This window comes from Schistocerca piceifrons, chromosome 2 (genome assembly GCF_021461385.2).
Source record: "Schistocerca piceifrons isolate TAMUIC-IGC-003096 chromosome 2, iqSchPice1.1, whole genome shotgun sequence".
Taxonomy (NCBI): Eukaryota; Metazoa; Arthropoda; class Insecta; order Orthoptera; family Acrididae; genus Schistocerca; species Schistocerca piceifrons.
This window is the reverse complement of record NC_060139.1, coordinates 571,522,998-571,595,086: the sequence shown is the minus strand read 5'-3', so window position 1 is coordinate 571,595,086 and position 72,089 is coordinate 571,522,998. Positions and strand designations below refer to the sequence as shown.

Below are 72,089 nucleotides of genomic sequence, written 5' to 3'. Positions count from 1 at the left end.
TTTCGCTACAGAGAGATGAATAGGCAGCTCGTCTTGGCAATTTGTCCAAATACTGGAACAGCAGGGAGTGCAAATGAATGCCTTACAGACATCCTCCTCTATGAACCTCAGATGTGTCAGGGACCGCGAGGTGCAAACATAAAAGACCTCCGCGCCGCGTACGCTGTTCTCCACCGTGCGGCAGAAACGCTACAGCAACATTACGGTCCTGCTGCGGCGTTAATGGTGGCCGGTGCTTTCTTCGGCGTCATATACAGCTCGTACGAAATAATTACACTGCTGATGGAAGACATCGGTATGAACACCGGTGTCCTGAGTAGCTCCCTGCTCGTCTCCTCGCTGTGGCTGGCCTACTACGGAGTGAAGCTGGTGGCGGTGTCCGTGTGCTGCGCCGCTGCGTGCGACGAGGAACGCCGGACGGGAGTCCTGCTGCACAGGGCGGCAACGGCGTCCGCTCTGTGTGGGACGCCGCTACCTGAAGCAGAGGCCTTCCTGCGTGAAGTGCGGAGGGGACCGCCTCTGAGCTTCACCGCCTGTGGCTTCTTCCACATTCGCAGGAGTTTGGTCATCTCCGCCTTGGCAACCGTCATCACCCACATAGTCATCCTGACCCAGTTTGCAATCGAGCCACTGAGGACATAATTTTGGGCCGTTGTAGCAAAAGTAAGCACGTTTTGAGAGAAGTGAAAAATCTCTGACTGAATTTTTGTGCGTTTAAACTGACGACAGAAATAGTTTTCCTCATGATTTATACTTGTTAAGAAATGAATCGTCTTGTATCTAACACACTAATAAGGAAATACTTTTAGTTCAGTAATCAAGCACTCGGCCTATGGCTGCTAGGAGGGCTATTATTTTGTGTAGTGTAACTTGTTAGTGTGTAGGTTAAATTGTAGTTCTGCTGAAGAAGTTCAGTTTTACTGATGTAGTATAGATATTACACCAAGTGTGTTTATGTACACAACCTATCAATAAGTAATTATCATGTAGTGATTTCATCACCCAACGCAGAAAATAGTAGACTAATTTTCTGAAGATTTTGTTTCTCATGTAATAATAATAGAAAATCCAAAATATTCAGCTTGAAATTATACATCATCGATGATAAGTGTAGTCATGAACAACAGTGAATAAGGGAGGTAAACATTACAAAATTTAAGCTGTAAAGTGTAAAATTTAGTAATAAATAAAGGGTATCTCATTAAGAGTGACACTTCTTAAAATTTAGGAAAAATGAAACGACATAACGTATCAAAGTATGATGATAATGATGATGATGATGAAGATGATGAAGAAGAAGTCCCATACTCCTTGACAGAGCGCAGGGGAACGATGCGGGAGACCCACACCGCCGTACGAGGCAAGGTCCTTGTGGAGGTGGTTTGCCATTGCCTTCCTCCGACCGTAATGGTGATGAATGGCGATGATGAAGACGTATCAAAGTATACTATGCTTTATTTTGAAGCTTAAAACTGCAGTAACGTTGTGATGCTCACCCACTGACACACACGACGTGTCGAATTGTTAATCACTCTGTCCCACGTTAGTGACGTTATGTCTGGGATAGCCTGGCGAATGTTCACCTCAAAATGTTCCAAAGTTTGTGGCTTGTTAGAATAGAGCAGGGCTTTGATGTAGCCATAAAGAAAAAAATCAGGATCACCTCCCAGCAGCCGTACGGCTCAATCAGCGAACTCTTTGCTCGTTTGGCTTCAAATCTTTAGTCAATACAGCTTCGTACAGATACATACACTCCCAAATCCTTTATTAGTATTCGCCAAGTTGATGTCTCAGATAGCCTCAACCGTTGAGATCGTCTAGAAACTCAAACATTCGGCTCTTCCTTAATACTGAGCGCTGCTGCTGCGATATTGTGCTCAATTTGCGCTTTCCGTTGTCTTTTTGGTGGCTTCTGGTCGTGTAGAGTGAAATTCCGCTGGAACTTGGGCAGAGTGCGGTGTATAGCCTGAATAGAGAAACGGTATTGGCGACCCAATTCTCTGGTGAACGAACGATGAGCACCAGCAACCGAGCTGCCACTTCGATAAACATTTCTTATGGTTGCTAGACGTTCAGGAAGCATCAGTCGCAGCAGGATTAAACTGTAAATTCCACTAAATATATTCACACACAGAATCACACAAAAATATGTGTTAGAAACTTGGGTTACAATTTTAAAAGGTATCTCTCTTCATGAAAGACTCATTATTTTCCTGAAGTTCTTGCAAATACCCAGTTCATTTACTTTCATACTATAATATGTGGTTTTCACTCACTATCGTCATATCACACAACTAAAGCTAAGAGCTAACAAAAAGAAATCATTGTGCTCATGTTTTATGATGGCCAATTCCTGTACCGAAAGATGGTAAGCAGCACAATAGGACACGGCTACCACTGCAGTTTTACTTGTAAACTGTTATAACATAATCATTCCAATTAATAAAGAATTTTTGTTCATCGTTGTACTCTTTACTACAGCAAAATTCATGATCATGTTTCAGCTGATGTGATATAGTTCGTAAAGAGACAGTAGATAGCTATATTCCTTCCTTTATTTATACAAATGTAGAATTACCTCTTCCAAGTCCCACAGTACAGGTGCATATTGGTTCAACAGTGTAAGTAACTAAGTCCAGTCTGAGCTTTTTCTCAGGAACAAGCGCATTTCTTGAAATTTATACAGTTCTGATCTGCTGTTAAAGGTTTGCTCTTGTTCTCTGTGTAATAAATACTAATACATAGTTTGGTGTAAAATTTTGTTAATGCAAACATTGCAGCAGTAATATATTCACGTTTCATTGGAAACCTGTAATTAGTTTCTGGTAACAGCTGCACAAAAAAAAAAAAAAACTGTCCGAAATAGGCCCTGAAGGCCCTACCTACCGTGTCATTCTCAGCCCTTAGGTCTCACTGGATGCTGATATGCAGAGGCATGTGGTCACCAAACCACTCTTCCGGCCACTGTCAGTTACTGTGACCGATGTCGCTACTTCTCAGTTGGGTAGCTCCTTAACTGGTCTCGCAAAATCTGAGTGCACCCCACTTTCAAACAGCACTCGGGAGATCTGGGCGGCTACCCACCCAAGTGTAAGCCAACCCTGACACTGCTTAACGTCGATTATCTGATGGGAACCGGTATTACCGCTGTGGCAAGGCCGTTGGCGATAATAGCAGCATACTGAATATGAATTATAGGAGAACCAACAACTACAAAGCAAATGTAAGTAAATGATTTTTAATAGTAAATGTATGGTTATATTGCAAGAGTTTTAGAATATGCTTCTTTCTTTTTTGGTTTATATTTTACACATATTTGAATTATAAATGTAAAGCATTGGGTACAACAGACTCAGATACAAAGATCAGTTCTCATCGTATATCACAAGAGGAAATTTTTAAAAAAAAAAGTTGTTTGTCGATATGTACGCACTTACAATTTGTAAACTGATAATGCAATTATTGATAAGAGTGTAACTCTGCAGCAAAATGTGCACTGATTTTGAAACTTCGTGGCAGATTAAAACTGTGTGCCGGACTGAGACTCGAACTCGGGACCTTTGTCGTTCGCGGGCAAGTGCTCTACCAACTGAGCTACCCAAGGACGACTAACGACCCGTCCTCACAATTGTACTTCCGCCAGTACCTCGTCCGGCACGCAGTGGGAAGTTTCAATAGTGTAACAGTTGGCGTCGATGCTGCTATAGCTACTTTGCATGTTAGTACTCACTTGGTACCTTGTGCAGTGATTGAAAAACAGCTTTGTGTTTCATCCAAAATCCCACTTGTCCACTAATACTCAGGTAGTATCATTTCCTGAAACAAAATTTAAAAATTTGTCATTACTAATTAACCTATTGGATACAGGCATACAGCTAAGTGCGAGAAAGAAGCACCCCACTACAATATTAACTAGGAGATGGCTAATATTCGACTGATTGTTTGCCAAGTGCCCTGCGACTATGTCTCAGTCTGGTGTCCACAACTGTATATTTTAAGAGCATCTAACATTCAAATAACAGCTATAATTTGCAAACCTGTGTTCTAAATTTTTCTGCCTTTTAGCGTGTTTAAGTACGCCATCTGTAATTTTATTCTCATATACCTAATAACTAATTTGCTTCAAATGAGCACCTCTGAAGGACCAGTAAGACTTTTATGATAGTGTTATCCATTTAAAATCCTGTTTTGTGAAGTTTTAAACCCCTTAAATTGGAAATGAATGTCGGTCAACTGGATTCACTGATGGACGCCACAAATTTGTATCTAACTAGCGACTCATCTCGACTTCACATGGGTAGCACTAGTTGTCTACAGTTGGACTATTTGTCTGGTGCAGCAGTAATAATTTACACACACAAACGTACCACATGGCTCAGTCTGTTTATTAGTGAAAACCGTATCAAAATTCCTTTAGTAGTACCTCAGATGAACCTTAACATACAGACAGAAAAATATGGCAGGATTCTTTAATTTATAATATGTATAAATATAGGGTTTTGATCTTATTTGTGAAAGTGCTCACTGCACTCACACGAACTAATTAGCATCAGTATCACATTTTGTGGATGACTGCACAATTGTAAAATACAGATCAGTTATTTTATTTTTGACTCTCCTGTGACTACTGTATTCAGTTATAATATTGTACAAATTTGTGTTTCTGTGACTTTCGACTACGTTGTTGATGTTGTTGTCTTCAGTCCTGAGACTGGTTTGATGCAGCTCTCCACGCCACTCTCTCCTGAGCAAGCTTCTTCATCTCCCAGTACCTACTGCAACCCACATCCTTCTTAATCTGCTTAGTGTATTCATCTCTTGGTCTCTCTCTACGATTTTTACCCTCCACGCTGCCCTCCAATGCTAAATTTGTGATCCGTTGATGCCTCAGAACATGTCCTACCAACCGGTCCCTTCTTCTTGTCACGTTGTGCCACAAACTCCGCTTCTCCCCAATTCTATTCAATACCTCCTCATTAGTTATGTGATCTACCCATCTAATCTTCAGCATTCTTCTGTAGCACCACATTTCGAAAGCTTCTATTCTCTTCTTATCCAAACTATTTATCGTCCACGTTTCACTTCCGTACATGGCTACACTCCATACAAATACTTTCAGAGACGACTTCCTGACACTTAAATCTATACTCGATGTTAACAAATTTCTCTTCTTCAGGAACGCTTTCCTTCTAATTGCCAGTCTACATTTTATATCCCATCAACTTCGACCATCATCAGCTATTTTGCTCCCCAAATAGCAAAACTCCTTTACTACTTTAAGTGTCTCATTTCCTAATCCAATTCCCTCATCATCACCCGACTTAATTCGACTACATTCCATTATCCTCGTTTTGCTTTTGTTGATGTTCATCTTTTATCCTCCTTTCAAGACACTGCTCTTCCCAATCATTTGCTGTCTCTGACAGAATTATAATGTCATCGGCGAACCTCAACGTTTTTATTTCTTCTCCATGGACTTTAATACCTACTCCGAATTTTTCTTTTGTTTTCTTTACTGCTTGCTCAATATACAGACTGAATAACATCGAGGACAGGCTACAACCCTGTCTCACTCCCTTCCCAACCGCTGCTTCGCTTTCATGGCCCTCGACTCTTATAACTGTCATCTGGTTTCTGTACAAATTGTAAATAGCCTTTCGCTCCTTGTATTTTACCCCTGCCACCTTTAGAATTTGAAAGAGAGTATTCCAGTCAACATTGTCAAAAGCTTTCTCTAAGTCTACAAATGCTAGAAATGTAGGTTTGCCTTTCCCTAATCTATTTTCTAAGATAAGTCTTAGGGTCAGTATTGCCTCGCGTGTTCCAACATTTCTGAGGAATCCAAACTGATCTTCGCCGAGGTCGGCTTCTACTAGTTTTTCCATTCGTCTGTAAAGAATTCGCGTTAGTATTTTGCAGCCGTGACTTATTAAACTGATAGTTCGGTAATTTTCACATCTTTCAACACCTGCTTTCTTTGGGATTGGAATTATTATATTCTTCTTGAAGTCGGAGGGTCTCATACATCTCGATCACCAGATGGTAGAGTTTTGTCAGGACTGACTCTCCAAAAGCCATCAGTAGGTCTAATGGAACGTTGTCTACTCCCGGGGCCTTGTTTCGACTCAGGTCTTTCAGTGTTCTGTCAAACTCTTCACGCAGTATAGTATCTCCCATTTCATCTTCATCTACATCCTCTTCCATTTCCATAATATTGTTCTCAAGCACATCGCCCTTGTATAGACCCTCTATATAATCCTTCCACCTTTCTGTTGTCCCTTCTTTGCTGAGAACTGGGTTTCCATCTGAGCTCTTGATATTCATACAAGTGGTTCTCTTTTCTCCAAAGGTCTCTTTAATTTTCCAGTAGGCAGTATCTATCTTACCCCTAGTGAGATAAGCCTCTACATCCTTACATCTGTCCTCTAGCCATCCCAGCTTAGCCATTTTGCACTTCCTGTCGATCTCATTTTTGAGACGTTTCTATTCCCCTTTGCCTGCTTCATTTACTGCATTTTTTATATTTTCTCCTTTCATCAATTAAATTCAATATTTCTTCTGTTACCCAAGGGTTTCTACTAGCCCTCGTGTTTTTACCTACTTGATCCTCTGCTGCCTTCACTACTTCATCCCTCAGAGCTACCCATTCTTCTTCTACTGTATTTCTTTCTCCCATTCCTGTAAATTTATACTCTCCCTGAAACTCTGTACAACCTCTGGTTTAGTCAGTTTATCCAGGTCCCATCTCCTTAAATTCCCACCTTTTTGCAGTTTCTTCGGTTTTAATCTACAGTTCATAACCAATAAATTGTGGTCAGAGTCCACATCTGCCCCTGGAAATGTCTTACAATTTAAAACCCGGTTCCTAAATCTCTGTCTTACGATTATATAATCTACCTGATACCCTCTAGTATCTCCAGGATTCTTCCATGTATACAACCTTCTTTTATGATTCTTGAACCAAGTGTTAGCTATGATTAAGTTATGCTCTGTGCAAAATTCTACCAGGCGGCTTCCTCTTTCATTTCTCTCCTCCAATCCATATTCACCTACTATGTTTCCTTCTCTCCGTTTTCCTACTCTCGAATTCCAGTCACCCTTGACTATTAAATTTTCGTCTCCCTTCACTACCTGAATAATTTCTTTTATCTCATCTCATTATACATTTCATCAATTTCTTCATCATCTGCAGAGCTAGTTGGCATATAAACTTGTACTATTGTAGTAGGCATGGGCTTCATGTCTATCTTGCCCACAATAATGCGTTCACTATGCTGTTGGTAGTAGCTTACTCGCACTCCTATTTTTTTTTGTTGATTATTAAACCTACTCCTGCATTACCCCTATTTGATTTTGTATTTATAACCCTGTATTCACCTGACCAAATGTCTTGTTTTTCGACTACACTATTTGAAATTTCATTATAGTTTCTGTTGACATAGTAGTGTTGAGGAACATCTGGTTGGATATAGTAGATATATGACTGTTCTCTCAGGGAAATAAAATTATATTGTATTTAATAAAGTTAGAAAATGAGATCAGCTATGTAATTAGCATTAATATGAGGACATCACAGAGTAGTTGAAATCTGAACTTTGGGAGTTTATTAGACCCAAATGACAGAGCTAACAGATAACTAGTGTGTGTGTATTTTACATGGGCTGAATGAGATTAGTGAATGACTAGTCTCATTTTGACATACATTTCTTTCAATTATTTATTTGCAGATTAGAGTATCCGAAGGAATTGAAAGAGATGAGAGCAGGAGGGGAATAGGGCTTATGGACAGAAATTGAAATTTGAATTTCAGTTCGTCTATGTACAGTGACAGGGCAAACACTTGACATCATCTTGCCCCACCTCTCTCCTAAGCCACACCTCGTCACCATTCTCATCTCCCCTACAGACTACACACACACACACACACACACACACACACACACACACACACATTTATATCTCCCAATCAGAGCTCCGTATTTTGCAGGCCCTTAAAGTGAAACTGCCAATTGCGATGTACCCTATTACTGTCGTATTACTTTCCGTTATGCACCTGGGGGCGATTAAAGTATGATATTTGTACCCCACTTGATGCAAGACACATGGACTCTCTTATCACACTACTGGCCATTAAAATTGCTACACCACGAAGATGACGTGCTACAGACGCGAAATTTAACCGACAGGAAGAAGATGCTGTGATATGCAAATGATTAGCTTTTCAGAGCATTCACACAAGGTTGCCGCCGGTGGCGACACTTACAACGTGCTGACATGAGGAAAGTCTCCAACAGATTTCTCGTACACAAACAGCAGTTGACCGGCGTTGCCTGGTGAAACGTTGTTGAGATGCCTGGTGTAAGGAGGAGAAATGCGTACCATCACGTTTCCGACTTTGATAAAGGTCGGATCTTAGGCTATCGCGATTGCGGTTTATCGTATCGCGACATTGCTGCTCGCGTTGGTCGAGATCCAATGACTGTTAGCAGAATATGGAATCGGTGGGTTCAGGAGGGTAATACGGAACGCCGTGCTGGATCCTAACGGCCTCGGATCACTAGCAGTCGAGATGACAGGCATCTTATCCGCATGGCTGTAACGGATCGTGCAGCCACGTCTCGATCCCTGAGTCAACAGATGGGGACGTTTGCAAGACAACAACCATCTGCACGAACAGTTCGACGACGTTTGCAGCAGTATGGACTATCAGCTCGGAGACACGGCTGCGGTTACCCTTGACGCTGCATCACAGACAGGAGCGCCTGCGATGGTGTACTCAACGACGAATCTGGGTGCACGAATGGCAAAACGTCAGTTTTTCGGATGAATCCAGGTTCTGTTTACAGCATCATGATGGTCGCATCCGTGTTTGGCGACATCGCTGTGAACGCACATTGGAAGCGTGTATTCGCCACTGCCATACTGGCGTATCACCCGGCGTGATGGTATGGGCTGCCATTGGTTACACGTCTCGGTCACCTCTTGTTTGCATTGACGGCACTTTGAACAGTGGACGTTACATTTCAGATGTGTTACGACCCGTGGCTCTACCCTTCATTCGATCCCTGCGAAACCCTACATTTCAGCAGGATGATGCACGACCGCATGTTGCAGGTCCTGTACGGGCCTTCCTGGATACAGAAAATGTTCGACTGCTACCCTGGCCAGCACATTCTCCAGATCTCTCACCAACTGAAAACGTCTGGTCAATGGTGGCCGAGCAACAGGCTCGTCACAATACGCCAGTCACTACTCTTGATGAACTGTGGTATCGTGTTGAAGCTGCAGGGGCAGCTGTAACTGGACACGCCATCCAAGCTCTGTTTGACTCAATGCCCAGGCATATCAAGGCCGTTATTACGGCCAGAGGTGGTTGTTGTGGGTACTGATTTCTCAGGATCTATGAACCCAAATTTCGTGAAAATGTAATCACATGTCAGTTCTAGTATAATATATTTGTCAAATGAATACCCGTTTATCATCTGCATTTCTTCTTGGTGTAGCAATTTTAATGGCCAGCAGTGTATGTAAAGACATTCACAGTACTGACTAACTTACAGGTTAGGATATACTTGACACCTGAAACACAAGTGTGGGCTCTTTTCTTTTCTACATCTAAACTGTATGTATTATTTATGGAAAATATCTAAAGACATTGAGGGTACAGGTGTAAGCTACGTGTTAGGATGCATATGAGGTCAAAAATATTACTGTGGACGCTCACTTTAAGTGCCAAAATGTTAATATCACGGCTATTTCGACTGTAATAAATATCAAAGATGTGTAAAGATACTGACATTTCAATCTGAGCACTGTCGCTATATTTCTGGTACTGGAAGAACGGAATTTCATAACCTGACCAGGCACCATTTTATGGGGGCAGAAAATAATGCATCATGTTCCACACTAAAAAAGTATAATTGACTTTATTGGATGGATAATACAGCCGTTTTTATTACTTTTGATCTTGGACCTACTTGAGTTTATTTTACACTGGTGCTATAAAAAAGAACTTTCATGAAAGGTATGAGATTTCTGTACGGAAGTTCGCAGACTGTCTCTCCTTTCCTTTTCATAACCAGCCACTAAATAATACAACATCTATAGCAAGTTTCTCCGCCATTGTCATATATTCAGACGTCCGCCCCCGGTAGGTAAGTGGGATGCCGATACGGTAGGTCAGCGTGCTCGGTCAGAGGGTCAGCTAAAAAAAAAAAAAAAAAGTGGTCTGCGCGACAGGACGTCAATCCTAAGGGCCCGGGTTCGATTCCCGGCTGGGTCGGAGATTTTCTCCGCTCAGGGGCTGGGTGTTGTGTTGTCTTAATCATCATCATTTCATCTTCATCGACGCGCAAGTCGCCGAAGTGACGTCAAATCGGAAGACTTGCACCCGGCGAACGGTCTACCCGACGGGAGGCCCTAGTCACACGACATTATTATTATATATATTCAGACATTTTAGCACAGCAAAGCGTACTAAAAATGATGTATTTTAGAGATATCTTTGATGTTGTGTGTCACTCAAACAGCAAATTTTCGTAATATGCAGGTATAACTATGAAAAGACCAAATACGATGTATTAACTTAATAAACACTTGGATCGACATGGTGGCTGCTTGGTTTGCCTCTGTAAAAGAGAACGAGGGACAAGGTTCCATACAGAGCAAAGCACAACCCCTGATCGTGGATGAAAATTCGATCTTTGCTCGAAAATAAAACGGAAAAAATTGACTGCATTATTTTTCCACAAGAGTACAAACCACTTGTGGCTAGTTTATTGGTACTTCTGATTATTGTATCGCTTAAGGTGCTCTTGTCGATCACAATAATTCGACACTTGTACCCCACTAGATGATAGGCCCAATGGCCCCTCAAATTAAATATCTCAGTGTTATTTCCATGTTTAAATCCGTTCTGTCGTTCTATAACAGCACAAAACATATGAGGGTCACTTATTGCCACTTATGTAATTTGCGGGTTAAGGTATATTTGGCGGTGACTGACTGACTGACTTACTTATGCTGTTGTGCAATGGAAACTACTTGACGCTTCGATGAAATAAAATACTGAACAATGGTTTTAAGATCTAAAGTTTGTACACTTACATATAAATAGGAAACGAGGGTTGCTACGCTTACAACTACCCACATTCAACTACGTTTTGAAGTCAGTCAATCGTTGTAACGACGCTATGCTGGGGTATCAATTTTATCTTGTCAAAACCTTCCCTGAATTTTTTCACACACGAAGAACACATAAAAAAAATGCATTCTCCAAATTTTAGCTGCTAAGGCGCACTGAAAGTATTTCAAAAATATTAAAATCACTCATTTTTGCTGCACGAAGACTTGCTTATGACATCGGTTTGTAAAGCCTTTTCTGCCAAAAGCGCGAAATGCCGAATACGCTCACATAATCGCGAGGGGAAAACGTAGCGCAGCGTAGTATGAACTCTAAGGTGCGTATGCGTAAATTTTTAAGCTCTTCAACCATAAGGAAAATGCCTCAAATCATTAATTTTTTGAGTAACTTGTAGTTCAATCGATATCCAAAATGTTGTAGATGTAACTGTTACACAAGTACCTAGTAGAAGAAAGAAACTCAAGGCAGTGTATGATGTTGCTCTGCAGACAATTTTCATCATTCGGGACTTTAATTTGTTGATTGAAATATTTTATAACAATTCCTGTAGCGCAATTCTCATGATAATTTGTTATTAATGTATATTGTACTCATAATGAAGAAGTTCCTCGTTTACTCCCTATAGTCGTCACAAAAATTTTAAGTCTATATTGGTTGATGAAAACAAATATTTTCCTTATAACACACACAACTGATAACAGAAAAATTAATGCATTCAGGCACTTCACACTAGTTATTAGTTTTATTTAGACAAAAGTAATGCCCACTTTTTTTTCTCGGAACGTATTTATTGTTAAGAGCCAGAATTTGGTGACAATATATATCAACATGTCTTGTCAAGCTCCTGTTTTTCCATTTAGCCTCCATCACGTTCTATGGCTGTACGCCAATGTTGTGGAAGAACATGTATTCACTGTTGGTAAAAGCTCTTGTCGTGTAGGTGTAGCCACGTTTTCACTGCATGACTGCCACTCTCGTCGTCTTCAAATTGTGTTCCCCGTAGAGAATCTTTAAGCGGTCCGAAGAGATGGAAGTCGAAGGTGCCAGGTCTGGACTGTAGGGTGGATGGGGCAATGATGTCCAACCCAATTTGGCAATGTGTTCCCGGATTCCCAGGCTTGTGTGTGGGCGTGCATCATCGTGTTGGAGCAATATTTCTGCTGGATTCTTGTCCGATCAAACACCTCGGTTCTTGAGTTTATTCAGTCTTTACGTATGTCTCTGAATTGATGGTTGACTTCTTGGCATCAAGTCCACGAGAATGACGGCATCACACTCCCAGAAGACTGTCACCATAACTTTTCCGGCAGAGGGGGTTGTCTTGAATTTCTTCTTTTGTGGTGAATGAGGATGATGCCACTCCATGGACTGCCTTTTTGTTTCCGGCGCAAAGTGTTGCACCCAGTTTTCGTCCCCCGTAACGATACGTGACAGAAAGGCCTCTCCGCCGGTCCGAAAACGCTCCAACAATTCAGATGAAATGCGCTTTCTTTGAATCTTGTGGTCCGCTGTTAGCATTCGTGAAACCCATCGTGAGCATCTCTTTGAATATCCGAGAGTATCGATCATTGCAGACGCACTTCGAATGCTGACCGACAATTGTAAAGCCAACTGTCGATTTGTGATGCACAGGTCAGCACGATGTGGCATGTCTGGAGCGGTGGCTGTGACGGGACGTCCCGAGCGTGGCTGATCTGAAGCTCTGTTTCTGCATTTCCTGAGGCTCTAATTTTCTTTACCCATCGCTCAACTGTACTATCAACTGCAGCATAGCCATACATTGCACACAAACGTTCATGGATGGTCACCGCAGTTTCTTTGCTGGCCGCGGTGGCCGAGCGGTTCTAGGCACTTCAGTCTGGAACCGCGCGGCTGCTACGGTCGCAGGTTCGAATCCTGCCTCGGGCATGGATGTGTGTGATGTCCTAACGTTAGTTAGGTTTAAGTAGTTCTAAGTTCTAGGGGACTGATGACCTCAGATGTTAAGTTCCATAGTGCTCAGAGTCATTTTTTTTTTTCAGACTCCGATGGATGTCCACCGGTGTTTGTCCTTCAGCAGCCAAGAAAATAATAATAGCACGTTGGTCTTGTTTCGACGCTTTTGGTAATAACGTCGCTGTAGTTCACGTTTCCGCATTTACTGCTTGCATGTCAGAAAGACATGAATCCCACATTAATCCCATGCCTGCAGGTCACTGCACGTTAGAGTCATACTACGTTGTATATGCGCTGCACAAAGACCTGAAACGGAAACCTTTTGTTCGCCCCTTATAGAATTGGAGCTCTTCCATAGTAAACTGTCTATTCCAATTATCTTATCGTTATTCACATTCACAACGCTGGTTCCCTGGTAGTCTTCTTCCACAAAGAAGTAATGATTAGATCTTAATTATTATTAAATCTCCATTTTGTTAACAGTTTCAGTAAGTGAGAGGGACTGTTTTGAGATGCGTATGTTACAGAATTAGTGCTACAACTTCGTTTTACAACGTAGATTCAGACACAAAGCAACCAACACTTGGCGCTTCAAACAAAATAAACAATCGAAAAGAATAAAACAGATCCAATTTCACTATCATGTCAGTACGAACACACAGTTCATATTTTTGCCACTCACACTACATTTGAAGTAGATAGTTGATATTAAGCCATTTATTGAAGTGCAATGTAGCTGCCAGTTGTCTCTAAGGTTCACTATGGTTATTGCTAAGTGCCATGCAACCTAATTCTAGTACTTTAATTTAAACCAACAACTACTTGAAGAACTTTAGAAATGTCCCTTTAACTTGGTAACTGCAGAAGTAACAATGGTTCACTTCGGTAATACAGCTGAGAGAAACAAATATTGGCTCTGGATTAAATATCCCGCAATAACAGAAAAACACATCTGAAATTAATTTCAAAGAACCGTATTGTTCTTGAGAAAGTGAACGAATTTACTGACTGGTCGGTTCACAGTCTAAATGGGGCCAACCTGAAGCATAATAATTTACGCAAATCGCTGACAGTTGGTAAAATGTCAGCGTTTGCAGCTTCATGAATATTCCAATCTAACTTTAGTGAAACACACTAAATACTGTCGAATAATGACCTTATGGTGTCTCCCACATATAACCTTTTCAACTGGATCATTCAGCAAAGCAGAATCATCCACAAGCATCTCCATGTTTTCGCGGCGCAGTGAGTGCTCCATTAAATTTCGGGCGTGCCGCCACATAAATTACATTTCTTCTTCTGATATTTCAGATGTGTATCGTTCAACGATTTTCAGAGTGAGCCGAATGACTCATAGTACTCTACAAACCAAAAACTCCACACTACCAGGTCGACGAACTAGCTAATGCTAAAGGGCATAATTTAATCAGGCTTCCTCCTTATCATGTTCATTTAAATCTGACTGTAAAAATATGGGCCTAGGTTGAAAGTAATGTGGCAAAAAGCAACAAGTAGTTTACGCTCAAAAGGTTGGAATGCCGGCAAAAGAAACCATTGCAAATGTTACGCCACTGGACTGGCCCCAAATTGTCAGTCATGCCAAGAAGGTAGTTGAGGAGGCAGGGCTTCATGAAGGACTGTGATGAGTTTTGAGTAAGACGTAACTTCGATAATTGCGATCTTAAAATTTGTTTTTTTTTCTTTTTGGCAAAACACAGCAGAGTTTACAAATATTTATCTCAGTAACTTATAACGCAGTTGAAATTGCAACAGAGTCCTTAAACAATTTATTATTAAACTAGTAACTGAGAACAAGACAGGTCAATAGCTTATAAAAAAATTCTTCACTTATCTCGTTGCAAGGCTCACAGCAATTCTTGTTTCACCAGATACCGGTTGTCCTTAAAAATTACATCATTTCATTGAAAAAAATCTGTAGTTGCTTTAATATCATGGCGGATATGAAAGTTTTGCATGTTGATCATATGGCAAAATACTCCCCTCTTTGCGAACTATCGTTTGCCAATTGTTTCGATAACTAAGACCGTTTATGAGATGTGAGGGATTTATGAATATTTCATTCTGGCTTTTTCACTGGCGCTTGCGTTCGTGACGGAGCGCTTTACATTCATTCAATTTCTCGAGATTGGATGCAGATAGCGATAAGCTTCCAAGTGTCAAGTACAATGCAATAAGATAGCTACCCTTCATATGCAGCAACATGTGGCCTAACACGCACCAAACCCAAATTAATAGCAACCCCTATTTTTAACTGCAAACTTTAAGAATTTCTTGCAGTAGTTTATCTAATAACGAAATATCACAATAACAGTGACCATTAACGAAATGATAGGCAGTTCATCATGAAGCTGACGAATTAAGCTATAACAAGTGCTAGAAAAACAAGATAATTATCGAATAGTTTCTTTAAAATCGTTTGAGAAAGATGGTAATCGGCCGGCTTGCTCTTCACACAATCAATCGAGACCGCCGGGTTCGGCGCTGAGTAGGCCCGGCATTATCGTCGCCTGCTGACGCACCCAGCAAACGCTGGCAACTACGCTTCCCTCCACTCACTCCAAACTGATCTGTCTAAAGTCACAAGTAATTTTAAACGCACTGTAAATGCATATACTTTAAATAGAATCGACAGTGTTCAAAGGTGCATCACGTACCAGTTACTGCGTATCTATGCATACTCAGTGCGATACGCATTTACACATAGCCAGACTGCTGACGCGTGGGCGAAACAGAACAGAAAGAGAATAATATTTATATGTGTGGCCATAATGTTGCAGAATGTGTATGGAATTCAGATGTTAAAACTACTGTTCTGTATGTTATTTTACGGTGTCATGTAATTTTCAGTATATATAAAATTAATTGTTGGTAAGGCGGGTGCCAGGTTGAGATTCATTGGGAGAGTCCTTAGAAAATGTAGTCCATCAACAAAGGAGGTGGCTTACAAAACACTCGTTCGACCTATACTTGAGTATTGCTCATCAGTGTGGGATCCGTACCAGGTCGGGTTGACAGAGGAGATAGAGAATATCCAAAAAAGAGTGGCGCGTTACGTCACAGAGTTATTTGGTAATCGTGATAGCGTTACGGAGATGTTTAATAAACTCAAGTGGCAGACTCTGCAAGAGAGGCGATCTGCATCGCGGTATAGCTTGCTGTCCAGGTTTCGAGAGGGTGCATTTCTGGATGAGGTATCGAATATATTGCTTCCCCCTACTTATACCTCCCGAGGAGATCATGAATGTAAAATTAGAGAGATTCGAGCGCGCACGGAGGCTTTCCGGCAGTCGTTCTTCCCGCGAACCATACGCGACTGGAACAGGAAAGGGAGGTAATGACAGTGGCACGTAAAGTGCCCTCCGCCACACACCGTTGGGTGGCTTGCAGAGTATAAATGTAGATGTAGATGTAGATATAACAACACATGTATGTTAAGTCATCGCTAAGGTACATCAGCTACAGTACGTGAGTTTTGTACTGTCGTAAAAGAATAATACAGACAATTCAGATGTGGAAATAACATATTGGTATTTAATTTGGATGTTTATTACCACAGATGCGGCGCACTGCCCTGTCACATTAATGTGGTCACGTGTCAAAAGCCTGAATAGCCGCCTTTTGCAGTGCAGACTGCTGTGGAGTAGGCAGGAAGGTTGTCTGTGAGGTTCTGGAAGCTACCGACTGGGACGTGGAGCCATGCTGACTCCAGTGTCGTGGCCAGCAGCTCTAGGTTTCTCGGATGAGGATCCGTGGCACAAACAGCCCGATGGGAGTGGCCTCACAGATTCCCTGGTGGGTTTAATTCGAGGGAGTTTGATGGTCAAGGGAGAATGGTAAACTCATCTCGATGCTCTTCGAACCATGCATGTACACTGCGAGCTGTGTGACACAGTGCATTGTCCTGCTGGTAGTTGTCATCATGCTGAGGAAAATGAAACTGCAGGTGGTGGACATGGCTCCCAAAGAGAGACGAATACTTGAGTTGATCCATTGCGCCTTCCAAAATGATGAGACTACCCAGGGAATTCCACAAAAAAGTTCCCCAGACCATAGAGCAAGCAGGATGTTTGCTTACAGATGTTTCACCTCGTACATGCCAACGGTTATTTGTTCCATGGAGCATAAGCCGTTGCTTCAAATGGAAAGACTGCCTGTCGCCACTCAGTGGTCGTGCAGTTGGGGTACTGGCCTGCAAATTTCAGCCTACATCGCCTATTAACAGCAGTCAGCATCGGTGCATGGACCTGGGACCTGCACCAGAAGCCTATTCACAGTAACGTTTACTGAATAGTCGTTGAGGAGACACTATTGGTAGCATTTTAGTTCATCTGCGTGGTCAGTTGCTCAATAGTTGCACGTCTATTCGTCCCACACATTTCTGTAGCCTTTCTTCTACGACCCGTGGAGCGTCACTGTTGCCTCAGCGCCAGTTTTGGATATTGCCATTTTGCCAAGCACGGTATACTTTAACCACGGTGGCACATGAACGGGTTACAAAACTTAGACCGAAATCAAATGATAACGCCCTTTTGGACGTCAGATAAATCGCTCAATTTCTGCGTTACAACAGCGACTGCAGTGTTTTTCGTGTCTCCCGGACACGCCTTATAGTCCCTCTATTGACAGTTCTGCCACTTTCCGGCTGTGACGTCGACGTCGAACATCGGCGCTCGTCACACTGATGTGACTGGACCATGTACTAAGATCATATTACTGTCGATACCAAGTGTAGCTTAATCCATGACCTACAACAGTGGTGCCAATAAGCGAGACATGGGTACTTTGTACTGCTATGAAACGTATGTGGAAATAGCATTGCGATATTTAATTTGAGGGTTCAGTGTGCCTTTTACCAAGTTGGCTACAAAGATCAAAATATAGTTGTCGCCAAGTGTGTGTTGCTGACAAAACTGTGTCTAGTTACTGTGAAGTTAGCAAGATCTCAATCAGTCGAGACTTGACAAATCTGTATGTGTTTTCTCCTAATGAAGCTGTATCAGGTTTCTGCAAAGTCAGCAAGGTTCAGAATAGTTGAGATCTATACAGCTGTCTCTCTCTCTCTCTCTCTCTCTCTCTCTCTCTCTCTGTGTGTGTGTGTGTGTGTGTGTGTGTGTGTGTGTGTGTGTGCGTGCGTGTTCTGCTGATGAAGTTTATTTCGCGTTACTGCAAACACTAATAAGAAGGCTGACTGTTTCTCTATAATATCTCGTAAAATACTGGGTTGTGATTGTGAGATCTAAGTATGCTTTTAACGGTTTATAAGTTGTCTGATTGGCCGGCCTATTTCCAAGAAAGGAGCATTGTTTAGGAGTATTGATGGGAGGGGAGAGAAGAGGAGCGTGTTGTCGTCATGCATTTGCCCCTGAATGTGGGCCATCCGAAGGTTCGAAGTCAATATTGCAGCAGAAACTCCATTTTCTTCCTACTGCTGAGACGTATTGTCTTGCTCCGTGATAGTACAAGGTATTTTAATAGTTATTTTTTGGAGTATCAGCGAATTTACCCTACTTCAAGTGCAGTAAATATACCAACTAAGGTAAGATGACTACAGAAATGTGAAACAATCTGAAGTTTTGAAATTAGACAAGTTGTGAAACTTAGTGATAAATAAAGCAAACAGCACCAACTGCTCCACACTACGAGCTTCATAATACACACTGACATGTCCTTCCAGTCACCAGGAGCAGTCTGTTGACGTTACGACCCGATCGTAGACCGGATACGTAGATGTGCTTGCTGAACTTGTTATGGCTCAAAATGCTATTTGAGTCTTTATATCTCCCGAGGATGTCGCCAGGGCTCTTGACAACGATGAGTGTGTCAGAGGCACATTCTAAGATCTCTCTAAGGCTTTTGGTATTGTTGATCATAATATTCGACTAAATAAGATAGACTCGCTAGAAGTAAGAGGCATACCTAGCGACTGGTTCTGGTCATACATGGCAGATGGGGTACAAAGTGTGGAGATTAACAAGCTTTAAATAAGGCTAAGCTTTTAGTCAAACACTTATCAAAATCAAAATACATTAATGGAGGTGTTTTTCAGGCTAGTAAATTAGGACGAATACCATTTAAGATATACATTAATGACGTTCCCAGTAGTGTTAGCCATGAGGAAAAATTCTCTTTGCTGTTGGCAGTAATATTATAGTCATTTAGAGAACAAGAGTTTTTCTTTCTGGGAAAGCAAACGAAATTCTTAAGAACATATGTAGTTGAACAATACTCAGTAAAGTGACACCAACACAAAGAAAACAAATTCCATGAACTTAAGTTCGAAGAGGGAAAGTGACACTGTTATAGACTGTGTAATAAACACAAAATTTCTAGGACTAAATGTTTATTCTCATTTTAAATCGCGTGGACACACAAGCACAATGTCATCAACATGTCCTGTCATCAATGTGTAACAGACAATATCTTTTAGTTATAAGACATTCAGTCCTTTTCTGTGGAATTCTTTTCTAGGGAACGAATGCAAAAAATATGCCACAGTTTTCAAATTACAGAATAGGGTCATAATAACACGAGGGCGTGCTGAAACGTAATGCCTCCCAATTTTTATGTGGAAACTATTTATGCTTTTTAAATAAAACAGACGTTATTATCATTCTACATCTTTTTTCTTCTTGCCTACGTATTCGGAGCACTCTGCTGATAGTAGCGTGTAACGTTAACTGTGTCGGTGCGTGAGAAACAGCATGTTGTAATCAAATTTCGACGTAGTAGAGTTCATCCACACACGAATCACCCTCTCCTTCAGGATGAGAGTGCCAGACCACACACGAGATCTGCGTCATTGCAACAATCCGACGCCTTGGGTTTTACCGTCGACTATCACCTCCCATACAGTCCCGACAAGGCCTCATCCGACGTTCATCTGTTTCCAAAACTGAAAGCAGTGCAAGCAAAGGTGAACTTGAGGCTCCATTAACAGAGTCAAGCATTCTACAGTGACGGTATCAACAAACTGGTCTCCCGCTGGGAGAAATGTGTTCGTCGCCAGGGTGACTACGTAGAGAAATAAATATGTAGACAAGAGGGATAAATACGTAGAATGTGAATAGCGTTTGTTACATTATAAAGCTGTAAGAATTCTCGCATAATAAAATCAGAGGCATTGCTTTTCAGTAAGCACTGGAAATAACAAAAACCCGTTGTCGAGCTCATTGCAAAGATCTGATCAAAGCACGAGGGATTTAATTACACAGTGTGAGTACATTTACCAGTAAGTTATGCACATCAAAAACAACATAGTAATTACTGCTCAGATATCTCTGTGCTTGACCATGGAACAAGATCTCGACTGAACGCACATTTACCAAGAAAGAATAAACATAAAACTCGAAACAGCATTTTCTGCCGGGAAATAAAACGATGAAATAAATTGTCTAAGGAACTTGAAGAGATTTTCTAAAAGGACCACTCTTTCACGCTGTTTTTCCTTTTCTTTTTTCTTCTATTTCCTGATAAACCCTACTCTCTAAGCTATGCCTTAACTCCTTATCATCTTAGTCATTATAGAAGAATGCTGACTTAATGTTTTAGGATAGAAAATGGGAACTTATGATACACAAAATTGAAATCAAACGTCGTCCTTTTGATCCTGATGTCAGTTAATAGTATGTGTTGTATTACCGTATGAAATAATGTGGGTATTTTGAGTGCGGTGACTGGGAGTGACAAATGAAAGAACAATAAAACGCTCGCCTTTTACGTTATTGAATAACTTCTTTACAAAACAATATTGCACACTAGGAATAATCTGAATGAGGTAGCACTGTCTTAAACACATTGACCTTGTATTTGCGAGAATGGTGATTCCAGTTTCATCCGGCCGTCATGTTTTAGGTTTTCTGTGGTTTCTCTAAATTATTTCTGTGAAACGTCGGGGTGGTCGGCGCTATAAGACCGCAGCCGATTACCTGTTCCACTCTTGTCATCTAGAACTCGTGGTCGTGCGGTAGCGTTCTCGCTTCCCACGCCCGGGTTCCCGGGTTCGATTCCCGGCGGGGTCATGGATTTTCTCTGCCTCGTGATGAGTGGGTGTTGTGTGATGTCCTTAGGTTAGTTAGGTTTAAGTAGTTCTAAGTTCTGGGGGACTGATGACCATAGCTGTTAAGTCCCATAGTGCTCAGAGCCATTTGAACCATCAAACTAGAACTGCAAGTACGGAAACACCTGTAAATATGAATTATTTTGTTTTCGTTGTGAAATTATATCACCATGACATATCCAAATTCTCGTAGAAGCCATCCACATATGAACAAAACTACCGCCACCACAACTACTTTAAGCATTCTCACATGGGACATTGTACTAAAATGCTTCACAATATTTTATTCTGCATGAAACTGTTGTTGTTGTGGTCTTCAGTCCAGAGACTGGTTTGATGCAGCTCTCCATGCTACTCTATCCTGTGCAAGCTTCTTCATCTCCCAGTACCTACTGCAACCTACATTATTCTGAATCTACTTAGTGTATTCATCTCTTGGTCTCCCTCTATGATTTTTACCCTCCTCGCTGTCCTCTAGTACTAAATTTGTGATCCCTTGATGCCTCAGAACATGTCCTACCAACCGAACCTTTCTTCTAGTCAAGTTGTGCAACAGATTTCTCTTCTCCCCAGTTCTATTCAATACCTCCTCATTAGTTATGTGAGCTACCCATCTAATCTTCAGCATTCTTCTATAGCACCACATTTCGAAAGCTTCTATTCTCTTCTTTCTAAACTATTTATCGTCCACGTTTCACTTCCATACATGGCTACACTCCATACTAATACTTTCAGAAATGACTTCCTGACACTTAAATCTATACTCGATGTTAACAGATTTCTCTTCTTCAGAAACGCTTTCCTTGCCATTGCCATTCTACGTTGTCAAAAGATTTCTCTAAGTCTACAAATACTGCATACTGCATTTCACAACATATAATTGTGTTCAAATGTTCAAATGTGTGTGAAATCTTATGGGACTTAACTGCTAAGGTCATCAGTCCCTAAGCTTACACACTACTTACCCTAAATTATCCTAAGGACAAACACACACATCCTTGCCCGAGGGAGGACTCGAACCTCCGCCGGGACCAGCTGCTCTCTACTTCGACCACCATTAGTTATTTTGCACGCCAAATAGCAAAACGCATCTACTACTTTAATTGTTTCATTTCCTAATCTAGTTCCCTCAGCATCACCCGACTTAATTCGAATATATTCCATTAACCTCGTTTTGCTTTTGTTCCTGTGCATCTTATATCCTCCTTTCAAGACACTGTCGATTGCGTTCAACTGCGCTTCCAGGTCCTTTGCTGTCTCTGACAGAATTACAATGTTATCAGCGAATCTCAAAGTTTTTATTTCTTCTCCATAGATTTTAATTCCTACTCCGAATTTTTCTTTTGTTTTCTTTACTGCTTGCTCAATATACAGATTGAATAACATCGGGATAGGCTACAACCCTGTCTCACTCCCTTCCCAACCAGTGCTTCCCTTTCATGCCCCTCGACTCTTATAACTGCCATCTGGTTTCTGTACAAATTCTAGATAGCCTTTCGCTCCCTGTATTTTACCCCTGCCAACTTCAGAATTTGAAGGAGAGTATTCCACTCAACACTGTCCAAAGCTTTCTCTTAGTCTACAAATGCTAGAAACTTAGTTTAGCCTTTCCTTAACCTATGTTCTAAGATAAGTCGTAGGGTCAGTATTGCCTCACGTGTTTCAATATTTCTACGGACTCCAAACTGATCTTCCCCAAGGTCGTCTTCTACCAGTTTTTTCATTCGCCTGTAAAGAATTCGAGTTAGTATTTTGCAGGTGTGACTTATTAAACTGATAGCTCGGTAATTTTCACATCTATCCACACCTGCTTTCTTTGGTATTGGAATTATTATATTCTTCTTGAAGTCTGAGGGTATTTCGCCCGTCTCATACATCTTGCTCACCAGATGGTAGAGTTTTGTCAGCGCTGGCTTTCCCAAGGCCAGTATTTCTAATGGAATGTTATCTACTCCTGGGGCATTGTTTCGACTTAGGTCTTTCAGTCCTCTGTCAAACTCTTCACACAGTATCATATTTCCCATTTCATCTTATACTCCTTCCACCTTTCTGCTTTCCCTTCTTTGCTTAGAACTGGTTTTCCATCTGAGCTCTTGATATTCATACAAGTGGTTCTCTTTTCTCCAAAGGTCTCTTTAATTTTCCTGTAGGCAGTATCTATCTTACTCCTAGTGAGATATGCCTCTACGTCCTTACATTTGTCCTCTAGCCATACCTGCTCAGCCATTTTGCACCTGCTGTCGGTCTCATTTTTTAGGCGTTTGTATTCCTCCCCGCCTGCTTCGTTTACTGCATTTATTTCCTCCTTTCATCAATTAAATACAATATGTCTGGTGCTACCCTAGGATTTCTATTAGCCCTCGTCTTTTTACCTACTTGATCCTCTGCTGCCTTCACTATTTCATCCCTCAAAGTTACCCATTCTGCTTCTGCAGTATTTCTTGCCCCCATTCCTGTCAATCGTTCCCTAATGCTCTCCCTGAAACTCTCTACAACCTCTGGTTCTGTCATTTTATCCAAGTCCCAGCTCCTTAAATTTCCAGCATTTTGCAGTTTCTTCAGTTTTAATCTACAGTTCATAACCAATAGATTGTGGTCAGAGTCCACATCTGCCTCTGGAAATGTCTTACAATTAAAAACCTGGTTCCTAAATCTCTGTCTTACCATTATATAATCTATCTGAAACCTTCCAGTATCTTCAGGCCTCTACCATGTATACAACCTTCTTTCATCATTCTTGAACCAAGTGTTAGCTATGATTAAGTTGTGCTCTGTGCAAAGTTCTACCAGGCGGCTTCCTCTTTCATTTCTTACCCCCATTCAATATTTGCCTACTACGTTTCCTTCTCTTCCTTTTCCTATTATCAAATTCCAGTCCCCCAGGACTATTAAATTTTTGTCTCCCTTCACTATCTGAATTATTTTTTTATCTCATCATACATTTAATCAATTTCTTCATCATCTGCGGAGCTAGTTGGCATATAAACTTGTACTACTGTAGTAGGCGTGGGTTTCGTGCCACTTGACCACAATAATACGTTCACTCTGTTGTTTGTAGTAACTTACCCGCACTCCTATTTTTAATTCATTATTAAACCTACTCCTCCACCTCCCTATTTGCTTTGTGTATTTAACCCTGCATTCCTCCTGGCACCCTGTATTCTTGCTGCCACCGAACTGCACTAATTCCGACTATACCTAACTTTAACTTATCCATTTCCCTTTTTAAATTTTCTAATCTACCAGCCCAATTAATGGATCTGATATTGCACCCTCCGATCCGTAGAACGCCTGTATTCTTTCTCCTGATAACGACGAGTAGTCCCCGCCCGGAGATCCGAGTGGGTGACTATAAATCACCCACTGCAGCGCCTTGGTTGTGCACTATTGAATCATTTACGGTCGTTTATACTTTGAAAATCGAATATGAAATTTAATGTAGCACATAGCTTACGAAAAATCGAACAAATGGCAGTAGCTGGACGTAAAAAGCCAAAGGAAATAAAAACTACTGAACCACTTTTACGTCACACTTTCTACCCCAAAAGTAGTCTCCATGTACATCGATACTCCGCAAACCACCTGATGGAGTATGGCAGAGTGTACTACTGTGATACAATCAACTTAATCCCCCCTCCCCCCTTTCCTTGTTATATTCGCGAAGGGCGCCTGGGAAGAATAACTGCTGATAAATCTCTGTATTAGTTCTAATTTCTCGAATTTTCTCCTTGTGGTCATTTCACGAGACGTATGTGAGAGAAAGTAAAATGTCCGACTCTCCCCCAGAAAGTATTCTCTCGAAATTTCAATAGCAAACATCTCCGTGATGCACAACGCCATTACAGTTACTTGAGCATCTCTGTAACGCTCTCGCACCAATTAAACGAGTCCGTGACGAACGCGCCGCTCTTAGTTGGATCTTATCTCTCTCTCTCTCTCTCTCTCTCTCTCTCTCTCTCTCTCTGTCCCCCTGTCCCTCCCCCTCCTGTCAGTCCTACCTGGTATGCATCCCAGATTGTTGAGCAGTACTCAAGACTTGGTGAGATTCGTTTCGTGGGTGAAACAAACGCCGGGTAAGCCACTTCTTTCATGGGTGAACTTTCGTGGATGAATTACATTTCCTTAAGATTCTTCATATCAATCTCAGTCTCGCATCTGCTTTTCCTACTATTGTTTTATGTGTTCATTTCAGTTAAGATCGCTGAGGGTAGATACTCCTAGATATTTTACGATGGGTTTCAGCAATTTATCGTCAATAGTGTATTTGTACAGTAGGGATTTCATTTCCTATGTATGCGCAATATGTTACATTTACTTAAGTTCAGGGTCAGCCGCCGGGCTCTCCAACATTCATCAAAGCTCTGTAACTCCTCTTGCACATAGTTACTGTCTTCTGGCATTGTTACCGTCTTATAGACAACCGCATCATCTGCGACTGCCTTAAAGAGCTTCCGACGCATTGTACTAGATCATTTATATACATTTTAAACAGTAATGACCTTATCACGCTTCCTTGGGATACCCGCGATAGTACTTTTACATCTGTCGATTTTGTTCCGTTAACAACAACGTGTTAAGTTCTACCTGCAAGGAAGTCTTGAATCCAGTCGTAAATTTGGTCCGATGAATACTCCATTGTTGTTGTTGTGGTCTTCAGACGAGAGAATGGTTTCATGCAGCTCTCCATGCTACTCTATCCTGTGCAAGCTTCTTCATCTCCCAGTACCTATTGCAACCTACATCCTTCTGAATCTGTTTAGTGTATTCATCTCTTGGTCTCCCTCTACGATTTTTACCCTCCACACTGCTCTCCAATACTAAATTGGTGATCCCTTGATGCCTCAGAATATGTCCTATCAAGCGATCCCTTCTTCTTGTCAATTTGCGCCACTAATTTCTCTTCTCCCCAATTCTATTCAATACCCCCTCATTAGTTATCTTAGTTATCTTTAGCGTTCTTCTGTAGCACCACATTTCGAAGGCTTCTATTCTCTTCTTTCTAAACTATTTATCGTCCACGTTTCACTTCCATACATGGCTACACTCCGTACTAATACTTCCAGAAATGACTTCCTGACACTTAAATCTATACTCGATGTTAACAGATTTCTCTTCTTCAGAAACGCTTTCCTTGCCATTGCCAGTCTACATTGTCAAAAGATTTCTCTAAGTCTACAAATACTGCATATTGAACCTGAATCTGTCGCTGTATTTCACAACATATAATTGTGTTCAAATGTGTGTGAAATCTTATGGGACTTAACTGCTGACGTCATCAGTCCCTAAGCTTACACACTACTTAACCTAAATTATCCTAAGGACAAACACACACACCCATGCCCGAGGGAGGACTCGAACCTCCGCCGGGACCAGCCGCACAGTCCATGACTGTAGCGCCCTAGACCGCTCTGCTAATCCCGCGCGGCTATAATTCTGTGAAGTGGTGACTGCTGACGCATGTAAGTTGTTTGAGAGTGAGTGACATAATCGCTTTTAGACAAACTTCATGGCGTCATCCTAGCGTCATATATCAAAATTATCTCCAGCAATCAGTTCTGCAGAACTCTTGTTGTGAGAGTCAACAGCAAAATTTCAACAGCGCGTGACGAAGAGGTGGGAGCGCCTCAAACTCTGTATCAGACACTTCTGCAGATGTCTGTTACCACCTGGTCACAGATGACCGACCGAGCTAGTTGCCTCAGTGGCTAGCACACTGGACTCGCATTCGGGAGGACGACGGTCCAGAACCGCGTCCGGCCATTCTGATTTAGGTTTTCCGCGATTTCCACAAATCGCTTCAGGCAAATGCTGGGATTGTTCCTTTGAAAGGGCGCGGCTGACTTCCTTCCCCATCCTTCCCTAATCCGATGGGACCGATGACCTCGCTGTTTGGTCCCCACCCCGAATCAGCCAACTAACTACAGATGGCCATAGGAATTCAGCCGTATTGGCTTTTGTTACCTTTGGCAGCTGATAAGTATGCTGGACGCCTTACTACAAGAACATGTAAATCTCTTAAAATCTGAAGAGGGGTTTTTACTAGCAAACTAGAACGTAATACGGAATCCGTTATCCAGTCTAGTGCAATAAGCAAGCCAAATGTCCACGCGTGATAATAGACCATAAATGTACATGCAGAAAATATGTGGACGTCATCGTAAGAAATGCGTAATTGAAGTTAGATATTCTGTATCAAGTGCACAATGACGACTCACCTGCAGCTGAAAAGTGCGTACTAAAACCAAGTAGCATAAAGACTAGTGAGGGTAGAGTCCGCAGCTGCATATGTTTATCGGTTGAAACTACATTCCATCGAAAATAAGTTTCTACGATGGGCATTTAATATTTCCTGAAAATTTTCTACTCCCATCGACTACAACGCAGTGGGAAAACTATATTAATTACATGTGTCATGGAGTTTGTCGTGGGAACAATGAATGTTAATTACAATGAAGGAAATAAATAACTCTGTATTAGTCACGAAGTTTAATTACATCCGCTTCGCATTTCGATGATTAATCATCATTATCAGGTCGAAAGGATGTTTCATTTGTTTGTTGGTAACGGTAAGCATAGACAGTTTCGTGAAGCAGCATGTCAGGCGGCAAAGAGATAAGACTGTGACTTTCACTGTTAATAATTCAGTGAATTAACCATAGAACTTATTGATGTTTTCATGTTCAGATGGCGACTGTTCACTTTTGAGCCTGGAAAGCTTTTCTGTCTGCCTTTTATCATTTTCATAATGTTAACTGTGAACGAAAACATCCGTGAGGCAAAAAACAAATTTTGCATAGTTATATACACTTCAAATGCAGAACGTAATGATAATGAACTAAATCTACTAGACAATGACCTCACATGTAATATTCATCAACCTCTGAACTATAAAAATTCAAAGGATTTAATAATAGCCACCAAAAGCGCAACAGATACAAGAGAACTAGATTCTTAACACTAAGATAGCTATTGCGGACAAAGTGAAGTTCTTTCTTGAGAATGAAAACAGCAATGAAAAAGTGAGGGATAAAGACATCTTAAGTTAAAAAAAAAGTCTTCCATAAATACGGAAAGTCAATTTCTGTAAGAGATCTATGGCTGACACATTCCTCATCGTTGGTGGAGACAATATACTTTTAACAAAATCCAGAAGAATATTAACTTCGTCTATGGGCATGAAATAGAAAACAGAAGAATTTTCCTTGATCAGAATATACGCAGGCAAAACCAGAAACGTACTCTTATACGCTGGCCAATGAAGCGGAATCTCACCACCACTGGCATAAATGCACTCTTCCCTCTATCACCCAAAGACACACAAAGTAGCAGGATACAGCTTCCTGATCCACAGGACATTTAAAATCCATCTGCTTGAAGGGAATCGACCCGAGAAAAAAAAAATATACCCACTGAATGTATCCCATATTTAAGCAATATTCCTCAAGAAACTGCAATGTCCTTAAGCGACATAAAATAAGAATACCTATGTCAACCAACAACAATGTGTCACAGACTGCCCCATAATCTTAAAACTAATTATGACAAATTCAACACATCTCACACTTACAAAATTATCTACAACGCAAGCTCTGCTTGATATGTAGAATAGACTAGAATGAAGGAATGAATAGTAGAGTTTAATGTCCCGTTGACATCAAGTCCGGATTGTTTCAGGAATGTGGAAGGAAATCGGGCGAATCGTTTCGAAGGAACCATTCTGGCATCTGCCTGAAGCGATTTAGGGAACTCACGTAAAACCTAAATCAGGGTGGTTGGACGCGCATTCGAAGAATCGTCCTCCCAAATGGGAATCCAGTGTGGTAACTGGGCCACTTCACTCGGGTACAGAAAACTGGCCTGACTTTCCCACTAGGTTCAAAAAATATTCTGGTATCACAAATACGGGCCACAATTCTGAGAACATTTCAAACATGGGCCACAAAATTTTCATTTATAAAGAGAAGATATTTACAACCATAGAAAGAAAGCATGATTTACTCATTGACCATTCTGAATGCAAATCAAGTAAGTTCTTCAAAAGTATCGACACAATATTTAAAGATTTTTAGGTATTTAACTCTTTCCCATGTAATCAAGAGTGCTGTACATCTTATATCCATTATCTTTACCCAAAAACATTCTGTTGGCACTATGTATCACACCTTTTTCATGTATCTGTAGAGTTACATAATTTACATAGCTCTATTTTATTTTCATTACGCTATTCCACAGAAATTTCTAACAGTGGAACTGTGCTACATTCAGACGTAGTTTAATCGATTCCTACTGTTGTTAAATGTTTATCAGAAATCCTCTTTATCACAGTACACACAGTAACACAAGAAACCCATATACAGTATATGTCTTAATAAATGTTCTGTTTGCTATGATTGGTTTAAAACTCTTTATCGAACAAATGAAATTTCTTTGCTACGTAACAACGTCATTGTGTGGCTGACGTCCTGTGAGAAGCATATGCGAATTAATGGCTCTTTTTGTTCTTTAAGAACTTTTGATATCTTTTAACCATCTGCTACGTCATGCTTTAAGTTCTGTGTTTAACGCTCTGCATTATTAACAGTGTAAGTCGCAACGTAATCTCTCGTTTGCCTCACATGCTGCTGCACGAAATCGCCATTGCGTACCACAAACAACAATCATATAAAGGACTTCCACTGGATGATGATGATTAAGCATCAAACGCGTAATGGATGAAATAAAATTTCGTGACTGACGCAGAGTTATATTTTTTTTCGATCAGGAGGAGAATGCTGACGACTGAAAGATTTAAAACGGCAGTGCAAAAACTCTTCGTCAATGTAAGTAGCTGAAGTCACGGCCAAACATAGTCTTCCAAAAAATCGATAAGCTAAATATGTATAAAATGTAACAGTAATAGTTGAGAGTAGGTAGAGTCAGTTAGCCTGACGCTACTGAAATTATATGTATAAACTATGCAGGCTCAGTATGTACTGACTGTTACCGTAGCTCATGAATCTATAGTGGGAAATAGTTTGAGATATGTCGGCACGCTGTAGAACATGTCGAGGCTTGCGGAAAAAGCTGCATCCTAGGTTTTCGTTACGCTCGTTACTCGTTTTAGTTCATAATACAACCCGTGAGTCGCATTTGCAACCATTGCTGTTGAAAAGTATTTGTATCACCCAGTCAGAAAACGACCGTTTAGAATGGAAGACAGTCCGTAAGCCTGATGATTTGTCTTCCTCTTTCCGAAACTACACAACAGTGGGTCCTTCAGTAAACGTACTTGACAGATGACTGTACTTTCGTCGTTACCGTTGGACAATGTTCACACTACACAATTAGACAGACAATTTCAAACCTGTACATCTCACCGAATGAGACGACAATGACAGTCAAAGATGTTCGAAAATAAATGTTGTATCTCGAATTTCTAGTCTTTTTTATACGCCGGCCACAAGTTTCTTTCACCGTGCCAACCACCTTGTCCCCATGAAATGCAAACCTATGACGGTTGTGCAAGAACGTTTTCTCGCACTGTCCGTCCTAATATTGCTCTATCAGAATCGATACTCTGTAGTGAGAATAATTCAGTTAGATCTACATAGAGTCTCATAAACCTGTCGTTCTTCCAGACATACTAGAGTTTGTCTGTGTTAATGTTCATTATATTAACAAAATGTGCGACGGGCTGGGCAATGCGGAGTAGAGGAATCACGTAACACGCATCATACGGAGCCGCGTATAGTAAGAAGGAAGGAAAATAGGAGTTTAACGTCCCATCAACAGCAAGGTCATTAGAGACGGTGCGCATAGCAAGATTAAGCACCACGTCTCCCACAGAGCAATAACAAGGAGAGTGGGACCTTTGTTCTGGATCGAACACCAACAATAAACTGAACTACAGATTTTAGAGGTCCCGCGACTAGTTCAAATCACATTTTGCAGAAAATATCCTGAAAGCGGTAGAGAAATCAAAATATGACATTTATAAATTACCCTGTGGCCGCTACTACTGCCTAACACGTTCTTAAGAAATCCTCTGATGACTACCGTTTCAAGACTTCGAAGCTCAGAGGCAGAAGAAAAATGCACAGAAACTTTAGTGCAGTGGTTGGACGTACTGGCCTAGCGAGGCTTTTCGCCAGTTAGCATTGGACTGCTAAGCTTTACGGACCACGGAGCTGCATGCTGAGCGCCGATGCGGGGGGTCCTGCTGACAAGGTCAGTAGCGGTTAGCAGTTGGCCACTAAGTAATTCAGTTCCAGTCTGTGCTTGAATACCTGCATGCTGGTAGCTTCGATATCAGGAATAGTGTGCACTACAGTCTCGATTGCTCCTGAGCAGGAAGTCGTCTGTTCTCCACGAACGGTGAGAAGCTGTGGTGTCCGCTGATTTGCTTGCTGCCCACGTCACTGTGAATTGTTTCATTGTCAAAATGTTGGGACGCATTTCTGCTGTCTGCCCGCCTCGATAATTGACCTTCTGGCGGCTCATATACAAGTTACTCATTTGTAATTGTGTGCAACGTTACCGCGCTAGTCTCAACTGTTGATTTTTCGGTCTTCACCGTAGTTGCAATACCCGTTCTCCAGTTTGAAACTCTAATATTCAGTGTAAATCTGATTTAAAAAAGAATTCGTCGCATTTCTGCTTATTTTAAATACCCATTATTCTAAGCGTAACTATCGTACGTCTAATGGTTAATGATATCTCCAGTCATTTAGCTCTATTTAACCTATTTCATGTCAAAATTTTAATACACAGTGATGCGCAGATTAATTGGGGATGTTAGGAGTGGTGTGAACGATACTCTCTATTAATTCCGATTGGAGATGTGAAGACTTTTAAAGGCATTGTCCAATGAGACTGTGGTGTTAAGGTAACCTTTCGCAACATCTAGGCGCAAAACCGTTTACCATACGTACCAACGGCTTCCACGAGTTCCGGAATAATCTAAGCAGATGAGCGGGAAGGTTTCCTTTAAAAATACACGGACGACATCCAATCCTTCCTTCCTTCTTCTTGCAATGTAGTAACACTGGCACTCCTGGTTCTATTCCAATCACACAAGGATTGAGGGAAAAGATGGCCTGTATGGGTCAGTCCATACTATTGTTTCTTATCTCATTCTTGTTCTGTCTTGATTGTCAAAACTTTTGAAAAGGTTTTTCCGAGACTGGTACCAGTCAAAAATGTTTTGTCTAATGTGCTTAACATATTTCATTCTGGAACATGTTTCGAGGCATAAACTTACCATCATGCAAAAATAATACAAATACGTTTAACGCAAGCAGACATACATCTCAAAGTGGTTTGTATTCTGTCTTGACACATGCTGAAGTTTGCTCTGTTCATCTGAAATGGACAGACGTGTATGTTAAATGTTTTTGTATTACCATTTTTGCCTAATGTCATCGAAACATGTTGCAAGATTAAGTAATTTAAACAACGTAACGAAAAACTGTGAAGAATATTGATCTCTGGAAAAACTGTTCATATACAGGAGAACTGTTTTGTACACTATAATTCGCTAATTTTACCCCACAAGGTTTCACAAAAACAACACTGCGTTGCGTCAAAACGTCCTCATCTGTTCTACACTGCCCTGTGGATTATTTCGCCCTGTTATAATGCAAAGGGTGCATCATGGAGTTATTCAGACTTATTTCGCCAATCCGACATGTTCAGGTCAACAAGTATTGCAGCACTATTCTACGATAGGTACATAATCGATGTACTAGTACAGTTGCTGAGTCTACTTCGAACACATCCTGTGTGCTTTATCCTCAACTCTTAGGCAAAAAGAATTCACTTCTTAAAAGAAAGTGGTTAGAATAATGTGTGGGGCTCGTAGTCGCACATCTTCTAGGAATATGTTTGAAAGGTTAGGAATTCTTACAACAGCCTCACAGTACATTTATTCAGTAATGAAATTTGTTCTCAACAACGTGGACCAGTTTAAAAACAACAGTGACATTCATGATTATAATACCAGAAGAAAGAAAGACTTACACTATTCTCCACTTAACCTATCTTTGGCACAGAAAGGGGCAAAATACTTTGCCGTAAAACTTTCGATAAATTATCAAATGAAATAAAATGTCTGAGAACAGCAGTAAAAGTTTTAAAAATAAATTGAAATCATATCTCCCTGGCGACTCCTTTTATGCCAAAGATGAATTCTTGAGTAGGAATAAATAAATCTACAGGTATAATATAAGCATTTTGTGCCATTTATGGGAATGGGGTAGGTAATAAAAATTTTAAGCTTTTTTTTCTTTTTTTTTTTTTTTTTTTAAAAAAAAGCTTTGACCCATGTGTGTATTTCTTATGCACTTGACATGCTCCACATCATAACGGTTACCATGAGATTGATCAATGGAACACGTAACTAACTAAGTAACTAACAAACTACGGCCAAACAAAAACTATTAGAGCGTTTGATTCCTTTATCTGTGCAAAACGAAGAGATACAAAACTCTCCGAATGAAAGGAAACGTGCGAGAATCTAATAGCATCAGTAGAACAGTGACGAACATTTTAATCTCCTGAACAAAACCAAGAGGAATAGTTTTGCGGGAAAATTTGCGTATATCTTCATCTTATTTATTTAGCGTTAAAAATATTGCTCTAGCAATGAAAAATATTCCAGATAGTGATCGTAATAATACACTGAACTTTCCCCAGATTAAAGTGTTATTAATTTCATAATCAGGAGCGTATCGTGTAGTAATAGCTTAATTCTACTGGCTGACGCCTCAGAGTCCCAGATCTTATCTTATTCAGCGATATCTTATCTGAGGTAAACCGCATAAGAGCGAAGCAGGTAGAGCAGAGGTACGTGTCACATGGAGTACGAGGCAAGGGAATGATGTGAGTACGAAGTATTAATTATAACACTGAGACACGAGCGGCACTTCATTTTCATCCACATGTCGTGTTCGGTACATGCTTGTACCTGTAGAATGGAACTGCGATAAATGCGAAACTGTCAGAGGATACACTAGTAAACATTCATTCCAGGCTACTTTACGTCTTTTGTGTCTGACCTGGTTATGCAGTTTTAATCAAAGGTATCAGCTTTATTCTGTTTATACACAGATTGACTATAAATGTACTCTTGTTTACTTGGAAGATCAGCTATTTAGAAAGAGGATCATTCTTTCGTAGTTAGGCTATTTAGTTACTATTAATCGTCTGAAGCGTTTATATATATATATATGCTCTGCATCAATGTGGTTTATTGAAACATTATTACCACATTATTTGTGGACATTAGAAACCGCAGATTCAGCATATTCGGAGTAGAGTATATGACTAAGAAGATATCCGTCTAATACATTATGAATTTCTGCATTTTTGTAATTTCTTACCTTACTGGTAGAACTGTGAACACCTTTCACATCAGAAGATAATAATGTGTTCTGAACTACAAACAAGAATCAAAAGTCCAAGTGAAACTTATTATGTATCTTGTCTTGTGGTTGTGTATACATTGTTATGAACTTTGCTATCAAACACAAATGGCTTCAAGAGTCAACGAACTGGCTTGTAAGTCAAAGAGCACCACGGATACTGACTTGCTATATATTCTTTTTTTTCGCTATTGCAACATAACGACTCTTCATGTTCATTATTTGTGTCATGTGCACGCAAAAGCCGTTTTAAATACTAAAAATTGCAGTGCTTACAGGGGCGATTCTAGAAGTCGGTCAAGGGGGGGGGGGTGAGGCTAATAAGGAAGGGGGGGGGGGGAATGGGGTTTGGGGGAATGGAATATGGCTTAACAAAAGGAGAGTGTTGTCCTCTGCCGACAAATTGGTCAAATTTGGTGATTCTTAAAGTGGTTTTTGGCGACAGTTGAGTTCAGGGTAAAAAATGTGTGTTAATAAATAATAAGACGCCTATTTTCAGTTAAATGATATTTATTGGTTTAGGTAGTAAGCTATTTGCCGCTCTTATTCTTTTGTTAAAATGTGTTTGGAATACATTGCAACCTATATTGCTATATAATCATTAAAAAAATGATTGAATCTGTTGGAATAATATATTCGCCGATTTCTGAAATTTTATCCAGTGTAATATGATACTCCATGGGAGGCTTTCAGCAATTCTCTTATTTGTAGTCCAGCAACTATACCCTCTTTCAGCTTTACCTCACTTAATTTGGGAAACTTTACTTTTAAGTGATTGAAGGCCTCACTTTCTTTATCCAGAGCTTTTACAAAGTTCTTGATAAGGCGCAACTTGCTATGAAGGGGAGGCAAAATGAATTTATCGTGCGCAACCAATCGGGTATTGTTAACATTTACGTTTCCAGTAATACCTGACTTCCTTATAGGCCATTTCTTGACTGTATAGTGGTTCATGGTGTCACGGCTGTCCCAAAGGCACAAAAAGCAGCAGTATTTCGTGAATACAGCCTGTAAACATGTAAGGAGTACAACAACTTTTAAATCACAGCAAAGCTGCCATTCATGATCCTTACATTTGATGCCTCTAGCAGCAAAGACATGGTTTCATAAGTTTGTTTCATGTTTACTGCGTAAGACAAACGTACCGATGGAAATGCGTTGCCATTATGTAGTAGTACTGCTTTCATGCTGGTTTTACTGGAATCAATAAATAGTCGCCACTCCTGTGGATTATGTTGTACATCTAACTGCATCATCAGACCATTGACATCTCTACATAACACACACTGAATTATGCATATCGAAATACTGAGCGAAGGAAGCAACTCTTGATTTGAAGCAGGAAATTTTTGTCCCTGGAGCTAGAAGGTTCCGTTGTTGCAAATGGTTCAAATGGCTCTGAGCACTATGGGACTTAAAATCTATGGTCATCAGTCCCCTAGAACTTAGAACTACTTAAACATAACTAACCTAAGGACATCACACAACACCCAGTCATCACGAGGCAGAGAAAATCCCTGACCCCGCCGGGAATCGATCCGTTGTTGCAGCCTCGACACCAAGAGTTCGGCTTGCTGTTTCGGAAGTTTTAGATCGCGAACTATATCATTCAGTTCCTTCCGATTAAAGAGCTGCGGCGAAGTGTCATGATATTGATGGCAGCACTCTTCTATATGTTCAATACTTCCTGATTCACTTGACATAGTGTCTGGTTGCGTGGCTTTCAAGTTACAGACAGGAACGCGCAACCCCTCATCATGGGGCACAGGCAAATGCACTGAAGATACATTTGGATACTTTATTTTATGTCTAGTTTTGCTAGAATGTCCCGAAATATTTGTAAGACTGGAGTAACAGTCTGAATAACGGTCTTTAGGCTCACACCAAACTATCGGAACAGCGAATGACATGGGTCGGTGTTTTACTTTCAACCACCCGGTTAAAGTTGTAGTACAAGTTATGCAAGCAATGTGAAGTGCAAAATTTTTATCTTGATCAGCAACAGGACAACCAAGATACGATTTATATGCCTTCTTAACCAAATCAGTGATTGATTTTCTTTGGGCTTTTGGAGTGATTTTCCCACACACATAACAAAAGTTGTCGGGGTGGTTTCGACAGCAACGAGATTTACTAGTTCCCATTTTTCTTAGTGTAAGTTTAAAAACAAAAAGTTGTACTATCTTTCAGAGGAAACACTTGCTGAGGATCACTTTCACACCACTGTATTACCACACCAACCATTTACTGACGATTTGTAGATTTTCTAGCTCTCCTCTGCAAATAACAAACAACAATTAAACATCGAAACAGAAGAACAGCAAAAAGCGAAATACTGAATACGAAAAATAAAAAACCTTTGAAAACTCAAAAATTGTACGTGCTAGAACATTTTGAAAGGTATATTCGGATTCTTCACAGCAAAATACATACTAGTTGATGTATCATATCCCAGATGCAAAATGGTTGTTGAATAGTGTCATCACCATTAACGCATTAGAATAATAGGTAATCTTCCTTGGAACAGGGGGAGCTATCAAACAGAACCGTTTTCAGTTTAGTTTCAAATTGTGCTTTGCTTTGTGTAAGGGATCTAGTATCACTGAGTAGGTGACAAAAATTTTTGGTTCAACATTGTGAACCGCTGTTTGTACTACAGATAACCTTAATCTGGCGTAGCGAGTATCACCTTTTTCTTCTGGTATTGTAATTATGTACATTATTGTTTCTTCTGAAGTGCAGTGAATTGTTTACGACAAACTCCGTAAGGCAATAACTGTGCTGTGAAGTTGTTCGATTGCTATTCACACGCCGAACAGCAGGCAGGCGCAACGAAAAAAGGGTTCATATTAAGTTTTCGGTCAAAGCCTACTTCAGAAAGGAAGCAAAGCGCAGACACACATTCATACAATGATAGACACAAAGCTCACACACACACACATGACCTCTGTCTGCGGTTGTTCCATCCAGAATCTTTTAAAGAGGGAGGTAATGTGAATAACGAATAATTAACGGCGGGAAGAAATTAGGGCAAGAGATGCTGCAACAACAGTTAGCGCGGACTCGTAGCAGTGTGTTGTGCAGGGACGAGACCGTTGATATAGTGGGGCTCGGATGTCGGAGCGTTTGCGGTTTGGAAGGCAATGAAAAACACAGGAAAGAAGAAAAGTAAACGGCGCAACCATAATTCGTGTATACAAAAGAAAATAGTGCTTCAACTGCTCCACTTACTAGAGAAAATGTGTTTCCTTTAAACTTTAGATTACGATCGGATCGATTAGTACACCCGTAAACGACGCAATCTGGCATTTTTGGTGCAATAACTACGTCCGCAGCTCGTGGTCTTGCGGTAGCGTTCTCGCTTTCCGCGCACGGTGTCCAGGGTTAGATTCCCGGCGGGGTCTGGGATTTTTCCTCACTCAGGATAATTGGGTGTTATTGTGTCGTCATCATCATCATCATTCATCCCCAATACGGCTTGAGGAAGGCAACGACAAACCACCTCCGCTAGGACCTTGCCTAGTCGGCGGTGCGGGTCTCCCGCATCGTTCCCCTACGGTCCTCGGAGTATGGGACCTAATATCATCATCAACTAAGTCTCTACACAAGCAAAGCACCACATGCTATTTGGGATACGACCACAAACGTGGTAGATATCCCCCACTGTCGAAACTTGCCACATGCACGAGTGACATCACGCCATGGAGTAAATCATTGAGTAGAAACATGTCTGGAATGATCCCTGCATCCTGTGCATGTTTCCAACATTAAGCTGGAATTTTCACGTGGTTTTAGGACGAAGACGTTCGTTTACGGCCAGTCACATTGCCCATTAGGTCACGTCACGTCAGTTCACGTCACAACAAAATATTTTACAATTCATTTCAAATGATGGCATCCACGCAGGCCGTCAACGGACTGTCACGTCACATTACGGCACGCCGAGGGTTCTTGGGAAGAAATCTTTGATATTAAGTTAATCTGTTTTCACCATCCTCATTCGTTTTATAGTAGTGGATCCTCTGCTTTTGTGTGTTTTTAATTCTCATTTTTTTATTTTGCTTTTTTTTTCGTGGCAAACTGAAAACGTTCCACGGCGACATGGATATTTGTTTCCACTTGTTACACATGCGAGATAAGATACCTAAAAGTTTTACAATAACAGAACAGAGCTGATACACAGAATGTATATAAGAACGTAAACAAGGAATTTCCAATAAATAACCTTTTAAGTGAAAATATCAGCTTCAATGAAGGAGAAAAATACAGTTGTTTATGACATTATTAGGTATGTAGGAAAAAACATAACTGATAAGGTAAATAGGCTTAATTTATTCCTTTATAGCTATTGTTGGAGGTGTTTCTAGGTATAGAGTTTGTCTAACAAATAAATGACGATTTTTTGAAATGTTGTTTCACTCCTCAGCACTTTAACAAACGAAATTGATCAAGAACATACGTTATGAATTTTACTTTGGCCGTTACAAAATGTTATTGTTGTTAGTGCTTCAATTTCGATACTATGCTTCGATTTCTCGCATCATGAATGGTGATTCGTAACCTCACTTTCGTAGTTCGCTAGTGGGCAAAGTCAGTTGACGTGACGTGACGTGATATGACATGACAGACAGTGTAAATGTACGCTAACGTGACGATGCCGTTACGTGATGCCAATTCCTTTTGCTCTTCAGAGCTAAGGAGTATACTTTATTCCATGAGTCACGTGCAAATTGTTTGGTGTCTACAAAACGCCTACACCAAATCCACAGCACCTACGAAGGGAATCTCTCTGTGTTAGTGATATAACAAAATTCAAAATTTATAGGATGCATTACCCACACAAGCCAACGGCCTTGCCGCAGTGGTAACACCCGTTTCCGTCAGATCACCGAAGCTAAGCGCTGTCGGGCTGGGCTAGCACTTGGATGGGTGACCATCCGGTCTGCCGAGCGCTGTTGGCAAGCTGGGTGCACTCAGTCCTTGTGGGGTAAATTGAGGAGTTACTTGACTGAGAAGTAGCGGCTCCGGTGACGAAAACTGACAACGGACGGGAGAGCGGTATGCTGACCACATGCCCCTCCGTATCCGCATCCAGTGACGCCCTGGGCTATTAGGATGACACGGCGACCAGTCAGTATGGTAGACCATCCGTGTATGTACAGATTATAAATATCCAGACATTCGTGATACGAGGTTTATAGTACACTAGTTGCGCCTTTTGTTTTATGGAAAAGACGGCATATATGACTATAATATTATTAATAGGCTTTTCATTTGTTTGAAGGTTTTTTTAAATATTGTTGATACTGTTGGCTCGAGAGTAACGTGAGAAAAAGAAGGGTATCTGTGGTTTGTGGTTTATTTTTAGTAGTTATTTCTACCAGTTTCAGAAAGAATGTGTGTCTTTCTGATCACTAACTCTGCCTGTCCCAAAGATATTTAGCGAGAAAGTGAATCTCATTTGACATCGTGTGGCCACTCTCGCTATACGGGCTGACTCGTGTCGTACCCTGAACTGAAGCGCAGAAATACTTGCAATCTTACGAAAATCAGAGGACTGAGGTTTTATCTTCTGTGACATGATACATTGTAATTGAAGTAACTGTCACATTTTATTTCACTGGACACTTGAAATAAACTCACACTTATAATTTACAACGGATAAGTTCATTTGGTTACGTACTGCGTTTAATGTTCATATTATGCAGCAAAAAATACTGGCTCAGAAAAAAGACGCAGCACTTCGTGTTGTTCGAACAGCTTCCATCACTGAGCCCATCATGTGTACTGCTTGTTATTAATCAGAGTTAATGCGAACTTTCGACGTTATTTAACACAAGGGAATTCCACTAACCATTTCAGGGACTATGTTTCTCTTTTGGAGTTTCTTTCGTACACAGAAAGGGTGCTCCAGTGGCGTGCTAATATTCACTTCCTGCCAATCCTCACGATTGGGTTAATGTGGGAAAGGCTCGGAGTAGAACGTTTAGCGATGTTCCTGAATCTCGTTTAATGCGGAAGATGTGCAACCTGCTCTCGAGCCCCCCCCTCCCACCCCTCAAAGAAAAAAAAAAGACTCTAAACCTTTTGACGTTACATGTGTTTTCAGAATGAATAAATAAAAATTGCAGAGCATTATAATAAAATAAATATCTCCTGCGACAGAATCTGTCACAGGGGTATGAAATTTTTATTCATTGCGAAGTACTTATACGCTTCTAGGAGTGATTTTCCATGACTCCGCTAAACCTCTTGTTTAGAAAAGGTAACATCACGTTGCTGACCTCGTTGAGACAATACTATGGCTTTAGCAACAGCTGTATAGTCGTTTGTTTGTTGTTCTGAGTGCGGTTTCGACCTATAAAATTTAGTTCTTTGGACATGATACGTTCCAGAATTGACGAACTCATATACATGAATAGTAGAAGTATTAGAGTCTTGCATTCCACCTACCTCCTCCCTTCCCCCCCTACCCCAAGCTACCTTGGGCAAATTTCTGTGCACGCTAAAATCCCCATGATCAAAAAACGAAATACTACATTCAGAGACGTAATTCCACAAAGTCAGTGTTTACCTATTACACTACAATACATTACCATTAGCAATCCTTTCGAAGACTTTAAATTTACAAGTGCAATTTCACCTTAAAGTATTTGATTGAAAATTATGGAAACGTGTCATTACGTGCATTGGGTTAGTTAAAAAAATAGTCCTTCGTGACATTTTCCAGTATTTTCTGAGCAGCAGCTCACACGATTCATTCTTGGTATTTCTGTTTTTATGCTCATCTTCCCTAACATCCCACAGTGCAAGTAATTGCATATACATTTCGATGCACTCGTATGATAACACTCTTTCGTCTTGTTTTGAACTCATGCTCAACATCATAACAATAGCGAACAGTGACAACAGTGATACTCAATAGTCTGAAGCACGCGAGAGACTGGCGGAGATAATGTCAACACTGCCCACAGACGAATATGCCTCTTGATACTTCTGTGTGTATTTCTGTAACTCTTTGTCGCTATCGTATTCGAAAACGGTTTTAGAGCACTAACAAAAAATGATTGAATTTATATATTGTTTCATAGATTACCCTGCTGTTCCTTTGCTTCTTTTACAGTAAAAGCTAGTTTCCGTATTATTCTCAGATATTTTAAAACTATGTTTTTTACTTGCAACCCTCTCATATTTATAGCATTGCAAGAGATACAATAGTAGTTACAAAGCCTTCTCTTGAGAATAGAATTCGACGTATCGTAAGCGTAACCAATGTTGCACAAAGGGCAAATTTATGATCGTTGTTGTGGTCTTCAAATGGTTCAAATGGCTCTCAGCACTATGGGACTTAACATCTGGGGTCATCAGTCTCTTAGAATTACTTAAACCTAACTAACCTAAGGACATCACCCACATCCATGCCCGAGGCAGGATTGGAACCTGCGACCGTAGCGGTCTCGCGGTTCCGGACTGAAGCGCCTAGAACCGCTCGGCCACCATGACCGGCTGTGGTCTTCAGTCCTGAGACTGGTTTGATGCAGCTCTTCATGCTACTCTATCCTGTGCAAGCTGCTTCATCTCCCAGTACGTATTGCAGCCTACATCCTTCTGAATCAGTGTATGCATCTCTTTGTCTCCCTTTACGATGTTTACCCACCACGCTGCCCTCCAATACTAAATTGGTGATCCCTTGATGCCTCAGAACATGTCCTACCAACCGATCCCTTCTTACAGTCAAGTTGTGCCACAAACTCCTCTTCTCCCCAATTCTATTCAATACCTAATCATTAGTTATGTGATCTACCCATCTAATCTTCAGCATTCTTCTGTAGCACCACATTTCGAAAGCTTCTGTTCTCTTCTTGTCCAAACTATTTATCGTCCATGTTTCACTTCCATACATGGCTACACTCCATACAAATACTTTCAGAAACGACTTCCTGACTCTTAACTCTATACTCGATGTTAACAAATTTCTCTTCTTCAGAAACGCTTTCCTTGCCATTGCCAGTCTACATTTTATATCCTCTCTACTTCGACCATCATCAGTTATTTTGCTCCCCAAATAGCAAAATTCCTTTACTACTTTAAGTGTCTCATTTCCTAATCTAATTTCCTCAGCATCACCCGACTTCATTCGACTACATTCCGTTATCCTCGTTTTGCTTTTGTTGATGTTCATCTTATATCGTGATCATTAGGCAGTTTTATTTACCAGAGAATACGAAAACCTGCACATTTTATTAATATATTTCAACCTCAAATCATGCGAGTGTATCATTACCGGTTTCTAGTTGTTACCAAATAATCATCGGATGAAATGTTTAAGAATAAACAAAACAGGAGACAGCAAAACTGTAGGAAATTGAATTACAAATCAGACTTGCTTCTGTACACAAGTAAATGTACTTGCATACATGCATTCACAATGTAAACGTGTGTGTGCCTTGACTGTTGGAACTGAAGTTACACAGTTCGTCAGATGATGACTTGGTAATAATCCGGAACCGTTAATGATACCACCTGTGCTACGTGAGGCAGAAATGGATAACAAGCATTACATGGCGCCCACTGTGGGTCCCTAAGGCAGTATGCCGAATCTGTGTACACTGAAACATACGCTTACACGCACGCTCTTTTTTCCGAAAATACTTTCTAAGATAAAAAAAGGTGTACGCTACGAGAAGAAATTATAGGAATGGGACAGAAATCGGTAGATGTGGTGTACATGTATAGCCAAACAAATGATTACAGTTTTAGAAAAATTGGATGATTTATTGAAGAGAAAAGGCGCCATAAACCGAGCAAGTCAGTAACGCGTTGGTCCACCTCCATCCCTTATGCAAGCATTATTGGATTTGGCGCTGATTGATAAAGTTCTTTTATGTCATCCTGAGGGATATCGTGTCAAGTTCCGTCCAATTGGCGCGTCAGATCGTCAAAACCCCGAGACTGTTGGAGAACCCTGCACGTAATGCTGCAAACGTTCTCAATCGGGGAGAGATCCGGCGACCTTGCAGGCCAGTGTGGGGTTTGGCAAGCACGAAGACAAGCAGATGGAACTCTCGCTATGCGCGGGCGGGTATTATCTTACTAAAATGTAAGCCCAGGACGGCCTGCCACGAAGGGCAACAAGCCGGGACGCACAATATCGTCGACGTACCGCTGTGCTGTACGGATGTCGCGGATGACAACCAAAGAGGTTCTGCTAGGAAAAGAAATGGCACGCCAAACTTCACTCCTATGATCCGTTCATCATAAGAATAAACCTGATGCAAACAAACACAAACGCGATGATTGGTCAGAAGCCGTAGCACACGTACACTGGTGTTGTTACAGTTTTGGAGGTAGATCCTACTTATGTTTTAGATATCTTTGCTAACTTGTGTTAAATGAAACTTTAAGATATTCAAATGTATTAACAGCCATCAACTTTTTCTTAATCACGTTTTAGGTCCGTAGTTTTTATTTCAAAAATCGTGTACAGTCGCAGCTTCTGCTGCGTTGTGCTCTGATTGTCGCGCTGTTAATTCGCAGTACAGAAATGGCTGAGGCTGCTTTTGTCCAGTAGTGAAACACACGCGTGGAACACTGTTAGAAGTGCCGATAAATAGGCTGTTCTTAATGTTTATAATAAATTTACGGAGATAATCGGCTCTGAAGTTTTCCCAGCGGCGTATATACTGCAGTTGAAGAGGTTGAAAAATATGGCTCTGAGCACTATGGGACTTAACTTTTGAGGTCATCAGCCCCCTAGAACTTATAACTACTTAAACCTAACCAACCTAAAGACATCACACACATCCATGTCCGAGGCAGGATTCAAACCTGCGACCGTAGCGATCGCGCAATTCCAGACCGAAGCGCCTAGAATCGCTCGGCCACACCGGCCGGCAGTGAAGAGGTATTCTACCTTGAACGAGTCAGTAGCGGGAACGAATCTGAACCAAATGCGGTTATACGTGGATTGAATCAAATCTCCCCAGTATCAGTTTTTTTCTCATTAAATTTGAAATACGTACGTCTCGTAACTGTATAACTCATCACCATTTTCTATGAATAATGCACGTCTTTTTTCTAATTACATATTTCAGAAGCAAATTCTTAATTATCGATGTTTTATGAAAGACTGTTCATAAAAGTTGGTAAAATTAAGAAAACATAACAGTTTAATTTTTAAGGCAAAAATGAAAAACCATATCCGCTTTATTTGAACTATGTCCATCGTTTTATACCACAGAGGTAGATAAGTATCGTAGAAACATGAAAAACGATCATTTTCACAGCATCGAGCACAACATACAAATGCTGCGTTTTTACGTTTGCTACTGTACCATTACAATATGAACCCAACAGAACTGGTCTGGCGGCAAGCTGCGGGATTTGGCCCGAGAAGTAACAAGCTGCCAGACGTACTGGAACTAACGCATGCAGCTTTTTCACACGTCGCTGCCGAATGCTGGCGAGATGTAGAACGGCTTGTCACAAAAGAAGAATAGAAAATGCTGCGCCTGGTTGGCTTTGTAGATTCTGTTGTTGACAGGCTCATTATCAACGCAGCAGGTGACACTTCCAGAACTGAATCGTATTCCTCGGATTCGGATAAGCAAGAAGCTAAGACATTACCAGATGACTGACTGTAATACCTTCAGTGGCTTTAATATTTAACTATACGGTGAAATCCTTCAGTACTCTCTTACGTTACACACAGCTTACGCAGAAAAATTATCCTGTGGTTAAGTCAGGAATTTTCGTCATTCTCGTTTTTAATTACAGTAGTACATTAGCTAAAAACGATAACGTGTTGCGGTTTTCGTCTAGTCGTCTAAGGACCGTACTGTGGGGGATTTGCAGTGTATTATTTCATTCTGCTTAAAAATGACATTGTTTCTTTGTTCGTCTGGTTTTACGTGTGAACTGTAGCTGGCCACGTCACTGCAGGCTAGCGGAACCAGCTGACCGGCCAGTGACGTCCAAGTTAAATTCGCCGGTAAAGCTGTTGTCCAGTATTGTTGCTAAGTCATTGTGCGCGTAACGTACAGCACAAAATGTACACTTATTATCGTACTTGACAGTACTCGAGACTGCTTGGCTGCAGTCTCACGTGAAACGGAAATCAAATGAGGTTCCAGCAAACGCGGAAGAATACATAGTGCAGTGTTTACATCAGCTTTATTCTTATGATGAACGGATTATAGTTCTCTGGCCATACGGCAGGCAGCCGTCAGCCTGGTATCCCACCACTGTCCGGGGCGACTTCACACACGTCTTCGGCCTGGAATCTCATTGACTGGAGTAGAATTGTCTTCAGTGATGAGCTGACCCGGGTGGCCGAGCGGTTCTAGGCGCTATAGTCTGGAACCGCGCGACCGCTACGGTCGCAGGTTCGAATCCTGCCGCGGGCATGGATGTGGTTAGTAATGCACGATTCTACCAGCCGGCCAGTGCAGACTCAGAATCAGACCCAGTTCAAAGTCTCTCAGGTGCTGCTTACACAACTAATCAGTACACCAAACAAAATCCTAGGAAACTGATGCCACCGTTCTGTAACTTTTACTTACCGGAGCGCATTTCTCGACAGAAGTTCTTTGTAGAAAAAAAAAAAAAAACATTTTGCCGTCTTGCACAACATAATACGCGTTGTCGGTGTGTTTTTCAAACCTCTTTATGTTATTTCGGTATTCATCTGATGATTAAAAGTAGGAAACATAGTACTACCTTCATAAATGAAACAATTTCGGAAGACCTAAGTGTGTGTTTAAATTTCAGAAGACCCAAGTCTGTGTTGGGTGCACAGACAGTCATTTCTGAGTCATGTTACCGTTAATAAAAATTCGTTTGGTAAGTGCTGTTGTCCGTTCTTGCTACTTAACGAAAGAACCTGGCTTGCCCTTTTCTTAACGTATCGGAAAACTTTTCACTTTCTCTCATTCCTACTGCCCACAAAAAATATCTTTGCCATCTTTTACTTGCACACTTACAGAAAAGGAAAGTATAACACTAAGAAGCAATAGTACGATGTTTATGGAGGTGATTGTCACATACCAGATATTAAAAGATAAAACTTCTGCTTCATTCAGAACTGATGCCCACCGTCAGCATCAGGATGTATAACCTCTATCGTCATGAATACACTATTGTATTCGTTGCTGGCTGGACGCTCGTTGAAACTATACGTCTTTTTGTCACATCCCATACATGCTGTATGGATGACTGGGTAGGCAAGTCAAGAATCTATATATTACTCAAGGCGTTTGTGGTGTGAACTGTAGTATGAGATTTTGGATTCTTGCGCTGAAAGATGCGATTTGGTTTTCTGGTCATGAATGTTATAACTAAAAAGTTTACCATTCATGGCTCGTATTGGCAAGTCTTTCTTTAACAATACCATACCATTTTTTGCTATCGTATCCAACGCCTTTCCACAACATCACACAGGAACTGGAGAGGTACAGCTCTCAAGAATCACTGCTTCCTTTGAAAGTCGTTTACCGATACATTGGCGTTGATGTGACTGCCATAGACAGAAGCGAGGCTCGTCGCTGATAGCACAGAGTTCCAGTCAGTGTCCCATTTGACTCTGGCTCTACATCTTGCAAACAGGAATGCGTGCAGAATAACATGGCTAGTAGATGCGTAAATGACAAGGCATGCGTTGGGAAAGCGGCAAAGGTGGGGATTGCAGGCAGGTTCTGTAGGAGAAATGTCCAGCGTTGAAGGGGAAGCCTATTGTCACAATTTTACTAAATATTAAGTGAAGCGTCTCCTCGCCCATACCTGTATGGCGACCATTCAAAAAGATCTGCTGTTATCTCTGCTGCGGTTAGTATCTGGCAAGAATGCTGATGAAAATGCAACAAATGCAGCGATTTATTTTCTCCTGGCTTTTTAACCATTTGTAACTCTCAGAGAAGCATCGTGAGTGGAGAATTTTGATTAAAACTACTGTTTTCTTGTTACTATGATAAAATTTGCTTCTTTTGTTGAAACATAGTGGAGTTTCCAGTGTCAACTTACTGACATGTGGCCGGCCGAAGTGGCCGAGCCGTTCTAGGCGCTACGGTCTGGAACCGCGCGACCGCTACGGTCGCAGGTTCGAATCCTGCCTCGGGCATGGATGTTTCTGTTGTCCTTAGGTTAGTTAGGTTTAAGTAGTTCTAAGTTCTAGGGGACTTATGACCTCAGCAGTTGAGTCCCATAGTGCTCAGAGCCATTTAACTGACATATGCTGATGCAATTGCAAGAAAATTCTGAAACCATGGTTTATCAAGTGTATTGAGGAACTGTGAAAACGTAAGGTTAATACCTTATGAAAAAGCACATTATCAGTACAAAAATAAACGTGTAATGCCTTCACTTATGCTTCTCCAAAACCCACAACATTTTTCGTTTCACCAACTATCCATGGCCCTTAAAAATTACATTCTTTCAGCGAAAAAGTCCTTAGTTAGTGGAATAACATGGTAGGGAATGAAGCTTTGCATAATAACGATATGGCAAAATACTCTCTCCTCTCTGTGTGCTATCATTGGCCAAAATCTCATTCAGATACCTCAAACTATTTATGAAACATGAGGAATGTTGTGCATATTTCATTCTGGCTATATCACTGGTGTGCCACATCAGATCAGTTTTCTCGAGATTGGCGACAGACGGAGATCTCCACCCAAGTGTAAAGAAAAATTCAATATCATACCAAACTTTTATGCGCAGCAACATATTATGTGATATGTACGAAAAATAAAATCATAGCGACTCCTATTTCGAACTTTTTCGATGTTCGTGCAGTGTCTTACTTAAATGCAAATATCACTGTAACAATGACCATTAACGAAATGATGGGCCATCGTCGTGAACGTGACAAACGAAGCATAAGTAAAGCAAAAATTAATTTTTTTCTGTCATTGCAGAGCATGGTCAACTTGCGGAATGCGGTCAAAAAATGGCTCTGAGCACTATGGGACTTAACATCTGAGGTCATCAGTCCCCTAGAACTTAGAACTACTTAAACCTACCTAACCTAAGGACATCACACACATCCATGCCCGAGGCAGGATTCGAACCTGCAACCGTAGCGGTCGCGCAGTTCCAGACTGAAGCGACTAGAACCGCTCTGCCACACAGGCCGGCGAAAGCGGTCAAACAATGTCGACTTTCCCTTCCGGACTAATGAACTTGCCCAGTGCTTCAGACGAAAACTGTTCACTGCATTTCGGCCGTCGTATACTGCGCGTACTCTGTCCACTGTCTGTAGTATGATGTCGGCGGCAAACGGAACAGGACAACTCTATATCACAACCTAGCTTCCAGTAATCTGCTCCTGCCGGTTCGTTGTTACTCTCTGCCTGTAACCTCTGCCCGGATTTCAGCCGATGCCGTCCATCTATTAGTCAGAGCCAATAGAAGAAACGTTGTGCTTTCTTGTTGTTTATTCGTTCTGGAAGGACTTGTGTCTGCTCTTCTCGTCACAGTGTTGTACTTAGAACGTCACGTCATCACACGTTCTGCAGTTATTGCACTACAGACAATTGTCTCTGCAATCTATTTATATGAGAATCCCATGTCCCTCATGCCAATGGCTCGACCTTTTTCAGAGTCCGAAAACATGGCGATAAGATGCACGTGTACTTCATCTGTGGGTGCTGTGTTGTGGCCTCCACCTGAAAAATTCCAGTAACGTTAAAAACACCCAATAACAATAGTGTACTCACCATTCTTCATCTGAAGGAGTGGCATTTTTCTCTACTGAAAAGGAACTTGCACGAGGATGAAATTGTAATCAGTATGTCATACAAGCATGGAAATACTATAGTATTAGTTTGTTAGCGTTTGATCAATGTGCGGATGGTGTAACACTTCCCATCTGAGTCAGTTTGTTGTTACTGAGAACATGTCTTGTCTAACAAAAGTGCTTGGTGGTGTGACTACTGTGTTGTAATGTCTGTATAACGATATACATTGTGAGATTCTTTTTACTGTTAGCATCTTTTCAGTTGGTAAGATTCTTACAGCTTTGGCACTATCAATTTGTGACAGACTTAATGAAAGTAGAAAACTTTCTGTACTGTAACTGACAGTAGAACGTAACAAAATTGACTGCCATGTAATTGCGTCACTGATGATTTTTGGTATGTGGGCCGTTGGATGTAGTTTAAGTCATATTTCTGTGCTTAATGTTTCGTCTTCTAATGGTGAAGACACCACCAGAAGCTAGAAAAACTCTGATAGTAGTTTCAAAGTTAAAAAAAATCTTAGCAAGTCAGTTTATGCCTATCTACGCAACAGTGGAGCCGTGACATCATAGACCGAGTTAAGAAGAAACGACGACATCAGACGCATTCGGGCTAACAACAGGTGAAAATTTGTGCATGACTGGGATTCGAACTCGGATTTATCACTTAAAGCGAGCGGTCGTCTCTGCTACCTCTGCTATCCTGGCACGCTGCCCATCTGACTCAATTTCCCATCCTGTCGTACACAAGTAGCGTGCCTGTACATTCTCCACCTGCCGGTAGCTCAGCATGAATCCCACAGGAGTTCGAACATAATGTGCATCTGCACTGAAATAATCGTAAGAGCTGTCGCGCTCATCTACATGAGGATATACACATGTACATATGCTCATGATGTCTGTTCTGTCGGTCATGTCCGACCGAAGAGAGCCCTTGCATACATATGCGGGGTGTTCAGAAATTCCCGTTACAAACTTCTAGGACTTGTAGATGGAAGGGAGAACATAAAATTTTGAATGGGAATCCATGTCCGGAAACGTCGTCCGACTACGCTACAGAGCGTCAAAGTTATAGACGCCGGCACCTGCAAATACATGTATCTACAGGGTGATTCCATGATGATGTTACAAACTTTCTAGGGTGATGGAGAAGGATAAATGTATCAATTTGAGATGAGTTTCTGTGTCCTGAAAACGAATGAGTCGAAAGTTATAGATGAAAACCTTTCTGATACCTCTGACAGTGGACTGCATGTAATGGTACTGTTGTTGCTGAGATGGTAGTTTAGGCAACTGTCAGAGCTGGTAGTATGGACAAAAACAAGAAGAAATATCCAGCAAACATGGGCTCTAAAATGCATAAGTTAAGAGCTGGAGCACTTGTTGAGTAGTGGAGATGTGTTTCACAGTAGCGAAGATGAACAAGTGCTTACAGCTCTTAAGGTATGCATTTTAGAGCCCATGTTTACTGGATATTTTTTCTTGTTTCAGTCCATACTGCTACCTCTGAAAGTCGCCTCCCACACAATCTCATCAACAACAGCACCGGTACATGTATTCCACTGTTAGAGGTATCAGAACGGTTTGCGCTTATAACTTTCGACTAATTCGTTTGCGGTACAGGGACCCTTAACTCATATTGATACATTTATCCTTCTCCATCATCCCAGAAGGTTTGTAACATCATCATGGAGTCACCTGTATATGCCTACTTCCACAGGTTTCAGCGCCTATAGTTCTGACGCTCTTTAGCGTCACTGGATAACATTTTCGGACATGAGTTGCCATTCAAAATATTTTATACTCTCTCCCCTTTACAAGTCGTTGAAGTTTGTTATTGGAATTTCCAAACACCCTGTAATGCGTATATCTTCATCAGCAGACTACGCACTCCGTAAGAGGGGTGGAAATGGTACAAAACACTCACATTAAAAAAAATTACTTGCCACCGAAAGTGCAACTTGTTTTTAAAAGAAAACTCTTACAGTGGAAGGGTGGCAACTTTATATACTAAATGACCATTTAAATAAAAACCCATGAAATGCAGTCTTACATAAAATGTACAAACATTCTCCACATTACACATATACCGCCTCTCAAGATGTTAGGCAACATAAAAACATATTTCAGGAATTCGGCCTTTACACCTTAAGCAATAAATTCCTTAACACCGAATCCGACAAACATGACAGAGGTAGCTATTAACGTATGGCAGATCGACACAGACAAACACTACCTGCCTAACAAATGCGGACGAGAGACAGACGAGCAAGCTGGGAACGAGAGACTGACCAAGAAAACAAGTAGAATTTAACACGAATCACTTAACTTCTAACAAACTGCGATGTCTGGCGAAGACCTGGCGCAGCACCCTCAAAACGCTCTCCCGAACCGTCCGCTGCCAGCGGCTTCAACGGACGCAGGAAGGCGCGCCGATCTCCCGTTTCACGGCGTCGCAGCTCGCCCCAACCAGACCGATGTCGTGGGTTGACTGCTGTTGCTCTCGTGTCGGCCGCAAAGCCACTACCCCTCGCTATACGGCGCGGCCCACTAGACTGACGTGGCGACCTCACATGCGCCGACGCTCAAGACGGACAAGTCATCCTGTGTCCCAGTGCGCGACCGACCAACCGATCGATCCAACCGCCAATGACCATTGCCTGAACAAACTCTGAGCTGACTGGCGGCCTAACACATACTAGCACTCCGGACGACAGACAGACACTGAATGCCACACACTTACCCGGCTGACCAACTGACCAGACTCGCCGCCTAGCGAGTTTGTTTCTTTTCCTTTATTGAATTTCAATTCCCCCCGAAGGGGGCGGGCTGACAGCAGCTTAGTACGCTGCTCTACAGCCTACAGACTTTTTAAAAACGTAAGAAGAAAAGAAACAGGAAAAACAGGCGATAAAACGGTGACTTAAATTGTAAAACGGCGGAAAATTGTGGAAAGTTAAAACATAAAGCAAAGGGGTTGGCAATGTTAATAAAATACACAGGAATCAGACAAGTAACATAATAGACAGTCTAGTTTCTGTTCGCAAGAAATAAAAAAATCACACCCAGCGACAGTATGATGGCCGTTCGCAACACTTCCCAAAAGACACACAACATGGAACACTCACTGTAAAACACTCACTGTAAAACACTGCACGAAAATGTTGGCACAAAGATGACATTCCCTAGCCAAGGGCAGATGGGGGGGGGGGGGGAGGGACCTGGATGAGGGGGAAAACGAGGAGGGATGAGAGGAAAAAACGAAAGGAGGGGGGGGAGACCAAAGGAGGGAGAGGACTCAGAAGTGGGGGAGAGGGGCAGGGCAGACAAGAGAGGGAATGGGAAAAAGTAGAGGAGGGAAATGCAAAAGGACTCGGGGGAGAGAAGGGGGGCAGAGAGAGGGTAGGTGGGGAAAAAGGAGGATGGAAGGGGGGGAGAGGGAGCCCGGGAAAAGGACAGAGGAAAGGAGGGGGAGTGAGGATCAGAGTTGATAGGAGGGATAAATGGAGGGTGAGAGGGGGAGTTGATGGAAGCCACCTTGGGAAAGGAGATGAAGGATGTAGAGATGGAGGGTAGGGGGGACACAACAGTGAAGATGTGGCAGGGGGCGGGGATGGGAGAGGAGAGGAGCAACCAGGGGGTGAGGGGGATCAAGGCGGCGGGAGGTGTAGAGTATGCGGATATGTTTGAGGAATAGGAGCAGGTGGGGGAAAGGAATGAGGTCATAGAGGATCTGCGTGGGGATGGGAGGCGTATACGGAAGGCGAGGCAGAGTGAATGATGCTCAAGGATCTGGAGGGAATTATAGAACTTGGGGGGAGGGGCAGATATCCAGGCAGGACTGGCATAGGAGAGGATGGGACGGATTAAGGATTTGTAGGTGTGGAGGATGTTAGAGGGGTGCAACCCCCATGTCCGGCCAGAGAGGAGTTTTAGGAGTCGGAGGCAGTTGTGGGCTTTGGATTGGATGGAGCGGAGATGAGAGATCCAGGTGAGGTGATGGTCAATGGTGAGGCCAAGGTAGGTGAGAGTGGGGGTGAGGCGGACAGGATGGGCGCAGACGGTAAGGGAAAAATCCAGGAGCCAGAAGGAGCGAGTGGTATGACCTACGATGATTATCTGCGCCTAGCGAGCTCATAGCGCCCCTTAAATGCACGTGAACAGGCTACTTTTCCCCTTCCCTCCAGAGGGAGACACCCAAGCTGCGATTGCCAGAGCGGCGCCACTGCCAGAAACGGAGGTCGACTGCTTCACACTACGCGTGGCAGCGCGTTCTTCAAAACAGCAATTCTTACCACGGCTCACACCTGCTGAGACCGCGGCTTGCTGAGATTTTTGCAGTTGGAAAGTACTAGTTTGTAGCGTACGATGATGTGTCCAGCATTAGAAGACAAAACGTTAGGCTCAGATATATACATTAGACCACAGTTTAAGGCCCATGTAGCAAGTTACCAAGGATGAAAATACCGTCTGTGGAAGACTGCACTGCATGTTACGTAATTTTATGTTGTCAGGAAGACTTGCAAAATGAAAGTGACCGAGAAGGACCTGACGGTGGAAGAGGTACTGCAGTGGACGCCATTGCAGTTTGCTGAGGAAACGAACGCCTGGTATTGGGTGGATTTGTTGCTGCAGGCTGGTGTACCGCAACAGGATCTGACAATTACGAAGACGAAACTCCGCAACCAAGAAAGTGCCGCCCAAATTATGAGGGCAGCTTGCGAGTTGGGGTACGTGTCGCTGCTGAACTTCGCGCTGTCTGTGGATCCGTCGCTGGTGGAGGCGATGCTGGACTCGTACGGCTCGACGGCGCTGCACGTGGCGGCCTCGAATCGGCGCAACGCGGCCGTTAGGATCCTCCTGGGCGCCGGGGCCGACGTGGAGGCCACCGACCTGCGGGGGCGGACGGCGCTGCACGCTGCTGCCGAGAACGACGCCATCGCGTCCATCCACGTGCTGCTCGAGCACGGCGCCAACGTCTGCGCCAAGGACTGCGACGGCAAGACGGCCACCCTCCTGGCCCAGGAGTGCGGCCACACTGCCGCGGCCAACACCCTTGACCTGAGCGGCTGCATGCAGTGGTCCATGCGCAAGCTCATCATCGCGGCCGAGGCGGGCAACGTGGAAGCCGTCCGCCAGATGCTGCCGTCCGTGAAGACGGTTGTGAAGCCGGGCGAGTGGCCACACCTGCACTGGGCGACGCTCAACGGCAGCGCGACGGTGGTGCGCACTCTGCTGGCCGCGGGCCTCGACCCCAACGGCAGCGACCGGCACGGCAACACCGCGCTGCACGTGGCGGCGGCGCGCGGCCGGCCCGCCACCACCGCGGCGCTCGTCGACGCCGGCGCCGACCTGGAAGCGGCCGACTCGAGCGGCTCGACGGCGCTGCACTACGCGGTGCGCACCGACAACGTGCCGGTGGCGCGTCTGCTGTTGGCGGCGGGGGCCGCGCCGGACCCGCGCGACGACCAGGGCCAGACGCCGCTGCACCGCGCCGTCGCCAGGGGCTCCGCCGCCGCCGTCGCGGCGCTGCTGCGCGCCGGCGCCAGCCCCGACGTCGCCGACGCCGCCGGCCGGACGCCCGCCGACCTCGCGCGCCAGCTCGGCTACAAGGACGTCCTCAGGTGCCTGCGGCTCGCACCGCACTGATCACGTGCGCAGTCTTCCACCTCTTGTCTACAGAAATAAACGAGGCGTTGTACACATGGATGAAGCTGTTCTTCACCTCCCTTTCCTATCCACCACTGGATCGTATGGTCCACTGTGGCTTCTGTCCACCTACTGCTTGATCCACAAACATATCTCTTCTTCTTGAGTGCAAATGTAACATTCCATTAGGTAATAGTTCTTTGGACATCCACTGTACGTAATTAATTCATTTCTGTGATCTATAAACATTTATTCTACATTTATACCTATACTCTGCAAGCTACCTTACTACGTCTACTGCAAATACTTCACCCACTACTGTTTCACTTGTGAACGGTGCAGGGGAAAACCAGCTGTTCATGAGCCTCTGTACCAGTTGGAGTAAACTACGTTTACCTTCATGGTCCTTTCGGGGGTTGTATGTAGGAGGAACGAATATGTTGGTCCACCCTTCTGTGAACATATGCTTTCAGGGATTCAGTGGTAAAATACACTGTAATGAACAACGCCTCTCTTCTAACCTCTGCCACTGGAGTTTGATGAGTACCTCTGCTATGCTTTCGCGATTACTCAACGAACCTCTGACGAAACATGCTGCTCTTCTTCGAATCCTCTCAGTTTCCTTCACCAGTCTAGCTGGTGTCGATTCTGGACTGAAGAGGAATACTCAAGTATCAGTCGTCCAGAGGTTTTTTAAGTTACCTCCTTTGCGACTGTACTACTTATCCTGAGAATTCTTCCAATGAATCATAGCACGCCATCTGACGATACTACGATTAGTATTATTTGGGCTTTATATTTCCGTGTACTCATACTCCCAGGTATTTAAATCATGCAATGATTTTCAGTTATCGTTCGGTTGTGGTATAACCAAACAATAATGTATATCATCACGTATTTATTTGAAATATTTTAAAGTTATCACTACAGCCGATATACTCGGAATGAGAGAACAGCAACTATGTTGCTCTTTAAAGCAATTCCCATTTATCATTCAGTCTCATCCGGATATTTTAAATACATGACGTGTTTCAATCTCTCTGGATGATCTTCCGTCAGCAACCTGTCGTAGCTGTGTCATCCACGCACCATCAAAATATTGTCCTACGTTTACATTACCTTCACTGTGAACAGCAAGTTAAATATTACAGTTTAGGCCGGAATCGCATTTCCAGGTAGACTCATATCAGAGTAGTGAAGTGATCTGAAGATTATCCAGAGAGATAGAAACATACGATCTATTTAAAAATGTGTAACTGATACTGAAGAATAAATCAGACTTCTTCTAAATACTTCACAACTGCTTGCATTGAGAATCAACTGCCACTCCCTGCACCAAAAGTCACCTGTGGCAGTTTGTCTCCTTTACCACTGTGCTTTTTTTAAAGAGAGCTAGAACTGACGCCAAACATACATATACACAGTGTGATTCAGACAGTTTAATTCAGTTCTGGACGTTGCAAGAAGGATTAGTGTAAGAAATTTGGACATACAGGTTCTGACACCTGGGTATAAGTGCTGATATTTCTGTTGGTGACCGACAATGGTGTACTGAACAACATCATCTTAGCAGTTTCATCATTTTCAGACTATTAATTACAGCCACTACATGTCTTACTTTTTAGGTCGGTTAGTACCTCCAAATACATTGGCAAGATCATGCCATTAATAGCATTTCCCCTTGCGCAGGTGTTGAAGCGTGGGCGCAGGATGGTTATTCCGTAGTGATAAGTGTAGGCCACCTAGTGCTGCAGTTGCGACCGTGCAGAAAACTTCAATTCGTAATTTTTGTGATGTGTTTATGGGAAGACTCTTCGACGCAGAGGAAAACAGCTAACATACTGATGTGTGGACATATTAAGATACCACATATGATAACTTCTGCACTTATACCCGTCACACCCTTTATAGCAGCACATGAGTAACTGGAGTTTAGAAGAAAATATTATAGATTACAGAAGCAAATTGTGGAAGCTCGTACTGAGATTACAAATGAAAGATTACCAGATGGTATGCTCCATTAATGCCCAGGATTAAGTTGCAAAAAAAAAAAAATAACAAGAAGTCTGGCACAGTACTGAAGACATACACTATTCTTGTTCTAGTGAAAATTTGCAGAAGTATCATTCGATTCTAGGCTGCTATCGTGTCCAGTAACAATCAGTTTTATGTATATAGATCTTGTTTGTAACACTCGTAACACGTAACTTCAGTGACCAGTCCCATGAGTGGCACTTGCCGGGATGGGACAGACCAGGTCCTCTCAACTCCATTACGTCAAACAAGCCGCTGTTTGACTAAACAAGCAGTAATACTGAGAAACTAGCGGCCGAAGTGGCACGAATTAGAAAGGTATAGCGTCACATTACATTTTCTTTCGCACAACGTATCTTCTTAGTCAGTCTTATACCGATGTATGATGCTTCAGTCTTATCCTAGCCTTATTCCTCTGCGCTATTTTTCTGCCGTTATTTTTATTACTGCAATTTTTTTCCAGTTTATTCGCATTCCTGTTAAAATTGGGTGACTTGCCTTGGTTCCACTGTAGAATGAAGACCCAGATACTACATGTAATTTCTGTCTTACACCTTCCATTGTATCTGACAATCTACCTGCAGTCTATTCCCGCCTAAACTGTAATATTTAACTTACTGGTCACAGTGTAGGTAATGTCAAAGTGGGAAAGTATTTTGGGGGTGCATGAATGACACATGAATGGTATAACATTTCATTTGACAGTCGTGTAAAATAGAAGTCATATTAGGTCATATTTCGTTATTCTTATTTCTTGGTGGTTTTAGAGGTACTGCCAAAGATGTGCTGTAGCTCGGGCTCTTACACCAGATGCTTTTATTCGTTTTGTGTTCACAGACTTCGATTGTTCTCGGAATTCGCCAGCAGTATTTCGGGAGGCATCATCAGGAGAGGGATGGGAATGGATGGAGGAAAGTGAAGCAGGCAGTGTATACATCTATGGTTTGGTTTCCTAGTCTGAAGCTGAATTGATGGGTCCGTTTAATATCAAATGTATTCCGTAAGTTTGTTTGTTACGATGAAATTGTGGCCGCATTGTTGAAATTTTTGTAGGTATCATCGTCGATAATTTTTGTGTGCATAGGAGTGGGCATCTTTCTGTCCAGATTAATCTTTGGTGATTCATCCAGTCTTGCCTTCTGCGTCTGCCAGATTATATTCTACCAACGGTGAGAACTGCTGTCCTATTCGCACTGCTGTGGACTAGTCCCTGTATGCCTTTGATTACGTTTTGTCATCTCCTTTCGTCCTCTGCCTGCTACACGTGGGTATCATAGTAAAGTATGTGTCTTGGTGATCAGCACACTATGGTATTTATACCGTCATGTTTTAAAATTAGTTCATGCCATGGGGTGAAACAAACGTCTACTGATTGTTGTTCCATTGCTGTGCCATGCTGTGGTGTTATGGGAGGTTTAATTTTACAGGTTTACCTACTTGTTATCACATCTATTCATTCAGATTTCTAATTCTTTTGAGTAACTGTATGTTCAGCATCAGTTGATGGTTGCCGAAGACACAGTCTTTTCCTCGAAAGCGTTTCCTCTGTGTTGGAGGTGGTGGTTATGCGCGTGTATATGTGAACTATGGTGGCGGTATTGGGTCAGTAGTGCAGACGCATGTGTCTCTTCCAGGGCACGTAATCGAGTATCTCATAGGTGCTGGTAGAGGACTGTGTCGACGATTCCGTGATGAGTTGCTCATAGCTATATGTATTCAGCCACACGAAATTTAGCTACGTTTCATCTCAGAACAAGGGATACAGTTTGATAAAGCAATACAAGCAGAGATGAGACAAACAGCTTATTCATCTGCATTAATTTCTCACAGAAGAAGAAATATCACTGAAGGCCACAGAAATCCATATGGTAACTGAAAACGAGCGTACGTCTTACATAAAAACATTTCATTTGTGGCAGTTCACTGATGAACAATGGATTCCGTAGTTGCATTATATTATTAAGTGTTTGTCTTTGATTACCAACATTCGGGTACTGAATGTTGAAGGGTTAGCTTGTTCACTAAACTGTTTGCCTCCACTTTCATCTGATATTTCCACACAAACACCCGCCTTCTTATTTTTCCTGGCGCTGAAAGCGAGTATAACAATAACAGTGTATGCAATTTAAGACCTAACGGCTTACGCAGTGCTTGCCACCTTTGTTATATGCCACAAAGAGAATAGGATATTTGTGTTTCTTAATGTAAACGGCTTCCATCTACAAACTGTCAACAACCTGGATTTACATGAGTTTGGTTTGCCTGTAGACATCGAAACCTTGACAGTACACATAGCACCCTTGTACTGAGACTCATATTGGATAATAACCCAGTGGCAGTGGCAGCGAAACGTGCGTAATAAGCGAAATGCTGGGAACATTGGCCAGCTGTGACGAGGTCTGTTAAAGCATTTAAGATGATGAAAATTTTATGAGCTTCTGAAACTAAACAATTATTTTTTTGTAAGGAGCATGTGTAACTATTGGCCTTCTTAGCTACGAAGCATTTCATACTTACCCATTGTTATCATGCTGAAACTTACTGAATAAAAAAATAAAAAGTTGATTCTTTTATTTTTTTAATTTTTTTTTCTACCTCTGCTGATGGAAACCAGTGTATGTGATTGTCAATTGGCCAAAGCCCTTCCCTTTGGTTATAAAGACCTTGGATTCCGCTGCAGCGTAAAGGGACTGGGTATCACTAACCAGCAAAAGTAAGTCAAAATATCATTTACGACTACCTTTTAATAATTCTTCACAAAATAACCTCATTTCCTTGTATCTTGTCGTAAACACATGTATGAAATGCGAGTACTCGTTATTTAACAGTTATTTGTCAGTTGTTGTTGTTGTGGTCTTCAGTCCTGAGACTGGTTTGATGCAGCTCTCCATGCTACTCTATCTTGTGCAAGCTTCTTCATCTCCCAGTACTTACTGCAACCTACATCCTTCTGAATCTGCTTAGTCTATTTATCTCTTGGTCTCCCTCTACTATTTTTACCCTTCCACGCTGCCCTCCAATGCTGAATTTGTGATCCCCTGATGCCTCAGAACATGTCCTACCAACCGTTCCCTTCTTCTTGTCAAGTTGTGCCACAAACTCCTCTTTTCCCCAATTAAAATTTGTCAGTATAATCCATAATATAGAAAGATACCAGTGAATTCTGTGCGCTAACCAAGAATATTCTTAGTTCAGAAAAGTATGGTCAAGCAGATATGCAGAGGAAGTTGGCGAACTTTATGTGTAGGCCGCTTTGTTTTGTAATACTCACTGGACCATCCTCGTAAATATATTTAATCATGGGATTTATAGTTGATAGTACTGACCCATTCAGAAAAGTCTGCAACATTCATTCTGTGAACACTAGACGAAAAACGATTTGCACTTGGATATCTACACCTTAAACGTTATTCGGAAATTTTTTCACTATTTAGCAAGTTTTATTTAGACTGGGTTTCTAACAGAACAGAAAAATTGTGATAAACCCCTAGTCTTCAAAGTTTAAGTGAAAGGTTTCCTTGCGGCATATTCTTTCTATTCTGGACACGAGATCCTCGTTGTAGCCGAGAACTTATCATTGCAATGTGTTACATATTCATATATGCTCTTACATTTTTTCGTTTTTTATTAGTTAATTACTTCTTATTTATAAATTTTCTAATCAGCGTTCCGTGAACTCCGCACTGACTCGTTGCATGACTAAGCAGCTTTGGCTAACATTGTCCAACTAAACCTGGTATATTAATAAACGAAACTGGAGCTGCATGCCTTCAGCACCTGCGAGAAACGGACCGTACATCAGAAGACCAGGATGACTTATCAGCTGGACGTCGTACATCAACTGCATAATCAACAACGAGCCACAGAAAGAAGAAATTTTCGTCTCGTGCTGTTTCATGTAATTGGGCTGGTACCCTGTGTTCAGTGGAAATCAGGAATTTTCAAAGGCAGCTAAATAGAGAGAATATAACTGATGTCTAGAGCAGATTCAAATAGAATTTTTAGAAGAAGGGAAAGGAAGTATTAGTGTTAAATGTCACATCGACGACGTGGTCATTAGAGATACGGAACAAGCTTGGATTGGCGATGGGTGAGAAATGTAATCTGTCGCCTTCACTTCAAAGGAGCTAACATGGAAACTGCATCAAACAATTTATTGAAACCATAAAAAAACCTACATCTGGATGGCTAGACGTGGATTTTAATCGCAAACTCTCGAATGCAAAATCAGCGTCTTCATTCCTGAGCCATGCATATGAAGATGAGACTTTTGGCTGTGAGACGTTATGGTGTGGTTCAAACACCTAACTGGAAGGTCTGTCATGTATTGCCCATGCTGGCACCTTCATTTCGTGAATCATGTTACTTCTTAGATTATCTTTACAGTGTAATTGCCGTTGAAGAGTGGATGCAGGGTGTAGTGTGTGTGTTTAAGCAGCTGGTGACTGTGGTAGAGAGAAGATGAAACACAATGTAGGCAGAAACTATTCTCGAGTAGCTAATCGAAATGGATGTTATCCTGTGAATGTGTCACAGCTTGGCTTCGTACAACATGACATTGTAGAGAGATTTGTAGATTACTGTTTCTGGAAATTGCAACGCCAAGAAAAATACATGTGATTACAATGAAATTTATTCTAAAGGTTAGGGATACGACAATGCACAGGCTGGGGCAATTAAAAATTGGCCTGGAAGAGTGGATACGATTGGACGTGAATGTATGCTTATAACCACACCCCGTGATGCGCTCAACCCCCATAGTTTTCAAGAACTGTAGCAGAGAATTTCGGATGAGATTTCAGCAATTTCAGCAGTCCAGCTTTGATCCGCCTTCAGCAGCTTGATGACCAGGGCCTAAAGGTGTCAAGCGATGAATGGTGGTCACTTTAAACATCTACTATAATCAGGTTAGTACTGTCCTTCCTTTGCTGTGTGTTTTGTACTATGGAACTTTGTTCTCTGGGCACTTTTATTTGTCTGACCATGTACTAACGATTGGAATTACAGAACTAGACTTGCACTTTGAGGAGAGAATTCAGCACGGTGTGAAGCGGCCACTTGCTTACTTGCTCCAAGCGGAGCCTCTGAACATCGTGGCATGGAATCAAAGGGGATATGCTGCTGGGGGACATTCAGTTTGTAGTCGTGTCTACAAAGCACAGACAGTGGTTTCATGAGGATCAAAACCGACAGACCATATCCCACACATGTTCAATGGGTGGTATGTCAAGCGAACGTGCAGGCCAGGAAAGCATGGTACCTGTTGTTCTTCGAATGCTTCTACATTCCTCGCCACATGTGGCCGGGCATTGTCCTGCTGAAATGTGGCACATTGAACAGCCTGCAGCAGGTTAGTTCCTCCGGCTCTAAAGTCTCCATGATGTAGCGATTGCTGTTAATTTTCCCCCTAGTACGTAGGAGGCGACGTCACATCTTATAGCCAAACCGTCACACTTGACGCTTACACAATCATTATTTCGGCTTCAAACTGCCATTATCAAGGATTTTAAGTTCTAAGAGGTCCATGACTAAGGAATTTATTGCTAGTGCACTCGAGCAGATGTAATTTCGACGGATTGCTCACGCGCTGCCTGCGATATGTAAGCTACAATAGAATCGCAGACCAGAGAGCAGTGTCGGCAGCAGTAGTAGTAGCAGCAGGCAGTCGGGCGGTTGGGCCGGTCGTGGACAGCGATGGCGGTGGCTGAATGATGCAGTATAAGGTAAAAGCAGCCGAGCGCATATGCAGTTTGTAACAACTGATTTTGTACTATTGTTATATCAAGTCCCATGTAAATGTTTTTAAAAATCTTTTAATAATAATCTTTCTTATAAAAATAACATTTGCAATCATTCATCTGAATTTAAAGATTTTACTAATTGCTCCTATACATGGTCATCCCGATTATCGTAAAGAAAAATCAGTTGTTTCTTTTTATACATGACAAATCTAGCGGCCAGCATAGCACTGGGCTGTGCCAGTAAAATTTCTTATAGTAGCAGATATATACGCGTTATCCGGCGACTTCATTGAGGTAAGAATTTTCAATTGATTCAGAATGATCTTTCAGGGGCCATGACGCAGCACTGATGACGTCCAATATTTACCAGTTTAAATTCACAGTCAGTTAATTATTGAAAGGTTATATGTGAGCCACAACTTTATTGTGAGGTTAGTCACGTTTTTATTGCGAGGTTACGGAAATAAATTGTTGGGAGGTTATACTAAATGTGAATGTTATATTTATTAAAATCGTTGGGAGGCTACAAAGTGTTATACAGTGCCTAAGATGGCATACTGCATAACACTTAAAACACTTGATAATGGCACTTTGAAGCCGAAATTATGATCGTGTAAGTGTAAATGTAACACTGTAAATAAACAACAGTCTAATGGCGGTACTGACTTTAAAGCAATATGTTATGACTGTGGCCCCGCATTATGAAAAAAAATTATTAAACGTCACACTTGACTTTTGCACGATTACCGCTCAACTATGCGGTCTGCGTGACTGCGTTTACCACTGTAGGGAGTAACACATAAGCGGTCATGCTTTATGACCAGTTGAAACTGGACTTTTCGCCACTCAACAGGCCAGCGAAGGCGTTCATGTGCCCTTCTCAGTCTTAACAGAAACCGGTGAAGATTACCATCATTTGTGAGTTTTTCTCGTATTCATTGACTGCGCCTACACCTGGACAATTTGTAACCCATCTGTATTACAATATTGCGTTGTACAGCTTCTCTGACTCGTATTGTGACAGATAATTTAGTTAAGAATCGCTACTCTCATTAGCGTGGATATCACTGGAAATTTTCGGTGATCAATTTACGCTGCTTGCTGATTAATGTGACACCACTATGTGTGTACCAGTCGACAAGGAATTTAATGGTAGTGCATAATTATGAGCAAGAAAGTAATATTTCATATTAAACGTTAGTATCTGGTGAAACAGGAACGGGAATACATAATCCACTATTAGCTCACTCCTCGTTGCAACCCTTCCTCTTTATCACCACTGGTTCCCAGAAATGAACGCTGGACAACGCGTTTATCACTTGAGTGAAGTCGATAGGCGGACCTAATCAAGCGCCGATTATAGCTCACGTACTTAATATCATCAACCTAATCAATCAAGATATCAAGTGAATCTCTGCAACAGTTTATCGTGTGAAAAACTAAAGCAAAGGGGCCTTATGGTTTTGTTAAAATTAACCTCCTCTTAAAGATAACACACCACACAAATCGTGGCGTCAACTTGTTCTTTGACTTTGGGGAAGAGATTTACAGGAGGATCCATCGGAATTATAACTATCCAGAAATTTGAAATCAATGTCGTCTTCTGTAAAATCTTCTATATTTAATCGTCTTCTCTGCTTCCCCGCCGCTTTATCTTTACGTTTTGATTCACCAACGAAATTTTGTTTTTTTCTCTCTCTCTCTCTCTCGCTCTCTCTTACCCACACACACACACACGCACACACACACACACACACACACACACACACACACACACACACACAAACAAATAAGCCACATACATTTCTTATGAAATTCGTTTCCTCCCTCCCCCTCTTCCCTTCTTTTTTCTGTAGGCTACCGATCTCAGAAATTTTCCTCAATTGTCCATCTCTTAAAACACTTCTTGATGACGACGATTTTCGTAACTTGTCAGCGTTTTACAGCTATTTTCTAAACTGACGCTCCGAAAAGGCGCCTTCTTAAGAGCACCTGTTGTTTATTCCGTGCTCCAGTAACTTTTAGACTACAAAACGCGACGTTATGTGTCCTTATTTCCAGTTGGTGGTCTTAACGCCCATTTCGAAAGCAAAATAATAAACACTACATGCTTCATGCACAAAATGTACTATTAGCAGATTAAAGTTGTGACGACTGACCCTTATGTTATTATTGTCGAAAATATTTATTTATTTATTTTGTTTTCATTTGATACAGTCACTGAAATAGTTAAGCATTGTTACTAATATCATTATATATGCTCTTAACGTCAAATCCAGGTGCAGTGCTTTGTCGTGTTGGCTGTATTTTATGGCTCATCTTACATGTTTCTCAGCCTGTTCACATTCGGTTCAAACGTGGGAAAAAGAAAAAAACCAAGAACAACTGAAATTCAGCAACTAGCGACACGATTTCTGGGAACCAAAGCATGAGTATCTCCACCAATGAGAAACGAAAAGAAATGTTTTCAGTCGTGATGAAGGCGACCACTAATTACGTCCAAGAAGATGAGCTTTGACGGTTGCCTTGGCAGACGTTTGCCTTATATAAACCAGTTAAAAATTAACGTTGTTTGCAAGAACGATTAATATGTGTATGTCGGGAGCAGTTACTTCGTTTTATATAATGCAACATTTTGACAAAAAATAAAGAACGCCACTATTCAAAGCGAGAAAGGCATTTACTCACACACACTGCGTTAATAGTACGGATGGGGTTATTATATTCTGGTGTAACATCTCAGTTATGAATATTTATGCTCTGTGCATGATACCAGTGGAATCTGTAACATTCATGAGCTTCATGTGTAAGCAAGGGGCCAAACTTTTTGTGTATGTTTGTCAATGGGGGAACGTGGTATATGTTTTCTGGGGAGTCTCCGTATTTTTTGAAAATTATTACCTTTCATTTATAATCTTTTATGAACACCGCCTGTGTAATAAATGGCTTTGCTGTGATAAAGTATACCGATACTGTAAGGATAACTTGAGGCTTCCCCAGGTCAGTCGTTAACATGGTTGAACAAAACCCAAGAGAAACGTGTTCAAGCCCAGATCCAAATGTACTTGGATGTACCCAGAAGACATACATTTCCGAGGTCGAAACAGTCTTAAAAGAGTACCAGGAAGTACTCTGACACCACACTGACCATGTGTCCCCCCACGCAAAGGCATCTGTGTCATGTCCTGGCTGTCGCATTAGTGGGTTTGTGTTATAAGGATAGGTTACTGTAATGAATAGTCTCAACATACGGAATTATAACATTAATTGATTCTTTTTTATTGAATTTTTAGTTTGCTTTTCAGCTTTTAATTCAATCATAAAATGCCAGTTAGCTCTGTAATTATCAAATATTGTATACTTCAAATAACTTACATCCACAATGATTGCAAGAGGTAATGATATTATCAACACGTTACTAAAAGAAAATAACATATTCATGGAAATGAAAATGAAAAAGTTACATAAATGGAAATAATTTTAATTCTGTTGCAGAAAGATCTATGTTGCGATCTCCCTGTAAGCAGAAACTACAAAATAACTACATAAAGGCACCAAATAATAATAATAAATATTATTATTGTAAATATTGTAATTCAAATTATAGTAATGACATGTTAACTTCCAATATAAAACACATTCCTTCTTACATCATTTGCACTTATGAATTTGTTTGTAATTTTGGTAATGCCAATATTTTTAGGACCTTATGAAAATTCGAAATTGCCAAATAATTCAATCTTTTTTGGGTTATTTTTGATCGCAAAAACCTTTTCAATCGCCTAAGTGCTGAAAATGACCGCTCAGAGTTACAAGAAGCTACAGGTACAGTTAAAACTTCACAAATTCAATGAACATTACACGTATGGGACACAGTTTTCTCTACTTAAAATGTTTCTAATGCCCGACAAATTACCCACTACTAATTTCGTCGTTCTGCACTCAACTAGAAACATGCCCCTTTGCAATGTTTGCTTGTCTTTACCAACGTCTGTCCCATAGAAAAGCAGAATTCGGTCAGCATCAATTTGATCGATATGAAAAGCTTCAAGTTGTCATATAAGTTCCAAAAACCTTTGCTTGAAATACACTATTTAGTGAATCGACAGCCACATCATTTATTTCAACATATATTTGTTTGCACATTTCCATCGGTATTTGACACGTATGAGGATTACTGACTTTATTGTAGCGTTTTGGAAGCTTCCTTTTTCTAGACAAAACTGGTTCACCAAATTTCAATTCCTTCGCTTTCCTCATGGTTTCATCCCACAACTAAAAAGAAAGTAATCCTTTGTAAAGCTAAACTTGCAGACAGTTTCCAGCCAAGTTTTGATTTTTCGGTATGACAATGATTTCTTCTGAAAAGAATAATCAAGTTGTGCAGTCCTGCCGAAAACTAAAAGTAACAATTTCAGGAAAATAAGACATCTGAATTGACGTAAAACTTCCTGGCAGATCAAAACTACACGGTTTTGATCTGATCGAGTCCCGAACTCGGGACCTTTGCTTTTCTCGGGTAAGAGCTCTACTGTCTGAGTCACCCAAGCGTGACTCACGACTCGTCAACTTATTCTTTGACTTTTGGGAAGAGATTTCCGCCAGTACCTCGTCTCCTACCTTCCAAACTTCACAGGAAGCTCTCCTGTGAAACTTGCAGAACTAGCACTTCTGGAAGCAAGGATATTGCGGAGCTTGCCACAGCTTGGGAGATGTTTCCAGGACGAAATTAATTCTGAGTTGATGTAGGTTTGAAAAATATACACTAGCTTCCCCATTGGCTTCACTTTTTTTCTGGCAGCTCTTCAAGAAATTTCAGGAGAATGTCACACCACAGACTTAATAGAATCTAACCAGACTCAAGCATTACAAGAATTCCAAAATCGTAAACATGGATGCGAAACAGCAACGGTGTAAATCTGAAGAGGTTGAAAAATCAGCCAACCAGATGCAAATAAAGGGTTATTAACCATTCACCATGGTTTCGATATTTGTAAAACTATCTTCTTCATAAGTAGTGGTCCTAAAAATGTATACACCAGTTACAAAATTATTTTTACAAACATAATAATATATGAAAAGCTAGCCCATTCGTTGCTTATGAAGGAATACTGGGCGAAAAGGAAAGCCAACAAATGTTGATTACGCGTGGTCCAAAGTGATCCATCCGCAAAGAAGAAGAAGAAGAAAAGAAAAATATTTGTGAGGTAAATGTACTCACTTATTACATCAAATGAAGGCAAATTTCATACTTACTTTATTATAAAATGCTGTTGTTCAACACAACCAAGACAGTTCTCACGCACATGTATTTAGCTCACTCTGCAGCCCAATTTTTAGGGGGCCACTTTAGCATGTATATTTGTAGCAGTTGGCCTTAGACTCTGGCATAAGGTACATTGGAAATATTTTATCCTGTGACTCCTATTACAATTTTATATTGACAACAGCCTATATCTGTGGGCACTTGCTAATGAGTACTCATTCTGATGTATGATACGCGTAATCTGGCGCCATACAACGCCATGGCTTGCAATAATACTTGTTTTATCAATTTAGTTATGGCAATGGCCGCTCGGCTTCATTTAATCTATTGTGCCATCATATGATGTAATACGTGAGTGCATTTACCTCACAAATATTTTTCTATCAATATTTTATTATCTTTGTAAAAATAATTTTGTCACTGGTGTATAAATTTTGAGGACTACTTCATCTGAAGAAGATATTTTTACAAATATAGAAACAATGGTCAAGCACTAATAAACCTTTATTTGCAACTGGTTGGCTGATTTTTCAACTTCTTAATTACAAGAATGTTTCTTCACAGTATTATTAGGACTATATTCGACAATACTTTAAGAATACAAGCATTGAGAAGCACTTTTCATCATTGCCATTGCAGTTTATGGATCACCTTTACAAACCACCTTGTGGGGCAGAATGATCTCAGAGTCGCTCAGAGAGTGATTTTCACGCTATCTTCGTTGTGTTCTTGTAGCGACTGAAATAGTACTGGTCTCTGGCGAATGACTTAGAAACGAAGTTAATTCACGAAGTATCGCTAAAAAGTCTCGCACATAACTAGTACCTTGCACTACCGAATACAATACAATGATCAAAGAAATGTCTCCGTTCCAGCTGTGTAATCCTACTGGTACTCGCGCTTTCATAATGACAAGGACAGTATTTTATATCTAAAGATAATTATGTCATTAAATTACAGACGGCTTTAATCAATGTCCTAGAAATTAAGTAAGTTACTTCACAGAAACCCGTAGACACTTGTTCAACTTGCAGATTTTTATCAACAAATCTGAAACATATGGATATTTGTTGTTTCACTGATATGTCCAAAGTGGTGTCTACAACGAGAGAAAAACATTGTACCGTATTAATAGGTTTCACAATATTTTGCTGTGCATCGCTGAATAATAAATAGACAATTTCTCTAAGTATATCGTGATAAACCCACCTATATGTGGTTCGCTGAAACCGTCCCAGGAGCATTTTTTGCTCTAAGCAGCAGCAAGTGATGAATAACTAATACTCAGTCTGTGTGATCCTTACCTGCTATTCTTTGCTGACTTAAAAATTGAGGGACGTTACTATTTTTAAAATTGCTTTGGATGCATTTTTATATATTCTAATTTATGTTCGATTCCATGGGAATGTTTAGCCCCACGGCCTTGATGTAATCCAGGACACTCCTCCTTGTACTAAGCTGCACTGATAGCTGAAATCTACAATGATGAGTTAAAACATTGAGACTACCTCTTTAATAACTTGTTTGTCCCTCTTTTGAACTGAATACACCACTGATTTTGTGTATTAGGGATCCGGAAGTTTGTTGGTAGGTTTGTGGAGGTGAGTGGCATTAGATGTCTACGCACAGGTCATGTAATTCGCGTAAATAACTAGCCGCTGATTTTCGTACTCGGTGATGGTGCCCGATAGCGATCCCGATTGTTTCTAAAGGATTTACATCAGGCGAATTTGGTCACCGAGACATTAGTATGATTTCACTATAATGCTCCACAAACCACTGTAGCTCGGTTCTGTCTCCGAGATATGGACAATTGTACTACTGAAAGATGATATCGCTGTCGGAGAAGACAGCATAAACAGATGCAGGTGGTTCGCAGCTGTCAGCGTGTCTTCTATTATTACCACAATCCCTTGCAAAGGCATGATGAACTGTGAGCGCTGAAGCACTTGTGCGTGCACCAGCATTGTGTTCTTTCAGCAGAAATATCACAGATCACCATCTGTCCTGCTTTACAACGCAGACAAGTCTCCAAGCTCCATTTTCTGTGAAGAGTCGTGGACGTCCAAACATTGAACTTATGTTGGTAGTCTCTCTGTCCTACCTCTTTCTGTAGACACTTAGGACCGTAGCAAGTGTACATTCGATCAGCTTCGCCGTTTTCGAGATACTAGTTCACAGGCTCTGCGTAATAATAATATGCCCTTAGTCAAAGTCGCTTATCTCAATGGATTTCCCCATTTTCAGTCCCTATCTTCGGTAGGGTGATTCCCCGTCCATGTTAGAAAACCTACCGTTCAAATTCTAAAATGCGGAAAGAAGCAATCTTCAGTATTATGTTTCTGCTTTCCACACGCGTCTCGGTAATAGTGCCATGCTTGAAAACTGTGAAATTTTAGCCCGGCAGAGAGCTTTTGCTTCACACATCCAGTTAGTCGACCATCTTTTTTGTGCTAACTGTTAATACGGTAACACCCTTCTTCTGAGAACGAGAACTTCCAGTAAACGATCTAAGTTCCCGCGTCCTTCCAAGCCACTGTCCTTCGGAAACAAACAAAACGATAACAATCCAGATTACTTGAAACTAAGTTCACTGACATAATAAATCACGCGGCTTTTGACAGACTGAAACAAAAAAAAAAGAAAGAAATCAACTATTGAGCTAGTCGACCACAGTCAGCTTCCTCGTGTTCGGTGTATTCTTTATTAGTGCTCAATATCGATAAGTAATTATTTTAAAACAACTGTTGAGGAATGGAGTGGGCATGTTTTAGTGTGTCACTTGTAAGGGAACATGAAAGCAAGCAGAAAACACGGAATTCTATTCACAATGTACTTGAATTATTATTTTGGTGACTTTCTTTGTCTTCGCCAGAGGCAGGCGAGGAAGGGTGGGCTGTGTTGCTTGGTTGTCTTTGCAGAAATGTGTTTCGAAAAAATAAAAGACTCAGTCAGGCTTTCTTTCGCTACAATGACACAGTCGGCACTAAAGGCTGCCCACAAGTGTACAATAACAGAGGTCATTTTTAGATTCATCTTTCCTTTGTGTTATATTGTTTAAATTACTTCCTGTTTAGGTTTTAACTGTGAAAGTGAAATCCACTGCCCCAATATTCTATAAACTCTCGACCAGAGTCATATTGCTTCAGCGTAGTTGCCTATCTATTTAATCACAATAGTCTTACAAAGTATACGATGCGACTAGATCCAAAATATTCATGACATAGAGGCTTCTGCTTCAGTAGTTGTTCTCGCTTTCTTGTTGTTCAGGGCAGTTAAGCTGTAACTAGGCTTTATAAAGCATCTTTACCAATCCGGAGTGTCGAGAATTGCATACTTTGATTATATGTTACTGCTACCTTCTGTCTTTATTATGTAGGTTGTGCAGATATTTTTATATGTGGTACTGCAATATGTACACACGTCAGTGTGCTGGTTGTTTCTTCTCTGCATCAAATAGCCTCCCCACAAACACATTACAAACTTTACGACCTGATGTTTCTTGGACAGTTGTACTGCACGACTTAGTGGACTATGCCTATCAGTGTAGACTAACCTTTTTGCGTTCTAGCCGTTTTGCATTCACATGTCCACTCTTCAGCACCTGATCTGTTGCCCAGGGGAAAATAAGCATTAATGGCTTGCTCTTGCCACACGTAGTTGGAGTTACTAGCTAACCTAAAAATATACAATTTGTAATGATTGTCGTTATTAGTCTGCAAATGACGTAGATACTGATGTTGCGTTATTGAGTCCACCGTCTGGAGTCACTAACAGATATATCTGCACATATGCATGTTACTCCCTGTGCAGGTAGGGAGGGGTGATACGTCTTCTATGTCATTCAGAAATGTCACACATAGTTTATCATTTAAAGATGACTATTAGGATGTCACTTCCAGTCCCTGCCGCAACCCTCCCTGGAGAAAACTGATGACATAATATAATCATAAGCAGATATTAAACAGAGAAAAAAATCATGATGGTAGAAGGACAACTTGTCCGATCTAAAAATGGCAGCGAATTGAAACTATACCCAGGAAAAAGAGAATAATACATAAGTGTGGCGAGACACTTTGATGAGGAGCTCGAGTAACTCCTATTTTTAAGGTA

The 72,089-nt window shown here is 41.4% G+C and overlaps 1 protein-coding gene and 1 pseudogene across 1 annotated transcript; both read left to right on the top strand.

The window, feature by feature from the left end:
* The first annotated feature begins 39,398 nt into the window (after nucleotides 1-39,398).
* Nucleotides 39,399-39,516, top strand: LOC124778966 (annotated as a pseudogene).
* Nucleotides 39,517-53,813: 14,297 nt separating this feature from the next.
* Nucleotides 53,814-54,935, top strand: LOC124775599 (CARD- and ANK-domain containing inflammasome adapter protein-like). Its single transcript, XM_047250430.1, has one exon. It carries the CDS (start codon nucleotides 53,814-53,816, stop codon nucleotides 54,933-54,935), a length of 1,122 nt encoding a protein of 373 aa, XP_047106386.1.
* Nucleotides 54,936-72,089: the final 17,154 nt, after the last annotated feature.

Bases quoted from the DNA above. Each gene is read 5' to 3' on its own strand.
- LOC124775599 (XM_047250430.1), top strand. From the start codon at position 53,814: ATGAAAGTGACCGAGAAGGACCTGACGGTGGAAGAGGTACTGCAGTGG.